General features: G+C 39.8%; 1 protein-coding gene and 1 long non-coding RNA gene across 6 annotated transcripts; one reads left to right on the top strand and one right to left on the bottom strand.

Moving 5' to 3' along the window:
* Nucleotides 1-35,131: 35,131 nt before the first annotated feature.
* Nucleotides 35,132-37,533, top strand: LOC110713136 (elongation factor 1-delta). 2 transcript variants are annotated; one of them, XM_021891604.1, is made up of 7 exons: nucleotides 35,132-35,279; nucleotides 35,978-36,067; nucleotides 36,194-36,310; nucleotides 36,421-36,508; nucleotides 36,721-36,844; nucleotides 36,959-37,072; nucleotides 37,181-37,533. In XM_021891604.1, the coding sequence occupies exons 2-7, from the start codon at nucleotides 35,982-35,984 to the stop codon at nucleotides 37,342-37,344; spliced, it is 693 nt and encodes a 230-aa protein (XP_021747296.1). In that variant the 5' UTR covers nucleotides 35,132-35,279; nucleotides 35,978-35,981; the 3' UTR covers nucleotides 37,345-37,533. The 2 variants fall into 2 exon arrangements, with proteins under 2 accessions (XP_021747296.1, XP_021747297.1); XM_021891605.1 differs by having other exon boundaries at nucleotides 35,138-35,279; nucleotides 35,957-36,067.
* A 2,321-nt stretch (nucleotides 37,534-39,854) lies between these two features.
* On the bottom strand, nucleotides 39,855-44,602 carry LOC110713321. 4 transcript variants are annotated; one of them, XR_002509850.1, is made up of 7 exons: nucleotides 44,416-44,602; nucleotides 43,959-44,055; nucleotides 43,267-43,457; nucleotides 42,774-42,840; nucleotides 41,850-42,118; nucleotides 40,693-40,780; nucleotides 39,855-40,250 (listed from the first exon to the last, which is right to left on the bottom strand). It is a non-coding gene; the product is annotated as an uncharacterized LOC110713321 (long non-coding RNA). The 4 variants fall into 4 exon arrangements; XR_002509851.1 differs by having other exon boundaries at nucleotides 40,705-40,780; XR_002509849.1 differs by having other exon boundaries at nucleotides 39,855-40,780.
* Nucleotides 44,603-72,089: the final 27,487 nt, after the last annotated feature.

The following is a 72,089-nucleotide window of genomic DNA, read 5'->3' as shown; positions in this document are numbered from 1 at the left end:
TGATTAGAATAAAGTAAAGGTTTATTATTAGGGCAGGTTCAATCTCTTTTAGGTTTGATTTGTACCTTCATCCCCGAACCCTATTTGGTTCAAGACCTTATGGAGTTGACGATCTCTTGGATCGTTAAGGGGTGTAACCTTCACCTCGTGAACGGTTTACAAGTTCCTAAAAAAACTTGTTGGCGACTCTTTTGCTCTATCTTCATTCCCTTTGGACGCCACCATACTTTAGTGTATGATCACAGTGGGGTTCGAGCTAGGGATTAACGCTTGAAATATTCCCTACAGTTATGGTTTATAAATGAGAAACAAAGGAAAATAGAAAGAAACGAAAGCGCGAAAAACTCATGATGTCGCGCCACCCTCTGATCGAAACGTGGTGGTCTGGGTCCCACTTAAGGACCCTATGGTCCCAGTTGGGAGGAGCCTCCCAAACCACACCCTCCTGGCGAAGTCGATCGGCCACGACGCATCGCTGTTGAACCTTCTCTCGAGGACGGGTCACCCTCTTCCGAGGGCGAACCGCCTCGTCCGGACCAACGAGAACCTCCTCAGCATCGACAAACGGAGACGAGTCCATGCTATGACGGATAAAGTTTCTTTAATTAGTTTACTTTATTTCCTAAACTAAACTTACATACGTATTCTAGACCCATTTCGGCAGCATAACGGTTGCCGATAGGGCAAAACACGAAAATCGAATGCCACCCATACTTGGGGGCTACGATACCTGCAGTTAAACTTAGTAAATGGGGGCTTCTAACACCCACAAAACCATCCTATACCAGTTTCAACTAAGTATTCAAGGGATTATATTCAAAAAATCTCAAAGAAGCAACTAATTCTAGACGAATAACAGTAATATAAACATAATTATCGTCTACCAAACAATTTTGAAGTTCGAATATGGCAAAAATAAGCTAAGAGTATGTTTCGCGGCATTTTTCAACAATTCAAAATTCACAAAAATGAATTATGAAAGTTATATTAATTCCATAATTATAATATACTTCATATTAGCAATTATAACCAAAATGAGCAAGAAAAAGCAATAAAATCAAGCAAAAATTCGAAAAAAAGCAACAACAAACTTGAACAAAGAAATGCTCATACAAGGTTCAATACTTAACCATTTTTCATGAAATTTGTTGCAAAACACTCCTTAAACATAGCATAACAACATAGAGCAAACAATTTCAAGAAAAATAAACCGAATCGAAAACCCCCAAATTCGAAATTTGGGGTTTAACGATTCGAAAATCGTTCGAATTCAGCCGAAAAAGAACAAATTTTAGAAAAAAACTTACATTGGATTATGGCAAATATGAATTAAGGACGAAATTTGCTTCCTTTAGCTTCAAAAATCACAAAAAAACTGAGCTTTGTAGAGAGAGAAAGAGTCGAAAATGGCGAAGGAAGGAGAAAGGGTGAAGTGAAAAATCGCGTCTGGGATTTTTACTTTACTGACATAAATGTCGCGCGCAACTGAATCTGTTGCGTGTGACATACCAGCGCAACTCAGAAAGATGCGCGCGCCTGGTCAGCGCGACCTTTTGAGTTGCGCGCGGATACTGGTCACTAAAAGACCGGGATTTTGATTTTGACCAGTTTGATCATTTTTTGAACGGTTTTTGCTCGTTATTAAACATAATGGCACACAAATTATCAAAATCTTTTTATAAATTTCTTTGCATATTGTAGTTTGTTTTCTTTTTTTCTTATTTTTTTGCATCATATTGCATGCACACCGTGCTTTGTGCCTTCCCCAAGAATACGTTTTAAACGTTTTTCGTAAGAGTGCCTTAAGATGTTCCGTGGTGGTGCTTTACGTAAAAGCACCCATAGACAGGTTTTTTTTACTGCACTGACGTTACAAATGTCCGGGTTTTCTTCTTTTTTCACGTCAGAAGCAAAAAGGAAGACGTTTTCATGCAGCGTCAAAATGCAAATGGCGTATCGTACGGTGCAAAATTGTACGGCGTAGGTGTTGCGTAAAATTTCACTTAGCCCAAGCTTTGCGATATCTACCTCTCGGGACTAAAAGGTAGAGAATTATTGTAGGCGTTAGCTCAACGAGTCGACAGGCGCGCCGAGCCTTCAGGAACGGGCACTTCTTGAATGGATATGGTAGTTAGTGCGCTTACTAACTTACCGGACAGTTAGGGTGTCGAATTCATCCCCTGTATAAAGAAGCGACGAGATGATGTCGCGCCTATGTAGTCACGTGTTCCCAGTCCTGAGACACGTGTACTCATCTTGTGGACAAAACTGATGATAGAGTTGTTGACTTTCTTCCCTCTCACTGAATTTGGATATATGCTCCAGTCTTGAGACATGTATTTCTATCTTGTGGACTTCCAGCTCGAATACCGGACCATTTTGGCTCTAATACTGAAAACCTTTTTTCATCTTTTACTTTGTTAAAGTTAGGCTAAAGTTTCAATGACATATCGAGGGACTTTAGACCAACGATGACACGATTGAGAGGAAATCTTCCCCTTTTATCCTTTTAAAACCGATCTCTTTTCATGACTTGACATCACCCGGAACACCTTTACTTGTAAAACGTTCTACAATTGCAAAGGATCAATCTAGATTCTTTAGCGCATTAAGACTAGGAAAAACTTTTTCTATCCTTAATAGCTACTTGTTTCAAACACTTAGGGAACCAAGGATTGTTTCGACATCCTTAAACATTACTGAAAGATTCACTATCCTTAGAGAACTTCGCCAAATGAGGCTCGGATTTATTTCCTTGACTACTTTGATCATCGTCTATTCTAGACTCAATCAAAGTGGGGGCTAATTGTAGACATCTACTTTTGGCCTCCTGTCCCGACAGGAAGTGCAATGACGATAAATAAAACCATCTTCATGTTGGATCAAAGTGAAGAATACTAATAGATAACTGGTTAAGCCACAAAACACAAAAGACTAGCCCAAATTAAAGAAAAAGCCAAAACAAAGGTCCAATTAACTAAACCCGATTATAATTAGGCTTAAGCCCATGTTTAAACCCTAATAATGACGGATTTAGGAGCGCCTAGGTTAAATCTTAGTGCTGCCGCTGGAAAAGCCGCATTCATCTCAAAGAATCGCGCTGGGCTGCCGCACAACTAATTCAGTTGCGCGCGACACCCAACGCAACCTTCAGAGTTGCGCTGCGGAAGATTCAGAATTATTCAGAATTATACGGAAAATATAAAATCGAATCTTACCATAAAGCTGCGCGCAAGACAATTAGTTGCGCTGCACATAGCAGCGCAACTCAATCACTTATGCTAGGATGTCGCGCGCAACTTATTTTATTGCGCGCGACAGCTACTGCGGCAGAATGCTCGAAACCCTAAACCTAATCTTTCCCTATAAATACGAGCTTAGACCGAGGCTTAAACAGACAGAAATTAAGCAAAACTCTGGCGAAATAACTTGTGAACTTGTGCAAGCACGCGTCAAAGGTAAATTCCGATTTTATCCTTTTATGTTTATTTGTTATGCTTTATGGTTTTATTAATTGCGAGTGGTTCTTTGGGTCGGGGTTGTTTCCGCGGTAAGTTGGACTTACCAAACCCCAACAGCGATATTGGAGCCACGCTCGTTTATTTTTAAAATCATAATATTTTTTCAAGGTGATTTTTATGGCTTAATTTTCTGTTCTTGAAGTGCTAATTAGATTAGTAACTCGTTTTATTTATTTTAACCTCGTATTTAAGCTACCTTTAGCCCCGAACCCTGATTTTGACCCAAAAATAGTGAATTTTGGGTGGAAAAGGCGTTCTGGAAATGGTTTTCCCCTTTAGGACTCGGTTTTTAGCCAAAAAAAACGACCAGCAATGCATTTTTTGAGGGATTTTTTCGTTTTTACGAAAAAAAATTTAGTCTTTCTAACCTTGAAAATTAATTGCATATTTATGGTGGTTATGTAATTGGTTCAATACATATTTTATATGCAATTTTAAACCTCTTTAGGCATGATTACTTTGTAGAAATTTGTGCTTGAAAGCTTGGTTTTATTTTTCACATAATTGCAAACTAATTGCATTAAGTTTGAAATTGTTGTTCTTTGAGGCTTCCAAGTATTAAAGATTCAATCTTTAATTATGTTAAGTGATTGAAACTTTATATTACTAAATTCCATGAATTTTTGTTAAACTTTGTTAATTTAATCATTTTTAGTTGATTGGAATCATAAAGTTTGAAACTTTGTGATAGAAAAATTGCTTATCTTCATATTGGAAGATATAATTTTTCAAGGATTCACAAGTATTAAAGTTGGAATCTTTATTGAACTTATGTTCTGTTTTTTTTTTCAACTCCCTTTTATTTTGTCAAAAACTCAAGATTAATTTAAACTAATTAAATTAATTGTGAGTAATTGCCCTCTTATTATTTTTGTTGCACCAAGTTAAACCAATTTAATTAAAGAATGGTTCTTGGGAATTATTTTGGTTAGATACACTTTGAAAATTTTATTTTAAGATAGACTTGTTTAAATTTTTTCATTTTTGCTCAATGAATTAATTCTAAAATTAATTTAGAATTGATTAGAGATGTCACACAAAATCGAGAATTAATCCCGAGGCACAAGCACGCAAACCAAGGCACAGTAGCCATGTGCATCCCTCGGCCAGCTGGGCTGCTCACACAGCCTGCATGTGGCTGCCGAGGGACGAGGCTGCTGCGCTTGGTGCATGTGGTGCTAGGTGTGTGCGAAGAGTTGTGTGCTGACTTGGTGCATGAGGGGCGGGCGAGTTGGATGTAAGGCGTAGCAGCAGTGCTAGGCAGCTGCAGCTAGACGCGCATCTAGTGCGCGTTGCCAAGTAGCGCCCAGTAGCATCACAACACGCAAGGCCGAGGCTGCTAGGCAAGTGCTGATTACTTGCGTGCGTGTGATTGCTCAAGGGTGCTAGCCTTGGGTAGTCGATGCATTTTTCCTCTCGTTTTAATTTTGCTTTTTGGTCGTTTTGTTCATTTTAATTATTTTATTATTTTAATTAAAATTTTGGAGGCTATGCCTCGGGTTTTTAGCGGCATTGGCAAAATTTATTTTGACAAATTTTGGGTTTTACCGGCTTAATTAATTGGATTAATTAAGTTAGATGCGGAATTTAGTGGGAGCTTCAAATGTTAATTGCGCTTATTTACATAACCGGTTAAAACAACTTTGACTAGTTTTAATTAGGCATGTTAATTGGATTAACCACCTAGATTAGTTACTAGTTCACGCGTTTTTATGCATTGTTACTTGTTTATCGTTGTAAAATGCATGGGCCATTCACAAATAGTGAATGGATGAATGGAATGTATATTCTCTCACAGGTTTTATGAAATGGAAACTAGTGGGGCGCGATTAGGATAGAAAATACGGACTGCTATCCGTGATGTATTTTTGTAAATCTAAATACGGTCTGCGTATCGTTGAGTATTTTTGTACCTTAATATTTAAATTATTCCTAATCGTATTATGGTCAAGTCTTGAAGAAGGAGGTTCTTGGAAAACGTAGCCATGAAGTTGCAAATGAAGACCATTTGAAGATTTGAAGATCTCAAGGGGTTATGCTAGTTGCCAAATGCATCTCTATTTATGTTTTTCGATATATATATATATATATATATATATATATATATATATGTGTGTGTGTGTGTGTGTGTGTGTTTATGTATATGAATTATATGTTAGATGCATGTTTAGGATTTCGAATGTTGTGATGATTAATTAAGTTCACTTAAATCAACCAACATAGAAACCCTAGGTCCCTAAATATTGAGTAAAACTTGTCATTCCAAAACAACACTTACCAACCGAATGAGGGTAGTGGTGGGCCAATAGGTTTGATTAATTAAGAACTTACCCACTATAGTAATAATGTTAGTACCTTTGACCATAATGGTGTCTTAGCCATGGACAATCAAGGATATAAAAGGAAACCCAGGCGAGAGTTCACACCCATTGGAATGACCTACGATGCTGCTTTCGATCGTCTCTATGATCGAGTATTAATCAAACCTATTGGCCCTACCCTCGTTTTCAACTTCATGGCTACGTCTTCTATGATCGAGGATTGTCGTTCTTCTTTCCTTTCCAGCCACCGTGGTTACTATTGTTGGTAGCTTTTTGCTTTATGAGGTCATCTTCGATTTCAATTCCGGTGTCATAAACGGCCTTGAAAGTATTCAAGTTGTGTTGATATTTTAAGTGCTTTGAATACTTTTCTTGGAGATTCTTGATAAACATCCTCACAGACTCCTTTTCGGTGGGGACCTCAATCATCTTGGCGAAAGTTTCCTTCCATTTATTAAAGAAAGAAGTAAAGCCTTCATTCTCTTTTTGTCTTAGCATCTCAAGTTGTCTATGGTCGGTTTCAACTTGGATATTGCACTTGTACCTATCAACGAAAGCGTTTACTATCGATTCCCAGGTAGAGGTTTTCTCCTTGTCAAGGGAGAAGAACCATTGTTGGCAAACGGTTTCAAGAGATAGTGGGAACAGAGAGGGGAAAACCTTCTTATCGATACCCTTAATGTTCATTATAGTTTCGAAAGCTCTTAGATGAAAATAAGGGTTATTTGTTGCCTTGAATTTAGGGATGTCAGTGGGGTTGAACTTATGCGGAAGAAGTTCCTTGTCCAGCGAGACCCTTTGTGAACTCATGCCCTGAAATTTATAGTCACTAGATAGCTTCCTCAAACTTTCTTGCATGAGGTTCATTTGTTGTTGCTTCACGGGATCATCGACCTTGAGGGTGAGGAGCTTCAGTGTTTTAGTCATGGTAACTAGTTGGTTCCTAAGCTCATTGACTTCTTCTTGAGTTGCCATTATCCTTTTAGCCTTCCTCTTTTGACGAATCGGTTTATCAAAAAGTAAAACTTGAATAAAGAGGTTGTCCTTGATTAATCGCCCTTCTCTTCTCGACCAAGTACTGTGGAAAAGGAATTTTGGGATATTCATTGTTAATTATTTAACTCAAGCTTTATTCAACATGCAATGGTATGAGGATGTGAAGAAAGATTGGAATAGAATGTGAAGGAAAAAGATGTAGATGGAGGGATATGAAGAATTAGGAATAGAATGTACCCCCCAACTCAAATGACGGAAAAAGACTGACTCATGCATGAACCTAAGACATAGTCATGGTGACATATACTCAAAGTGTGTTCTAAGACTAGTGAGTGTAGATGGTACGTTAAGACTCGTGTCATGACCATGTGGCTAGACTATGTGACTAGACTCAAGCAAAGACTAAGTTAAGACTTCACATATATGCATTAAACTTGACAGACTGTGGTATTTTAGTCATAACTTTTGATCTGTGACTCTGACTTATACGAAACTAACTCCAAATTAAAGATAAAACTCGGGGCTACAGATCCATAGGCTGTACAACTCGTAGTTCTTCCTAGAACTCCGGCTATAACCAAAACAAGTTGACGTTTGTGCAGTATACGGGAATAAAAATCCGGGTTGACTTAAAGGAACTATGACTCGATTTTATGTTTATTTATTAGCTCAATTTAATTAATTAATTAATTAAACAAAGTCCTTTAGTCATTAATCAGTTTATTTAGTCTTAACACAAGTCAAACAAATGGTTAGGAAAAAATCACATAGAGTATGCACAACAAATAATGCACAATTAGTCAAGTAAGCACAATATGATGCAATGAGTTTGCAACCTAACCATGGCTCTAGTTCTCTAAATTTCGGGATATGGTTTAGTCAATAGAGGGTCCATGGTTAACTGCCCGGATGCACCGCGCGAAAGCCTAACCATGAAGGGTTGGCGCGAGTGGATGGGACACCGCGTGTTTTGGGTGTTTTTGTCCCTTGGGAGAGTTACAACACGAAGACTGATCCGCAGTGAGTTGTACCTGCAAAACAAACGGAGACACCATTTGGGTGGTGCTCCGCCTCCGACGCACAAGTTAGTAACTTGAAACGGAATAGAGAGAACGAAAATTTAGGTGGGTATCTGCTCGGATTCCAAGCTCAGGTCTTTCTCTGATGTAAGAGAATAATGCTATAATAAATGATTGAATGTGTCCCCAAAATGGGAGAATATCTCCCTATTTATAGGGTCTTTGGAAAATGTGCCCCTACCTAGGTCACTTGACCTAGATTCTAGTGGGCTGCGCCGTTTTAAGGCGCTCCTAGGGGTTTGGGCCTTTGAAAGTCGCCATTTCAGAAACATATCTGAGGGCGCTAAGTGTCAAGAGGATGTTGAGCCACATGGGCCATCCTGAGCTTGACACGTGGCAACCTCTCATTGGTCCACGTGTCAAGAGGATGTTAAGCCACATGGGCCATCCTGAGCTCGACACGTGGCGACCTCTCATTGGTCCACGTGTCTAAGGTAAAAATACCCTAAACATTTGCCCCTCACAGGTCGCACGTGCATGTCACGTGGGGCCTGTGACACGTGTCCACCTTTCATAGGTGAACGGTAACGGGTAAAATTTTGAATTTCAAATCAAAATTTTCCCCCCGCTTTTACTTTCTATAAATAGAAAGTTACCCCTCCTCCTTTTCACACCTTACGTTCATATTGACTTTTTAGAGAGAGAAAAAGAGAGATTTCTAGAGAGAGTTTTCTCTGCTCCCGCCTGCATAACAGCAAGTTTCAAGCTTCCGAGTGCTAGCAGTACATCACCCGGTTCACCGGCTGAAGCGGTTTTCAGATTTTCCAGAGTCAAAGCAAGGTAACCGCCTGTACCATTTTAGCTTTTCTCCCCTTCAATTTACATACCATTTTTTCCGCATGTATGCCCGACTTTCTTTAGAAAATAGAAAATATAAATGAGTTTCCAATCCACCCACTACCTCCGGGAGCTCAGGAGTAAGAGAAGTGGACGGCAAAGGAGCCGCCTCCTCAAATGAAGTTGGCGACGCTGAAGCCGGCCAGGGATCAAGAGCGGAATCCTCTGGCTCTGACCAGGGAGATTTTGCGGCTGACTATCAGCAGCCGCCTAAAGTTGTCGACCATCCCAACCCCAAAAGAACCCGGATGCTGCCGAGTAACATTGCCCTTCTTAATAGCGGGTTCAGGGCTTTTAAAGAGAAACATCCATTTGGAAGGGGTTGGGAAGTTATTGTCCCTCCGGCTGATGTTGTGATGGCCTGGGGGGACGACATTGACCATGTGGATGACTACTTCATCTGTTATGAGGCGGTTATAGAAGCCGACCTCCGGTTCCCCCTCCACCCCGGGATTAGGAAAATCCTCAAGGGGTATGATCTGGGGGTTTGGCAGCTCACCCCTAACTCGTGGGTGAACATATTAAGTTATATCGCCGCCTGCAAATTCCAAAACTTGAACCCCAGTTTCTCCGCCTTCGCTCACATGCACTACTTGAGCAAGGCTCCAGGCGGCCATGGGGCATGGTATACACTGACTACCTTGCCCCAATACTTGATGACTTTGGACAAAGTGTCCAAATGGTCCGGGTGGAAGGACAAGTTCTATTTGATTTCCTCTCCAACCCTAAGACACAACCGGACACTACGCAGGTACAATACCGAGCCGGCTCTTCTTGGACGTAAATGCCCTCTCCCGGCACTATCTACTAAAGCCCGGGAGCAAATCATGGAGCCGGGATTTTTTGAGACAACAACTGAGCCCATGGGGGATGGGACTCACATCATAGTTCCCAAGAACCAGATCCCCCATCCAGACTTCTTCAAAGATGAGTGCTTCTTGTCCGCCTGTGGACTGAGTACGATGTTTCCTAGGGGTAAAATACTTCTCATCTGGAATGATTGTCATTTTATTTTTATTGCAAACTTGCCTTAATTCTTTCTAACTTGACATTCTTGTTTTTGCAGAAGAAGCCATGAGGAAGGTTAACCGGGATAAGACTCCTGCTAAATCTGTGGTGCAACTGCGCAAGGAGGCGGCCCTTGTCAAAAAGGCAGCCGTCGAGGCTACGAAGAAAGGCGGGGTAAGACCGCCTGACTTTATGTTTGCATTTTTTTTTATATATATATACCGGTTGGGTATACTTATATTTTGCTTCTTTCTCAAGAGTCCGCCAAGAGAATCCCTCGATCATTCTCCAAGCTTCTCAAAAGGCTGGGAGATGATCTGGAGAAGGCTCCGGCTGCCAAAGCCGCAAGGAAGGATCCCCCCAGAAGCAAAGTTCTGCTCAATCCGGTCGTCCAACGACTGGGGGAAAATCCCCTTCTGTTCTGAAGAAACTGAGTGAAAGCTCAAAACAGTAGAAAGCGCCGGAAGCCTCTACGGCATCGAAGGGTGGCGAGCCACCTAAGGTTGCAGGCGGTGCGGCAACCACTGGGGAGGAGAACAAGCCGGAGACCCATCCGGAAATTCACGGTAAGGAACGAACTGAAATACCTTGGCCACTTGATTTTATGAGAATCAAGACTAAGGTTGATTCTTCAAAAGGGTCAGTCAGCAGCCGGCAACGAATGAATGCCAGCTACGATGCTTCTATCTCACAAAGAACTACTTTTGATGCAGATCTGACTCCTAACCCGCCGGATCTTGAAGGCTTCGCAAAGAGGATGGTGAGGACCCTCACCCGGTCTGAGAAGGCCTCCATACCTGATCTGCAGGTCGTGGACTTTGACCAGATAATGGGTTCTCTGACTGAGGTAAAAAATCCCTTTACCCTGATATCTTTTATCTTAACTTGGCCAAGTAACTCACAAACCGGCTGTCATTGTCTCAGGCTATGGTGAGAGTGGACAGTCTCTGGGGGCCCCTTCAGGCGGAAGCAAGAAGAGGTAAATGACGCCAAACGGAGGGGCCTAGAAAACCTCAACTTTGCTGAACATTCTAATTATATGTGTAATTTAAAGATTAAAGCAGTAGAGTTGAAATAGGAGGAGCTGATCCGGAGTTTGACGGCTGCAAACGATGAAGCTAACAGCCGGGCTGATGGCCTTGAGAAGCAGCTGAAAGATGCCAAATCTGATCTCAAGGCATTAGAAGATGCTGACAAGGAGAATGCCCAACTCCGGATTGACAACGACCGCCTGAAGCTCGAGCTCATGACCCTGCGCAACAAGCAGTCGGATGAGCTGGCCCGGGAGCAGACCCGGCTGACTGAGGAGAATGAACGGGACAACTTGGCCCGGCTGAAGATCACCTGGGGCCTCCTCTACCCAGAAATAGACTTTGAGGTCTATAAGCTGAGGTATGATTACGCCACTGAGGTGTATGATGCCCAACAACTAGGTGATGCTCCTCTGCCTCGCTTCAAAGACTGGGCTTCTAAGCAGGGATATGAAGTCTCTGATGATGAGGAGCCTGCGGCGGATGATCATCAGGAGGGCCAAGCTAGCCAGACTCAGTCGGAGCAGACTCCACCTCAGCCTTAGGCAAGCCTCCCACCTTTCTGCGGCAGTATGCCAATCAATGTTATTTACCGGCTCGCATGCCGTGTTTTGTTGTATCTTTTTACCAACCATGGGGTTGGGTTAACATTTCCACTTTCTTTCTTTACCGGATGTGTCCGGTTAACAATTATTCTGGCCTTTGTGCCATTTCAAATATAAATGAAGTATTCCGACTCAGTCGGATTTTGTATATGTCTGTTTTGAGTTTTTTCAATTTGAATTTTTCATGTGTATGCAATTCTTTAGTATTTTGCCTAACTTAAAAAAGCATGCGGCAATTTGCAATCCGGGTGCTCTTGCCCCTGGGCGGCTGTGTGGTTGGTTTTATGTCAAGCTAATTGATTGGCTTGAAAACACTTGATACTTGGAGAAGTATGGAGTGTTTTTAGGCCAATCAATCACAATGGTGATTGCCCCAAACCAAGTGCACAGCCGGCCATAAAAGCGAGTGCTTTGAGCTTCTTACCCAGGCGGTTATATCCCGTCTGGGGTTAACGCGTAGCCATTACACAATCCTTTGCCCCAATAGGGGAAGTGAGTGCAACTTTGGAATAAATAACCCAAGTAAGAATTTCTATCAATGACCGTCTGATGCTTGTGGGCATCCGGTATCTGGAAACTTATTCGTTCTTCATAGGTTATTTTGGTCAGATGGCTATGAGTTGGCCAACTTGGTCGTTCAATTTTTGCCGTCTGCATGGGTACGTAGAACCAACAAATAGTCTGTTCTCTGCGACGATTGCACCCGGAGGGGTGTCGCCGGATGCCTTTGTCCATGTTGGGACAGGCGATTTTATAAAATGAGCAACCATCCGGCCATTTTAGCCTCTGGCCTTGTTTGAGACCGGTTGTATAGCCACTAAATGTTTTTGTGCTTAGTTTTTAGTCAGTATTGAATTTACACTAAGTATCAAACTTAGTTTTTTAAAAACAAGCGGGTCAGTGTGGGTATTACCCAGGCAGATAATCAGGCAGTTGGATAAACAAAGTATCAAACCTAAATAAACAAGGGATCCGAGTAGTACCCAGGCGGTCCAACAAATATAACCTTTACTAAGTGTCAAACTCAGTTAGGTAAAGAAGAATCCGCCTGGGTATTACCCGGATGGATAATTAAACAATAACTCGATTTTGCAAACAAAATCTGAATCTTCATTAATTGACTCACTGTTTACAAAAAGTTTACAATCTCAGAAGTAGTACTTTTTTAGGTTGTCTACATTCCAAGTTCTAGGCAGGCGCCTGCCGTCTGGGGTTTCCAGGCGGTAGGTGTCATCCCTTACTTCTTCATAGATCCAGTAGGGCCTTCCCAATTTGGAGTTAGCTTTCCCATATCATTGGCCCTACCGGTTGCCTCCATTTTCCGTAACACTAAGTCGTCAACTTTCAAAGGACGCTTGTATACTTTTTTGTTGTAGGCTCTAGTCATTCTCAGACGATAAATCTCATGACGCAAGGAGGCATTGCCCCTGCGTTCTGGGAGTGAATCCAATGCCAGGCGCATTGCTTCCCAGTTTGCCTCTTCATCATACAGCATGACTCTGAGAGTCGGCTCGTAATGTTCGATGGGCAAGACGGCTTCAGCACCATAAACCATGAGAAATAGGGTTTCACCGGTTGCCCCTTTCGCGGTTGTCCGGATGGCCCATAGGACATGGATTAATTCTTCTGCCCATAAGCCACCGACTCTTTCTATTTTCTTTTTAATGTCGTCTGAGATGAGTTTGTTGAAGGCTTCAACTTGGCCGTTTGCTTGGGGCCGGCCAACAGATGCAAAATAGCTTGAGATCCCCTGATCTCCCAACCAAGTTTTTAGCTGAGGCGTCTCAAACTGAGGACCATTATCAAACACCATAGACATAGGTACCCCATACCGGGTGATAATGTTCTTCCAAATGAAGGAAATTACGTCTGAGGTCTTGATGTTTTTAACCGCCTCAGCCTCCACCCACTTGGTGAAATAATCTACAGCCACCAAGATGTAGCGCTTTCCGCTTGGAGCAGGCGTGTAAGGACCTAGAATGTCCATGCCCCATTTTGCAAATGGGATTGGGCTGTGGATGGTCGTCAGATCAGTAGCCGGACGGTGAATGAGTTTGCCAAATTTTTGGCACTTGTCACATTTCTTCACCAACTCCTTGGCGTCTGCCTCAAGAGTGGGCCAAAAGTAATGTCGTCTGGCTCTGACGGCTAGGGACCTGCCGCCTATATGAGAGGCGCAGAATCCCGAGTGCAAGTCTTCGAGAACTTCCTTCCCCTTTTCTGGGGTTACACACTTCAACAAGGGCTTAAGAAATCCTGCCTTGAAGAGTTCTCCATTTTTCCAACTCGAAGCTTGCAGCTCGCTTCTTCAGGACGGCTGCTTCCTGTGGTGAATCAGGAAGTGTGTCGTTTGAAAGATAAGACCGGATGGCATCCATCCAGGTGGAGCTTCGGTCTAAGGTTCCAATGGGTTCTTCATGTATGCTTCGCTTTTCCAAAACTTCCCAAAAGACCGACCGAGGAGTATCACAGCAGGCGGATGAAGCCAATTTGGACAATGCATCCGCCTGGTTGTTATCTGAACTGGGCACTTGATTTAGAAGGAATTCCTCAAGTGCCCCAGTCTCTTCCTTGACTGCCTGAAGATATTTGATCATAGCCGGATGGGTTGCGTCATATGCTCCCTCATACTGGCGAACGACCAACTGTGAATCAGAATAGGCGTCAATCTTTGTTGCCCCTGCTGCCTTACACATACGGGACAACTCCAATCATATGAGGACCAGAATGGACGGTATTACCGCCTGTCTGACTCTCATGCAAGGAAGATGCATTCCCGGCAGAGGTATTGTTGAAGCTGTCTGGAAAGTTCGACGTTGAAGCCGACTCAGACAGCGACTGGTTTCTCTTCCGGTTAATGATCTCCCGGGCATCAAGAGTTGATTTTTTACTTCTCACCGGCTGCTTAGTCCGACGAGTGTTGTTTGTATTCTTCCCAGGAAGGAGAATCCTTGACCAATCAATGGTCCCGGCTGCCTTCTCCTTTGGATGAGGAGTGGGCTGCCGGTTTCTGACTGACTTTGCCTTCTCTAGAGGAGTCTTCTTCGCCGACTGACCTTTACTTGGGCCAGCTCGGCTTTTGGTGACCAGCTCTTTAATTTCACCCTTGAAACTTGTCATGAATCTCATGAGTTCGTCTCGGGTGACAGGGGCTGATCCAGCTGCTGTTTGGGTTTCCCCTTCCGGCTGCCCAGTGGATCTGCTTGGACCCGCCTGGGAGGCACCCCGCTCTAGAGTCTCTCTAGGCCGGATGCGCTTGATTCTGAGAGAGCCGTCTTCGGCTGTAAAGGTTTCAACCTGAGGATCTTCATCCTCCTGGTCTGTAAAAACTTCTGGGTCATCGCCCAGACGGTTAGAGGGTGGTACAGACTCTTGAACCATCTTCGAGGTACTCTCCCCACAGATGGCGCCAAATGTTTTGGGTGTTTTTGTCCCTTGGGAGAGTTACAACACGAAGACTGATCCGTAGTGAGTTGTACCTGCAAAACAAATGGAGACACCATTTGGGTGGTGCTCCGCCTCCGACGCACAAGTTAGTAACTTGAAACGGAATAGAGAGAACGGAAATTTAGGTGGGTATCTGCTCGGATTCCAAGCTCAGGTCTTTCTCTGATGTAAGAGAATAATGCTATAATAAATGATTGAATGTGTCCCCAAAATGGGGGAATATCTCCCTATTTATAGGGTCTTTGGAAAATGTGCCCCTACCTAGGTCACTTGACCTAGATTCTAGTGGGCTGCGCCGTTTTAAGGCGCTCCTAGGGGTTTGGGCCTTTGAAAGTCGCCATTTCAGAAACATATCTGAGGGCGCTAAGTGTCAAGAGGATGTTGAGCCACATGGGCCATCCTGAGCTTGACACGTGGCAACCTCTCATTGGTCCACGTGTCAAGAGGATGTTAAGCCACATGGGCCATCCTGAGCTCGACACGTGGCGACCTCTCATTGGTCCACGTGTCTAAGGTAAAAATACCCTAAACACCGCGAGTTTTAGAAAAAACTCGCTTCCATGGTTTGGTGAATTCAACATTCTCGGATGTACCCTTTGTTGCACAGAGCGTTCAATCGGGTAGATGGAGCATGAATTCCCAGAGGGTTATGTCCATATGTAGAACACATATGGGTTTCAGAAAAGTGAGAAAAAATTCAATCAGGAAGTAGGATCGAGCAAACAATACGAAAAAACGGTCAAAATTAGAACGCATATTTCTGGCTCGGTATTGGGGGAGGTTGGCGCCAGCAATCAGAGACTAGCGCCAGGATTTAGCTGTAGCGCCTGGCGCCAATGCTGACGTCTGGAGCTACAGTTAAATGCCTAACGCCAATGCTCTGGTCATTGGCGCTACTTCCCACATGCCTCAGCAGCTTTCTGTGCTCGATAAAATTTTCCAGTTTCGAGCGGTGTTATTTCGGTCCTAGTTGTGAAAGATATTTCTCAAATTTCCTACGTGTAAAATCCTATGTTTTTTAACTCATTATGGATGGTCTTTCCAATGAGATCTTTTTTATGCATATGACAATAATGTTAATCAAAATTACGCACATGAAATACTTAGAACTTTTCGAGTCTCATCCACTCATTCTAGATCATTGCCAAAACAAATTCAGGAATTAAAATAGAAATCCTCCCCAGTGGAGTCGCCAAAAACTATAGGGAATAATTTCAAGCGTTAACCCCTAGCTTGAACCCCACTGTGATCATACACTAAAGTACGATGGCGTCCAAAGGGAAAGAAGATAGAGCAAAAGAGTCGCCAACAAGTTTTAGGAACTTGTAAACCGTTCACGAGGTTAAGGTTACCCCCCTTAACGATCCAAGAGATCGTCAACTCCATAAGGTCTAGAACGAAATAAGGGTTTGGGGATGAAGGTACAAATTCAACCTAAAAGAGATTGAACTTGCCCTAATAATAGGCCTCTACTTTATTCTGATCGTATTCATGTGCGCTTCCTGACTAACATGCAATCAATAGGATTAACCCTAAACCTGTTTATCTATGTTGGTTGAATTTAATGCACAAATAAATCTATTACTGGCTATCACTTGAATTATAATCAAATTAACCCTAACAAGATTATTAATTATCTCATTAAGTGTGATTACAAGTACAAATTCCCTTTAAACATGCATAAAAGGCGTGATCAAGCAATAAAAATAAATATCAAGCAACATAATAAATAATCAAAATCAGAATAATAATAATCATAATCATAATAGTAATCATCATCACAAATAAAATAATCATCATCAAAATAATAATAATAATAATAATAATAATAATAATATTCATAATCATCATAAATTATAACAATTATAATCATAATCATGTTCATGTTAATATTAAAGCATAATAATAATAGCAAGATCCTAGGCATGATACTAACAAGATTAATAACAAACCTAGCATGTCACTAAGCAATAAAAATCAAATCTTTAACCCTAACGTGATACTAAAAACCATAAATATTAGGAAGAACATAGGAAGCATCGCAGGAATCATAATAAGCATATTTGATATTATAACCTTTTCCCTAAACATGATACTAGGAATATCATAATAACAATTTAAACATGATTTCTACATCATAATATCAATTAAAACCATTAAAGTACTTACTTTGATGCTTCGTATCTCTTTCTAATAACAAAATACACACGTTAGTAACTTCAAGGAAAATAATAATTAACAATTAAATTAAATAATTGAAATAGAGATTTGGGACCAAACCCTCAGAAATTAAAACCTTTCACGTCTAGCGCGAAGGCAACTTCGAATATGGCTAGGTGTTTCTAGTTCTAATGAATGCGGAATTTTGTATGTAAAAGACTAGTTTAGAAAAAGAGAGAGAGAATAAGAAAGAATGAGAAAATTGATGAATAAAAACTGGTTGTAGGTGAATATAATTGAAAACTGGTTGTTCATGAATGAAAACGGAGTTTTTACGACATTATTTATAGAGAAAATCAGCCAAAAAGATAAAATTAACAAAACAGAGTCTGGCGCACGCAAAACGAGATTGGCGCCAGGTATTGGCCATTGGCGCCAAGCGCCAATGCCTGGCGTTAGGCGTCAATCCTGTTTTTGACGCGTTTACTAAAATCAGATAAATTTGGCCGTACAGGAGGATAAAATCGTATCTTTTCCTCAAAAATGTTCTTTGATTTTAATTAAAACTCTGAAAAGTCAACAAAAGTCAATTTATCAATGCTAATTGAATTAGGAATGAAAAGAACCTTCTAGAAGAATCTAGAAGACTAAAACCATTCCTAATTGCATTAGGAATGATAAATCATATTAGGCCCTCCCCTAGATCATTGGGCCGCACATAAGGCTCAAACCGGGCCCAGTTTAGTAAATTGGCCATAACTTCCTCAATATTCATCGGAATTGGGCTTATAATATATCGTTGGAAAGCTCTTGTCAAGCCCCATCCAACTACACTACTATTGGACCCATATCATGGACCAACCAAACTGGATTGGTTGTTTTCTTAAAAATTAAGTTTTCAAAAACAGAGAGAAGAGAAAAGAAATTTAAACTATCCGCAACATTAGACTTTCCATACTTTCGCTTCATTCGATTATGGTTCGACGCAAAAGGTACTCATCACCGGGTTTTGGTTTTGGGGAGACACAAATGGGTGTCTACATGTGTCTTTATGTAAAGTAACGCGTTTCCAAAATGACAAGTGGGAGGAAAATGAACTCGATGACCATCGAGCTTAGCAACAAACTAGAACTGAGAATCTCAGAAGACTTTAAAAGGACTTCGTGAGAATGCTTGATCAAGAATACTCAAAAGGAATTTACAAGTGCCTTAAAAGAGAATTCATTACTCACAAAGCATCAGAAATGTTGGAGTAAGATCAACATAATAAAAGGGCTTTGGAAGCGCCTTGAAACTCAGTGGTTGATGCAATTGCCCCAAATAGGTATAGAATTCACCAAAGACTTGGATTGAATCCTATAAATTTCTATTAATTAGAAATAAACCTAAGACTTACAAGCATACTATTTACTATTAGATAGTAAAGGAATAATGTCTTGAAAGATAGCTACGACAAATCCAAATTCCGACTAATGGTTAGAGGCCATAAAAATGCGAGATAGACTCCATGTTTGATAATCATGTTTGAAACTTGATTAATTTGCATAAAAGGTGAAAGACCCATCGATTGCAAATAAGTTTTCAAGGATAAAACTAACAAATGTGGAAATGTATATTGTAGACACCCATTTGTGTCTCCCCAAAACCAAACCCGGTGATGAGTACCTTTCGCGTCGAATCATAACCGAATGAAGTGAAAGTGTGGAAAGTCTAGTGTTGCGGATAGTTTTAATTTCTTTTCTTTTCTCTCTTTTTTGGAAAACTTATTTTTAAGAAAACAGCCAATCTAGTTTGGTTGGTCTATGATATGGGTCCAATAGTAGTGTATTTGGATGGGGCTTGCAAAGAGCTTTCCAACGATATATTATAAGCCCAATTCCGATGAATGTTGAGGAAGTTATGGTCAATTTACTAAACTGGGCCCGGTTTGAGCCTTATATGCGGCCCAATGATCTAGGGGAGGGCCTAATACGGATTTATCATTCCTAATGCAATTAGGAATGGTTTTAGTCTTCTAGAATCTTCTAGAAGGTTCTTTTCATTCCTAATTCAATTAGCATTGATAAATTGACTTTTGACTTTTCAGAGTTTTAATCAAAATCAAATAGCATTTTTGAGGAAATTATATGATTTTATCCTCCAGTACGGAAAATTGATCTGATTTTCGAAAACGCGTTAAAATCAGGCTTGGCGCTTGACCCTGGCTTTGGCGCCTGGAACCAGGCCTGGCGCCTTGCGCTAGTGTTGGCGCCAGGCGCCAATTAGCCAGGGTTGGCGCCAACTCTGTTTTTTGTGCATCAGAATCTGTTTTGTTTATTTTATCTTTTTGGCTAATTTTCTCTATAAATATCGTATTAAAAAACTCTGTTTTCATTCACCAATTCTCACCAATAATCATCTACAATCAGTTTTAATTAGCATTCTCTAATTCATTATTCTCTCTCTCTCTCTCTCTCTCTCTCTCTCTTTTTCTAAACTTTGTTTTCAAATGCAAAATTCCGCATTCGCAAGATCTAGAAACACCTAGCCATATTCGAAGTTGCCTTCGCCCTAGACGTGAAAGGTTTTAATTTTTGAGGGTTTGGTCCCAAATCTCTATTTCAATTATTTAATTTAATTGTTTGATTATTATTTTCCTTAAAGTTACTAACGTGTGTTTTGTTATTAGAAAGAGGTACGAAGCATCAAAGTAAGTACTTTAATGGTTTTTTTAATATTATGATGTAGAAATCATGTTTATATTATTGTTATGATATTCCTAGTATCATGTCTAGGGTAATTTTAATATTAAATATGATTGCTATGATGCCTTTTATTCTCTTCCTAATATTTATGATTGTTAGTATCATGTTAGGGCTAAAGATTTGATTTTTATTGCTTAGTGACATGCTAGGGTTTGTTATTAATCTTGTTAGTATCATGCCTAGGATCTTGCTATGTTCATTATGCTTTAATATTAACATGAACATGATTATGATTATAATTGTTATAATTTATGATGATTATCAATATTATTATTATTATTATTATTATTATTATTATTATTATTATTATTATTATGATGATTATTTTATTTATTATTATTATTATGATTATTATTGTTGCTTGATTTTTATTGTTATTGCTTGATCACGCCTTTTATGCATGTTTAAAGGGTATTGGTACTTGTAATCACGCTTAATAAGATATTTAATAATCTTGTTAGGGTTAATATGATTACAATTTCAAGTGATCGCCAATAATAGATTTATTTGTGCATTAATATTAAACCAACATAGATAAACAGGTTTAGAATACGATCAGAATAAAGTAGAGGCCTATTATTAGGGCAGGTTCAATCTCTTTTAGGTTGGATTTGTACCTTCATCCCCGAACCCTTATTTGATTCTAGACCTTATGGAGTTGACGATCTCTTGGATCGTTAAGGGGTGTAACCTTCATCCTATGAACGGTTTACAAGTTCCTAAAACTTGTTGGCGACTCTTTTGCTCTATCTTCTTCCCTTTTGGACGCCACCGTACTTTAGTGTATGATCACAGTGCGGTTCAAGCTAGGGGTTTAATGCTTGAAAATATTCCCTACATATATGCAAACATAGCTAGGTTGGATGAAAAGGATACAATTAAATTCAAGGAGTTTATTTTAAACCTATTCACCAATTGAAATGCTAAAGTCTTTTCGTGATTGTTTTAGCAAAATTGCTCATATGAAATATGGCAAAATAGATACCAAAATCGTCTTCCCCAAATAGGATTTTGGAAGTGACTATGGAATAGTCTAAGGGTTTTGAAAATCTAAATAATGCTAGATTTGAAAGAAAGCTTGTAGACACCTAAAAATGTCTCCCCAAAACCAAACCCGATGATAAATAACCTTTCACCGCCACTATTGGTCGGGTTTAGTATTTAATCCCGAGAGTGCTTAAAAAATCGTATTTTATTAAATTCATACTTTTGAAAAGTCCATGGATTAGTCTTGATGTTTGGTAAAAGCATAGTTTTAATTTTAGCCCAAGCTTATTAATTAATTTTAAGCCCAAACCTTTTTATTTTATTATTTTATTATTTATTTTTGGCCCAAACATTTTATTTATTTTTATTTTATTATTTTCTTATTTTAGCCCGAATAATAAAAGTCAGAAAAAAGCCCGAAATTATTAATCGGCACTTAAAAAGCCGAAAGAAATTAGGGTTAAAAATGAATTTAGACGGAAAAATGGACTGGAAGTGACCGTGTCACGGTACAGTCTGACCGTGTCACGGGAACCCTTCCCTTCTGACGGTGGGACTTCCCGTGACACGGGAGGTCTGCCGGGACACGGAATGTTCCGTGTCCTTTCCGCGTAAACCCTTAACGCGTTTTCATTCCGTTTTCTGAAAATTTCCCGCGTCGCTCCAAAACTGTACCGTGTCACGGAAAGTGTACCGTCTGACGGTACAGTCTGACCGTGTCACGGGATACTTTTTTAGGGTTTTTATCATTTTAGGGTTCTGTGTGCTCCCTCAGCACATTTTCCCTATAAATACCCCCTCATTTCTGATGTACGGGGCAACCAGAATTTTATTATTCTTATTTTCTCTCTTCTATGCTATTAACCTAAACACTAGCCTACCCTTTTTAGTTCAAAATTACTTCTTCAAGCACTCAAAGGAGTCCATATTTTACTCGAGGTTCTGTCCTTAAGCGAAAGCGTGAAAGGTAGAATCGTTTGAGGGTTTGGCCCCAAAATCAACCTTATTTAATTTAATTTAATTTAGTTATTGTTTTATTATTTCTTTGAAGTTACTAACTCGTTTATTATTTTGTAGTTGCAAGCAAACAGATTCTAAGTAAGGATCATGCTCTTTTATTATTATTATTATTGTTATTATTTTTCTAACAATTTTATGTTGTTGGAATCCTAGTTAAATTGGTTTTAATATTAATGTTTATTCTATTTTTTTTTATGATCACCATATTGCATGTTTAAAGGGAATATGTAATTGAAAATCACGCCTAATAAGATAATTTGGACAACCGGTTTAGGATCCTTTTTAATCTTATTGTTTAATCAAGTGATCACCAAATTTTTAGAATTATGTGTGCATTAATATTCAACCAATTTAGTTAAATAATAGTTTGGAGCGAATTGAATTATTGTTTGTATGCCTTTGAGATCACAGGAATGTTTTTCAATATAAGAATCGAGTAGAGGCCAATACGGGTGAATGTGACTCCACGACTCACTTCGTACCATCATCCCCGATCCTCCTTTCGTGGTTTCCGAACCATATGGAGTTAGTAATCTCATGGATTATGAATGGGGTGTAACCTTCACGGGTCAATCGTTGTTGCCTTCGTTGTCCCTTATTCGTAGTTGCCTTTTATGATCCGTGAACGGTTTACAAGTTCCTTACAAACTTGTTGGCGGCTCCTTACTTTATTTGTCCCTAATCGTATTATGTCAATTCCCACTTCCTATGAGTGCCAGCATATTCACACATGCTTTTAACGTAGGCACACTTCGAGCGACGCCTACAATTTGGCGACTCCACTGGGGAGGATTCTTAATTATTTATCGATTTGAGTGATCGGTATTTAATTAAGATGAGTGGATGAGACTTGAAAGATTCTTGAAAAAATATTCCTGTGATTAATTTGGCAGTTTTTGCATCTTCATAGACGTTTTAACGTCGCATTCAGGTCTGTCCCGTAGGAAAAATTTGATAACTTGGTTGCGCGCAAAAGCAAACAGGGCACCAGTCAGATTTTCTGACTGTCGTGTCACGGCAGTCCTTAAATCAGTCCGGTGGCCTATTTTCTTTTCTCATAGTCGACTTCCTTCGATTTTTCTGAAAAAACGTATGTGTTCTACATGCGTCTTAGCCCCTGGGGATTTAAGCTCTATCGACCCAAAAACGCTCATGGCAATGAGGGTTCATCCGAGTTATTCAATCCACCAAAACCATGGAGTCGAGTTCGATTTCATCACGAACTCGCGGAGCCGCCCGTTGGCATACACCCTCAAGGGAGGCTGCCTTGCTAACGCGTCCAAACTCTTAACCATGGTACCCCTTTGACACCCAAAGCTTGACCAATAGTTGAACATAGATCTCGACCCTAGGTTGCGAACTTTTTTACATCATTGTGCATAAATGCTATGTGGTTGTTTGGTGCTAACCCTCATGTGTTTGCTCTTTTTGTTTAAACCATGACCGAGGGTTTTTATTCTCACATAGTAATTAGTACGAACTTAAAATCGATTAAAATCTGAAAAAATCACAAAATTGACCTGGAACTGCGCACCGTGTCACGACATGTTCTGCCGTGTCACGGTGAACAGTGCTGTGACACGGGAAAGTCTACCGTTTGACGGTAGACTGCACCGTGTCACGACAGTCTGCACCGTGACACGGTGCCCAGGAAAGTGTCCTGTCAGTCTTTTTCTTGATTTTTGTGCGAATGTTGTGTCCAGTTTTGAGTCGTGTCTAGCTATACGGTCTAAACACGCGTCCATAACCTCACTTAATCACTCACTTGTCGTGTTCACACACTTTTTTTGCTTTAAGTCGTGCACCACTTTTTTGACCGTATTTTAGGGAAGTCTTGTTTTTGTGTTTAAATAAATAAATAAATAAATAAAGGAAAGAGAGACTCCCGTGACACGGGACATTTCTCCCGTCACCCCCTGTCAAAAAAAAAAAAGGAAAGAGAGACTCCCATGACACGGGAATTTATCCCGCCTGACGGGAGAAATGTCCCGTGTCACGGCAAAAAAAAATGTCAAATATTCCCGTGACACGGGATGCTATCCCGTTTGACAGGAGAAATGTCCCGTGTCACGACAAAAAAAAAAAGGCGTCAGTCAAGTCTTCCGTGTTAATTTGGTCATCGCGTCAGTCATTTTGGTTATTGTTCACATGTCTAGCCATACGATCATACCACGATTCTTATAACATCACTTAGTCACTCACGAGTCAAGTATAGTCCACACACTTTCTTTATGTTCCGACTTGCGTCATGCACCAGGTCGTCTATGATCGTATATTAGGTTCATGCACCCTTTTTTCGTCATAATAAAAAATGAGTGGAGTTTTCTCACCTGTTTTCAAATGTCTATTTTTTTCCCTTCCTTTCCTATCTTGAGCAATGAGTCAAACAATTAAGTGAATTATTTTATTTCACAGTACTTGTTCAAGGAACAGAGATAGATCAATACGGTTCGAGCCATTATTGCGACAATCTCTCAGATCTAATAGGCGTTCAAAGAGAACTTTGTCATATCCGTTACTCATCACCTTTCAATGGCCACTAAAGAAGACATTGAGAACATCAACAAATCCATTGAGGCACTGTCTTCCATGATGAAAACCGTTACCACTAGGGTCACTACCATGGAACAAAACAAGGTCACTGTTTCCACCCTTGACAAACTGAAGGAACAAATGAGTAAGATTTCTGAGGATTTCACTTATGTGGAACGGCCTCCCACTCCTTTGAATGTGAAGGACAGACTCCCTGAAAAGTTCTCCACTGCTGATATTCCAAAGTTCAAGCCTACTGACAATCCAATATTCCATTTGAAGGCGTTCTCTGCAACCATGGCTCTTAAGGGATTGGACGTAACACTCTTCCCTACGGTGTTCCCTCTCTCCTTAGAACATGCTTGCCAACAATGGTTCTATTCCCTAGATGCCAAGCGCACTGCGACTTGGCAAGATGTCACCGAAAGTTTCATGAATCGTTACAAGTGTAACATTCAAACTAAAACTTCTGAACGTGAACTCTCCATTCTCAAACAGAAAGAGAATGAAGGCTTCACCGCTTACCTGAACAGGTGGAGGGAAACAGCTTCACTCTTGGTAGATCCCCCCAAAGAAAGAGAGATGGTTCGCCTCTTTATTCAAAATCTGACTCATAAATATAGGGAACATCTCAAATTTCTTCCGCTGAACACTTTCGAAGCTGTATACGACATCGGCATCAATATCGAGGATGAGCTAATAAAGACTGCTGGTAGTAACAATAATAACACTTGGAAAAACAAGAAGAACGACCATCCTTCTTCTTCGTCTTCTAAGCACAAAAATACTACCAACAATATAAGCCAAGTTGATCTCAATGAAGTGTTAGCTCTTACTCCATTGCCCAAGAAGAAAAGAACTTACACTCCTTTAGGAATGACTTATGATGCAGCCTTTGATCGCCTTTATAGTTAAGGCCTGATCACACCTATCGGGCCATTTCCAGAGCCAAAACCTGAAGAAAGGAGCGCCAAATGCAATCCCAATGCCCATTGCAAGTACCATCAAGGAAGGGGCCACACTACGGAGCAATGTTGGAATTTGAAGGACGTCATTCAAGACTTGATGGATGCAAATAAACTTCATGTCCCTCCAGGCGGCAAGAAGTAATGAATACAAGGCACACAGATCCTTCGTGCAAGATTTCATGCTTTTTTTTATTCTTTTGTTTCGACCCTCTCCCCCAATAAGTCTAGCATAGGTTCCCGTTATCCATGTGTCTATGTGTCACATTTCTTACCTTCTTCATAAATGAGCATCTCTTTCTTACATTCGATCATGTGATTAGCAAAAAAAAAAAAATTGTCGAACTAAACACAAGGTACACCAATGATTTGAGGCACCTTTGCAACCCTGTCATTCCCCATTAACCACTCAATCACATATCCAGTTCTTCATCAACCACTTTGAGCCTCGTCTAACGTTTGGCCTTCATTTCTTCAACCCACATTCACTCAACCCTGGGATTTGAAGATGTGTAATTGTATAACATTCAAAAAGCAAGTAAAAAAAAAAGTAGCAAAGCAAAAATAAAACAATGTCTAAAGGCAAGTGTTCCAATGTCTTTGATATGAACACGTCTCAAATTGCGTCTCTCATCGAGTGCGCGGTACCGGGCCTGAGAAACATGAATGTTAAGTGAGTGATGGACCGCATGATCTGAGATTGCCTACATTGATTCAAAAGAATGGGAAAAAAAAAGTTCAAAGCAAAAAAAATGTGTTGAAAATAAACTTGCAAAATTCAAAATTTTCAAATTCACAATTACACATCTTGGGGACTTCTCTCGGGTCTTGAGCCTTTTACCTCTTTCTTCCTTAAACCATCAACTTAACCACATTACAACCCTTGAAAGACCTCTTTGAGGTGTACATACACTTTTGCAAAGTTCAGTTAGAGCTACGTTCGGCCTAATTCCTAACGGATACGTAGGCAACCTCACATCGAGGTGCGGCCACATTCACATTCATATCCACATTCACATTCATATCTATACATGATCGAGTCAAAGAATGTCCAATGCTTATCCCTACCCATTTAGAGCTAGACTTGGGGGCTTGAACCCAAATCACATTAGCTTACCCAGCCTGAAGAGTCATCATCTTTAACTCTTCTCACATCTCTTTCCATCGCTATAACCCTTGCAGCCAGCCTTAGTATCACATTCACACACTTCACTCACACATCCATATCCATATCAATCATCCTTCCCTTTAAGAGCTCTTTATCATGAAATCTCGTTTCAACACTATGCATGTTTCATCATATTTAAAGAAAACATTCAGTAGAAGAAACATTGTATGCTTGCTTAGCTTCCTGACCTGAGCAATGTTCATTGTTTTGCATAATGTGCTAAGAAACATTTATATATCAATGATTTTTAATCATACAAAGCACATCGTTCTTAGCTCCCTGACCTAAGCAACGCTCATTATGCAATAATCACTATACGTGCTTAGCTTCCAGGCCTAAGTGACGTTCAAAATCTCTTCTTTACACCATATATGATGCTTAGCTCCATGACTTAAGTTCATTCATCTATTGTGTCACATGACGTAATTGTCCTTAGCCTCCTGGCCTAAGAACATGCATCATACATTATTTTCAGGACAAACAATTCAATCCATACGAATCATTTCGTCTTGCTCAAGGAGGAAGTTCAAAACTTCTCTCCCTTTTCATTATTTTATTTTGGGGAAGTTCAAAAAACTTTTTCCAAGTTTTCATCGAAGGAAGTTCGAAAATAAAAGTTCAGTTTACACATCTTTCTTTTTCGGGATAAAGTCGGTACCCTCCACTCATGAAAAAAATTGACGGAAAATTTTTGCTTTTGCATCTTCGTTTGCTTGTGTCTGCACACACACATATACACACACACACACACTCACAAGTCATACACATGTCATGTTACATCAAGTCAAACTTGGTCAAGTTAGTGGTCAAGTCAATCACAGTATATACGAGTCCATTGACAAATTTATTTTTACAGGTCCATCTACAGCCCACGTCCCAGGACAAGCGGACCATCTACAGCCCACGTCCGGGGACAAGCGGACCACCATCATTTCATGACACAAGGTTCTCGATACACAGAGACTTGCAATTTCATCATCTTTTGACTTTCCTCAAGCATGGAAAGTATTATCCGGTGGATTTTTCTTCAAGTATAGAAAACCGCCAAGTCGGCTTTCCTCAAGCATGGAAGGCATTATCGGTGGAATTCTTCAAGCATAGAATGACACCATGTTCATCAGTCGGCTTTCCTCAGGCTTGGAAAGCGTTATTGATGGATTTTTCTTCAAGTATAGACAACCGCCAAGTCGGCTTTCCTCAGGCTTGGAAAGCGTTATCGGTGGATTTTTCTTCAAGTATAGAAAACCGCCAAGTCGGCTTTCTTCAAGCTTGGAAAGCGTTATCGGTGGATTTTTCTTCAAGAATAGAAAACCGCCAAGTCGGCTTTCCTCAAGCTTGGAAAGCATTATCGGTGGATTTTTCTTCAAGTATAGAAAACTGCCAAATTCTTTTGTCGGCTTTCCTCAAGCATGGAAAGCATTATTGGTGAAATTCTTCAAGCATAGAATGACACCAAATTCGTTCATCGACTTTCCTCAGGCATGGAAAGTATTATCCGGTAGCTTTCTTCAGGCTTAGAAAGCTACCAAACTCTTCAGTCGGCTTTCCTCAAGCATGGAAAGCATTTCAACAAACGTCATCGGGTGGATTCCTTCAAGCTTAGGAAGCTGCCAAATTCGTTTGTCACCGACACACTGGTGCCAGATACATATTCTATCCCGTTACTCTTTTATCTGTGGAATTAACATTTTTCTGCAGGTATCGGCGTATACAGAATGATTTAGGATCGCAGAACGTCTTTAATCATTCTCCATCCATGTCGGCTACTTTGACTATCGTTTTCGAAACTGACGTTTCTGCAAACTCAGTCAAAGTGGGGGCTTCTGTAGACACCTAAAAATGTCTCCCCAAAACCAAACCCGATGATAAATAACCTTTCACCGCCACTATTGGTCGGGTTTAGTATTTAATCCCGAGAGTGCTTAAAAAATCGTATTTTATTAAATTCATACTTTTGAAAAGTCCATGGATTAGTCTTGATATTTGGTAAAAGCATAGTTTTAATTTTAGCCCAAGCTTATTAATTAATTTTAAGCCCAAACCTTTTTATTTTATTATTTTATTATTTATTTTTGGCCCAAACATTTTATTTATTTTTATTTTATTATTTTCTTATTTTAGCCCGAATAATAAAAGTCAGAAAAAAGCCCAAAATTATCAATCGGCACTTTAAAAGCCGAAAGAAATTAGGGTTAAAAATGAATTTAGACGGAAAAATGGACTGGAAGTGACCGTGTCACGGTACAGTCTGACCGTGTCACGGGAACCCTTCCCGTCTGACGGTGGGACTTCCCGTGACACGGGAGGTCTGCCGTGACACGGAATGTTCCGTGTCCTTTCCGCGTAAACCCTTAACGCGTTTTCATTCCGTTTTCTGAAAATTTCCCGCGTCGCTCCAAAACTGTACCGTGTCACGGAAAGTGTACCGTCTGACGGTACAGTCTGACCGTGTCACGGTACAGTCTGACCGTGTCACGGGATACTTTTTTAGGGTTTTTATCATTTTAGGGTTCTGTGTGCTCCCTCAGCACATTTTCCCTATAAATACCCCCTCATTTCTGATGTACGGGGCAACCAGAATTTTATTATTCTTATTTTCTCTCTTCTATGCTATTAACCTAAACACTAGCCTACCCTTTTTAGTTCAAAATTACTTCTTCAAGCACTCAAAGGAGTCCATATTTTGCTCGAGGTTCTGTCCTTAAGCGAAGGCGTGAAAGGTAGAATCGTTTGAGGGTTTGGCCCCAAAATCAACCTTATTTTATTTAATTTAATTTAGTTATTGTTTTATTATTTCTTTGAAGTTACTAACTCGTTTATTATTTTGTAGTTGCAAGCAAACAGATTCTAAGTAAGGATCATGCTCTTTTATTATTATTATTATTGTTATTATTTTTCTAACAATTTTATGTTGTTGGAATCCTAATTAAATTGGTTTTAATATTAATGTTTATTCTATTTTTTTTTATGATCACCATATTGCATGTTTAAAGGGAATATGTAATTGAAAATCACGCCTAATAAGATAATTTGGACAACCGGTTTAGGATCCTTTTTAATCTTATTGTTTAATCAAGTGATCACCAAATTTTTAGAATTATGTGTGCATTAATATTCAACCAATTTAGTTAAATAATAGTTTGGAGCGAATTGAATTATTGTTTGTATGCCTTTGAGATCACAGGAATATTTTTCAATATAAGAATCGAGTAGAGGCCAATACGGGCGAATGTGACTCCACGACTCACTTCGTACCATCATCCCCGATCCTCCTTTCGTGGTTCCGAACCATATGGAGTTAGTAATCTCATGGATTATGAATGGGGTGTAACCTTCACGGGTCAATCGTTGTTGCCTTCGTTGTCCCTTATTCGTAGTTGCCTTTTATGATCCGTGAACGGTTTACAAGTTCCTTACAAACTTGTTGGCGGCTCCTTACTTTATTTGTCCCTAATCGTATTATGTCAATTCCCACTTCCTATGAGTGCCGAGCATATTCACACATGCTTTTAACGTAGGCGCACTTCGAGCGACGCCTACAAAGCTCAAGGAATCCGTTATGGGATTTAAGGAAGCATTGCATATAGGAATTGGAAAGTGTTTTCTCATAAAGTTAATAAGAGGATTGGCTTATGGAGAAACATAGAAATTCTGATGAATAAGAAGTTTAGTGGGAGCAAAAGTAAAGGTCCAACGAGAAGTTTACGAACTCTATTGTGAAATAACTATCAAATGCTAAATGCTTAGATTTGAAAGTATTTTCGACAATGGACCAAGCAAAAGACGATACTTAGTACGTATTGGGTATTAAGTTCTATTGTATAGACTTGATAAATTGTTTGAACGTGTAAAGGAGTTTACCGTGTTAAACATGAATTGAAGGACTTTGAAAGATCGATTTTCGACCCGTATGTATAAAACTAAGTAAATGTTTGAACTAAGTATAAGCTATGATAAATACTAAGTCAAACATGAAAGACTCTAATAGAGACTTTCAACCATATCACACAGCAAATTGTTTAGCAAAGACTCAGTGAAACTGAATGAGCTAAAATGACAAATTGAGGGAATAAGATTGAGAATTACTCTGCAATTTAATCCATCATGTACGCTGTGATATGGAATTGTCGCACGACTTACTTTCTTAGAGCATCTGAAGTATGTAGTACCAATCAAGCTGAATCTATGTAATAGATCGTTAGATTATGGCTAAGAACATCCAAAGTACTTGGATAAGTAACAGGATGAGTTCTTGACTTGTGGAAACAAATACGATTTGAGAATTGATGTTTCAAGCACAAACCTTAACAAGGATTAGATCCTTAAAAAGGAAGTCGTTTATAAGCACGAGCTAACAATAAGTCGTGGCTTGAGAATGGTAACATGGACGTGGATCCATGTGTAATGTGTAGGAGTTTAAGGAAAATTTCCATGATCACAAGTGATCAGGGTATCCCAAATCATTGTGAGCCGTTTGGAATGAAACCCAAGCAAAGCATCATCTGGAAGTCTACTAAAATATATGTTGAGAATATTGTTGCCTTAATGGTGATAATAAAGAAGATATTCTATGGAAAGTTCGTTGATGAACGTTAATGATTGTAAGTTGTCAAGTTGAAGGTCTCAATCATGAAAATGAGTGGGAGCCATCACTTGGAAAATAAATCCTAAATCACATATAATCCATGACTCTCTCAAATTTTATCATCTTATTATGTAAGTGATCAGTAATGAAGATGCTAAGATTAGCAAAGTAGTTATAACTAAACCTATGCAATAAGTGAATGACAACATTCACAATTGCATGAAAGAAATCAAGCATATTAGATATGGGTGTGATTTCTATAGATGTTTTATAAAGAGTGATACTCTTAAAACATTTGGAAAAACCATTTATCATAAGATGAAGCATTCAGGTTTTGGAATAATTTAAAATTTCATGCAATTTTATCACTCCGTTTGCTATTTAATTGTGGTTTAGGATTGAATAATGAGTCCATTCGATTCTTGGAATATTCAAAATAGGGTATCAAGACCAGTCTTGGTAAGGGAACACCTATTAAGTGAACATTGTATATTATAATCGAAAATTATTCCTAATCGAGGTCATTTAAACGATGGACTATTAATTACCAATTGAGATTAGTGTGTAGTCTGATTTATAGCACTGTTTCTTGTGCTACGAGGACATGATTGTCATAAATCATTTGCACAGGTATTGGTTTAGAACCATACTGGATCGACCTATGAGAATACTTTAAGAGATTAAAAATCGTCATAAGTATACTTCTCATTATGGCTATCGGAACCTCTTTCCTCGACCATGAATATTGTGAGTTCTCTTGTTTGAGTACTAGTCCGCTTTGATGTTGGCAAACGTCTACCGTAATAGGGGATTATAACGGCAACACTCGGGCGGCTAGGTACTCTCAGTAAGAGGAGCTACATTACAAGACTGGGAATGTCCCCCTACTAAAATAGGAAAGATGTCTTTGTTGTATACAAGGCCTCTCGGAGAGCGAGACTGTAAAAATGCATGGCCGTGTTCGGATGGATTTTAGAAATCATCTGTTTATTGATAGTCGGACTCGGAATCGAGAAACACTTCTGGACATAATAAGGATGACGAAATAATCTTACCTTATAGTTCATGAAGAGACATTAAGTGACATAGGAAAAAGGTTGTACACTAAATGCGCACTTGTCCGGAAGGACAAGTGGGAGATTGAAAGGAATGGTGTCCTTCGAACAAGTGTACTATTCCGTTAGTGGGTTCAGAATTATTAGAAAGCTAATATATTCAGTAAGTTCAAGTGATCCGAATGTCTAGGTAGAGGCCGCTTCCGATCAGTAATATTAATGCATAATTAATATTACAACTTAATCTTGACTGAACCCTTCGGGTCACACTCTTTACAGTAAACAAACCGACTCGACAAATTAATTAGGAAGAAATTAATTCTTCGCCCAAGTATTAAATATTTAGACGTCGGAAATTCGAGCTTGGAGCGTCAAAGCCGAGCGTCGGAGAATCTCAAATGTCGAGCCAAAATTTAGGATTTGGCGAGACGGGAAAATGCTTTAAGTAACAAGTAAAATCCTAGCCACGCAAAAGGCTAGGAAAGCGCGCCCAATAGGTGCGTGCCACGTGGCAACACACATGGCAAAAAACCATGTGGCAGCACACGTGGCAGCCACCTAGTGGCAGCCGCCAAGTGGCAGCGTGCCACGTGGCAGCGCGCCACTGTGGCGACACATTCCTTGGTTGATTTAACTAAGGGTTGAATTCATCAATCTTTCCATGTGGGATCTTTTTGTGAAAAAGTCCCACATTGAAAGATGAGTAGAATTCACATGCTATCCTTCCTTATAAATAGCCAAAGCATGGCTTGAGAATGCTTTGCTTGAGTAGGAGTTCAATAGAGCATTGCATTAGCAAAAACTCTTAAACTCACATAATACTCGGGTTTTGGTCGGATCTCGCTAACCTCGAGGTAACGGACCTTAAAGTCGCTAGTAGTTTTTGTGGGTGGATTTTCGTTGGAGGCTCTCGTGTGAGCGGGGCTAAAGCTTTCAAGTAAGAGCCCAACTTTGAGGGCGAAGCACGCGTCAAAGGTAAATTCGATTTTATCCTTTTATGTTTATTTATTATGCTTTATGGTTTTATTAATTGCGAATGGTTCTTTGGGTCGGGGTTGTTTCCGCAATAAGTTGGACTTACCAAACCCCAACATCGTGGACCACCAAAAGGAGGTTCTTCCACCCAGCCGTGGCTACTCCCACTCAACCTATCAAATTTTTTTTTTTAAGTTAAATTAATTTTACAACTCTTGCAAAATTAATTTGGTGATCTAATTGCATTAAACATAAACTCCTTTATGCATAATTTCAAAAAATTAATCTAAATTCTCCATTTCAATTAATTTAGGGCTCTTCATATAAAATAATTCCCAATTCATATAAAACTATTTTAAATGAATTAATTAATCATATCTAAACCAATTTTAAATATGAAAAATAGATGAAATTATATGAATTTAAAAATTAAAAATCGAAAAATTAGGGTTCATAACCATCAAAAATTCGAAAATTAATTAGGGCTTTTAGGGTTCTTAAAAACGGCTAGGTTAAGAGGCTATGAGCAATTAAATTCACAATTTAATCAATTTCAATCAATTAAAATCATATTTTAATAAGGTTATTGAATCCATAATTCAATTCCTTCCCTTAATCGAATTAAAATTATCCTAATTCACACATCAAAATAATCATATTATCGTGACTAAAAAATTATATGCAAGGGGCTAACTGATACCACTGTAGGATTTTAGGTACTCTAAGCGAAATTTCATGAATCTCATTCATACGCACCTAAACAGGATCTTATGCATATACAAATAAAGGATCACATAATAGTTTAGAATTAACCTTTGTAGCGTGAATCCTCTTAGCAATCTTCTTCTCTGGCGGAGATAAAGAGCCTCAAATGCTACTCCTCTATTCAGTCCACCAGCTTGAATCAACACTCCACCAATGCTAGTAGGACGAGAATACTTTTACCTTTCTTGGATTAGAGAACCAGTTTAGAGAGAAAATATGGAGAGGAAAAACTTACGTTGTTTTTAGAAAACTGAATACTCTATATTTTATTTTCTCAAAAAAATCTAATTAATATAATCACATTATCATTAATTAGGTTAGGTTGTTCCTCTCCCCTTTCCTTTCTTGGTCGGTCACCCTAAGACCCACTTTGGGCTCCGGGTTTCTTTATTGATCCAAACCTTATGTGTGACCTTGTAGGATCCGTTTAGGTGAGCTTCGGGTTTGTTATTCACTAATTCAAAATTCTATAACATTCTCTAGCAAGACGTATAGACGACCCAAATAAACGAATTACTATCTCCATAATATGATCCATAATTATACTTAGTAATTGCTCTAGAGTTGAGGACACATTTCCTTCAATAATTTCAGTTCAGCAAAATTAAGGTGAAGAGAACGGGGCCTTAGAGCTTGTTCTAATAGACTAAAATCAGCTGAACTGAACTAAACTGAGCTGAAGTGAACTGAACTTAAATGAATATTTTATAAGAGAAGAAAATTAGGAGTGAACTGAACTGAACTGAGCTGAACTAAACTGAATTGAACTGAACTGAACTGAAATGAAAATAAAAGTATGAGAACAAGCCCTTAGTCCCGTCCCATACACTATTTTTAGGCGTTTCAAAAAGATATACCCACATTGAATATATTTCATTTTAACTTAGTTTTGATTTTCTATTTTATACATATTAAATTCTAATTGATTATTTTAGATGATTGATGACATGATTTTAAGTAAGGAAATTCCACCTATGAATTATGCAATTATGGCTATTACTTAAAAAAAAATCAAAAAATTTAAATAAGGCAAAACTATTATGAATAGTTTTTGTACTTTAATGTTAGATTCCAAATATTATTATTTTCTTATTTTATGTGATTGATTTCATATGAGATTATTATATTGAAACGGAGGAAATAATAAAAATTAATGGTAATATAAGGTTGACGTGTTTAAAAATAATCAAAAGGTTAACGTAATAAAACTATAAAAGTGAACGGTCAAAAAGGTTGATTTAATAATTACAATTTTTTTTCCCAACTTTAATGGGAGATTTGGAGCTATTTACCAAAAAAAAAAAAAAAAAAAACTCACTTTAGTTGGAGGCTTGGAGCTTAACCTAGTCAGTCGTCTATATATTTGGAGCAGCCGCATTGCAGTACACTGAGAAAATACAGAACTTCACTGTCTTCTTGAATCTAAAATCTCTCAATTCTCCGTTCAACCGGCTTGTCAGTTTTCTTCCCTCATTAAGGTAAGATGTTTTATTAAATCATCGATTATCAATCTAACTTTAATCGTTAATTTAATTCAATTTAGGGTGAAAAAATTTGAATTGAGTCAAATTAAGATATTCATATTTGTCAAGTGAGAAGATTAGAATTTGATAACTGATTGGATAATTTATTTTAACTTGGTTTCTTGTGTATACTTATTTGATCTACGGAGTAAATTACTGTGGTTTTAGCAGTTTATGAATTAATTGATTAATTCGTGTGTTTTACAACAAAATCTGATTAATTCTGATTAAAAATCCGAACTTTCTGGTTCTAGATCAATGGCAGTAACATTCTTCGATTTGAATTTGATAATTGATTGGATAGTTTATTTGAAAATTTTTGATTTCTAATATATAATTATTACGGAGTAAATTACTGGGGTTTTAGCGGGTGATGAAATAATTGATTATTTCGTGTGTTTTACAACAAATTCTGATTAATGATCCGAACTTTCTGGTTCTAGATCAATAGCAGTTACATTCTACGATTTCAATTTTATAATTGATTGGGTAGTTTGAAATTTAGGTTTCTGATTTATAATTAATGTTGTACGGATTAAATTACTGGGGTTTATCAAATAATTGATTAATTGAATTGCGGTTTATCAAATAATTGATTAATTCTTGTGTTTTACAACAAATTCTGATTAAAGATCCGAACTTTATGGTTCTAGATCAATGGCAGTTACATTCTACGATTTGAGCTCTGATGCTGGTTTGAAAAAGCTCGATGAGTACCTCCTCAGTAGGAGTTACATTACAGGGTTAGTCATAATTATTGAATTGCGTAATTTCATAGTAGAATATTGTTGTTTGAGATAATTTTAATCTTGATAACATATTGTTGTTTGAGACAATTTTAATCTTTATTATTGTGTTTAATATGCCAGTTACCAAGCCTCCAAGGATGATCTCACCGTGTATTCGGCTGTCCCGAAAAAATCTTTGGATTCATATGTGAATGTATCTAGGTGGTACAAACACATTGATGCGCTTTTGAGGATCTCGTAAGATTTACTTGCTTTGATCCTCGATTTCATGTTTGATTTGATTGAGTTGGATTAGGATAATTTGATTTTTTATAAGATTGATTGAATATTTTGTTGTTTTTTTATAGTGGCGTGTCCGGTGAGGGATCAGGTGTTACAGTTGAGGGAAATGCTCCTGCCTCTGATGTCGCTACGCCTCCTGCTGCCGACACTAAGGTGGTATCACATTCTTTTTATGTTATTGGATTCTCATGGTATTTTTGTGAAAGTTTCCAATTATGTCTGATTTGATAGTTTTTTTTTTTTTGAGGTCCTGATTTGATGGTTCCTTTTTTTTTTTTTTGAGGTCCTGATTTGATGGTTCCTTTTTTTTTTTTTGAGGTCCTGATTTGATGGTTCCTAATCATATAATAATTGGAATATGTCAGGCATCAGCTGCTGATGATGAAGATGACGATGATGTTGATCTCTTCGGTGAAGAGACCGAAGAGGAGAAGGCCGCTGCTGAAGAACGAGCAGCTGCTGCTAAGAAGTCTGCTAAAAAGAAAGAATGTGAGTGACTTGTGTTGTCTTGAATGGTTGATACTTGTGGATTAATGGCTGTGAATGCTCATCCTTTTTTCTTGGCGTTTATGTAATATTGTTTTTCTGATTTTGATGAAACAGCTGGCAAGTCATCAGTTTTGTTGGATGTGAAGCCATGGGATGATGAAACTGACATGGTGAAGCTCGAGGAAGCTGTCAGGAGTGTTCATCAGGAGGGTTTGCTATGGGGAGCATGTATGTACCATACCTTGTGTTACAACTACTAAAACTCTTTACACTTTGTTTCGATTTATTTTCATTTTAGCTAAATCGTTTGACTCGGGTTTATCTTTTGCTTGACAGCCAAACTTGTCCCTGTTGGATATGGTATCAAGAAAATGACCATCATGATGACAATTGTGGATGACTTGGTCTCTGTTGATGATCTTATCGAGGACCATTTGACAGCCGAGCCAATCAACGAGTATGTTCAGAGTTGTGATATTGTTGCCTTCAACAAGATTTGAGAGGGATTATGATGTTTTGCATCTCCAATCAAAATTTTATCTATTAATTTTGTTACTGTTTTGTTTGGGATCTAATTAAGTTCTCAGAGAAAGTGGCTTTGCATCCATGTCGAGCTGTTTGCTTCAAGACTTGTAAGAATTAGTATGATACTATATTTTTTGTTGCCTATTTTTTCTGCTTGTGTTGTATTGTTTTGGTGCAAAGTTGCATGCTAATTCGTCCATTTAACACCAATTCAACACGATAGGATGAAAGCAAGGTTGAACTTCTATGGCTTTTCACAAGTTTGAGTAAACTCTTAAAATAAGCAAGTTTCAAACCCCAAATGAATAAGTTAAATTTAGCAGTGGCACCGTGCATGGGTGTTAGTCTTATTGTCCCTGCACACGATTTAATCCATTAAGCACGTAAGTTTAGGGTTCTTGTGGTATTGTTGTAGTTATTTTTTTGGTTTTTTGTTTTTTATAATCAACTAGTCGTTGGAGCACGCGCGTTGTGCGTGCCCCTCCGACGGCAAGATAAGTAAAATTCGTGGTTGTGCTCGGGTTTTCCGGTTTTGTAATAATAAGGATACATGAATTTGTAAATACTAACAAGGTGTAGTGATAAAGTTTCTATGGGGAAATATCTATGAAAAAACAATTATTATAAGTGAAGTTATCTAGAATTTGTTATAACTCAAAGATTTTTTAAAAATTATATTATTGTTATAGATATTATTTTTGAATAGCTTTATTTTAAAATGATTGTGATAATAAAAAGTAGTAATAAAAAAATGCAATACTAATGGTATATTAGTTTGTTAGACTTTTTAAAGTAGAAACTTTTTGAGTGGTTTTTCTATTGAAAAATTATATTAATTAGATTTTGTAATAGATACGGAAGGTATAAAATGAATGAGAAATATTTGTGTATGTATTAAAGTTTATTTGCTGGTCATTTATGTATAAATTATTTTATATACGATTTTTTTTTATATAAATACAGTTGGAGGGAATAGCTTTACACTTTTATATTTAAGATTACAGTCGTTGGAGCACACACTACGCGCTCCCCCCCCCCCCCCCCACGGTATGATATGTAAGATTTGTGGAATTTTAATCGTGTTTCGTAGCTTGGGGTGTTATTAACATGATGATTAGGGGATCTTATTTGTGTGGTAGTCACTAATTTGATTTTAAGTTCTTCCTATCTCTTCTTCCTCGTACTTACCCTCTCTATTATATTTCTTCCTCATCTTATATCATTTCCTTTTTCAATTCATTCTTACCTACTTTCTTTCACCATCTGTTCCCCTTTTTTTTTCTCCAACCTATTTACTCTTCTTATATGGTTTGAACGGTTAAGTAAGCCTACCTCCCTCTCTTATTCTATCCTGACTCCTCCCTCTTTCCCGACTCATCTATTTCTTTATCACTCTATCTCTCTCTCCTTGCCCTTCTTTCTCTTAATTGATCTGTTTCTTTCTCTTCCGGCCCTTATCTCTTTTTTTCTCATAGTCTCTCTTTTCTCCCTCTCCTCTTGGCTCATCTCTATCTCTCTCTCAATCCCGACCTTCTCTATCTCTTTCTCACACCTCTCTCTCGTCCAACTCCCTCCCCCCCCTTTCTTTCTCTTTTCCCACTCCTTCCCTTTTTCCTCTCTCTTTTTCTCTCGCTCCTCCCACTCCCTCCTTTTTTTACTCTCTCTCCTCCTCCTCCCACTTCCTGTCTTCTCCTCCCTCCATCCTTCTTTCATTTTATCTCTTGAAAGCAATCTATTACTATGGTTATATTAACATTAAAAAAAAAACATTTACTTGTGAATCTAGCACAAGTCTACTATAAGGTTAAACGTTTTATTCTGAAAGTGCTACAAATTAGTTAACATTTCCATAATTATCACAAAACCACATTTATTAACGAATATCATTTAGTGAAAGATTTGAAGTTTGTCAAATTCTAATTGTCGATTTCTATTCCCTTTTTCTTGGTCACTCTGTTTCTCTATCTTTTTAACTTTCATTTTCTTTTATTTATGTTTTATAATTTTGAGTAGTTTTGAAAGTTTCTAAAACCTATTTTCATCTCCTTGATTACACCTAAAAAGTTTCTCTCCCCTTACTTTTTTTCATTTCCTCTCTCTCTGTATCTAAAATATCAAAAAGTACAGGTAACGATGTAAATATATACTGATATCATATGCATACAATCTCCAAAGTGAAACGCATTAAAAAATTAATTGAACTTCTTCCTATATCCAAAGCATATAAAGTAGTTTGACAATCACATAACGGATAAATAAAATTGTGGAATTCAAGCGCATAATGCTTAGCCTATTGAGTAAAGAGGCTAGTGTTATTTAGGGCAATGTAAGTAAAAGTGATGCGTTTAAAAATTACCCATCTTACAATACTCCTCTTTAATAACCCAGAAAATAGGATGTTTTCACCTTTAAAAGCTTAATGTACATTTATTGACAAAAAAAGGAGCTTAATGTACAACCAGCTAACAATTTGACATGCAACAACTTCCACTCCAAATTATCCAGAACAAAACAAATTGATCATATTCTTAGATTATACATGTATCCAAAAGAACATATTAACTCGCCCAATTTGACAAGAATCAAATCAGAATATACCAAGCACACGATCAGAAGATAATTTACAAATAGAATTCCGGGTCTACTAAGAAAATTCTCGATTAAAATATGGATCTAAAAATGTGTAAAATAACAAGCCAAAAAGCTACGAAGCTCAATATCATTACTCCGTACTATATATCTGTAAACACTTATGAAGCTCACATTTTGTTTTGCCTAAACGACAAGATAAAGAAAAGCGATTTGTTGCATTTGAAGTCATAATTTTCATCGCTATATGCTTGATGCAATGAACTGCAGTTGCTACCTTAAGAGTATTAACCTGAAAGAGTCAAACCAGAACTCCAATTAATCAAAACCAAATATTTCAGTTGAAAATAAGGAATTCTTGATATCACACTTGTAGTGGCACCATATAACTTCAGATAGTTATCTTGTTTTTGCAAGCATACCTCACTGCTTTATCTATTAACATATACATTTACTGATCCCTAATCAAAAGCATAAAGTCTAATAATAGTATAATACAGGTAGTATAATACAGGATTTGAAGTTCACAATTACATAAACTACAGAAGAAATTAAATGGATCGTTGAGCACTCTGCTTATAATTTACTTCATATAATAAAGTAATACATGACTGTCCATTTTGGATCAAGAGTGTGTTATAAAGGTGTAATCATTGAAGATAATTTAAAACAATAGCTCAATTCTGAAATCATTAAATCTTTTAATAAACAATTATTGGAGTCGTCTTTTTTACATGAAAAGTTACCGAAGAGCAGCAGTTTCAAGATGGTAACGCGAGGGTTCTTGACTCCTCTGCTAGTCAGAACTAATTTTCTAACAACCTTCATTAAAAAAATAATCAATTAGACATTTAACAATCTTAATCAAATAAATAAATAAATAAAGCCCTAACTTTAGAATGCAGAGAAATCAAATCCCTATTTTTTTTTTACCAAATTGCATCGAAACTAGCCCAAAATAATAAACTAATTGATTTAAACTGGAAAACTACAATTTTAAAACGATTTGAATTGATTTGAGAAAACCCCTCAATTTTAAACGAACTCAACTAAAACAAAAGCCCCCGATTTCTTATCAAATTGAATTGAGAAATTCTCAATTTTAAAATGAACTAAATAAAGAAAACCATGGGAATGAAGAGATACCTTAGTAGCAAGTTTCTAAGTAAGAGCCATTGAATTAGTTATCCATATATCAAGAACACACACACAAATACTCAATTAAGAAAGGAAGCACAGCAGCCCCCAACAAAACAAACAACTCTTGCAGCAGCAAGCACAGAACAATAATACTTGAGAAGAAGAACACAAGAACAATCACACCACAACAACTAACTCACAAGCACCACACAACAATCTCACACCACCATAACACGAAGGGAAAAAAAGACCTTGGAAAAGCTCCTCACATTTGCACACAAAGAAGCCAAGATTACATCTTGAATTCTAACAAGGATGAAAAAAATGAGTGTTTAAAGTGTGACCATTGCAGAGACATCTAACCAGCAAAACTCTCTCCCAGATTTATATATACAAAGTTAAAACCTTAGGGGGTTTCAGTAAAGTAGTAGGTTTGCTGTGTTCCATATTTTCCCTAAATTAAAACATGAAACCATTTCTGTTGAAATATTAATTCAAAAGCAAACTTTATAAAGTTAAAGTTGATATATAAGAGAAAACATTAAAAGTGGTTTAAGGAAAAGTGTGTTATTTGTTCTACTTCCCACAGCCCTTCATACTTCTTAACTAAATTAAGCAAACACTGCTCAATTGCAAGCTCGTTTTTCACAGCCACGTCCAACCCAACATGTGACCCAGAGATCAAATTAGCGTCGACATTCAACATGATAATACCTTCAGAGAGGGGGGGGGGGGGAGGGGGGAATCCAACCTGATGCAGAAGGGTAGTCATGAGCTGCAGTTCTAACGAATACTTTGTGTGTATAAGAGCCATACACCTCAACATATTTTACAAATCCCATAGTTGTATACACTATGGTCAATGTTATGTTTTCAAAGATGAATTTGTTCCTGCAAAACCAAGTAGCACACATCATAGCAAGTATAGTTGCAATTCAAGAAGGATTACCACAGCAAGGATAGGAGGACCTTTCCCTGAAGAAGCAGCATGGTTTGGAGCCACATCCTTCCTTTTATTCCCTGTCATAAGACAAATTTGGAAGAAACAATGAAGCCCAACCAATCTTCATGAAACAATTACTCACAAAGAACACAAAATAAATAAATAAATTAAATAAATTTCAAACTGAATTTAACAATAATGGTGCAAATATAATCTAATTCTTGCAGCTGATCTAGCGTTTGATGGTTTTGTCATTTTTAGAGCTTAAATGACTGAAATTGGTTCAGATTGTAATTCAGATTTTTTACCAAAATAGTAAGAAAAACATTGTTCCTCGAAGTTGCCATTATTAAAAATGTAAAGAAAATTCTATCAATCTGTTACAAAAAATATGATGAAAATTAAAATTGCCCATAATTTAACAATAAACGATTAAATGTAGCCTTTTTCTTTTTATCATTCCTTAATTGTGGGTAACTTTTTCAACTTACAAAGTAATTAAGTAACAAATCTAAGTACCCATTCTGCGTAAGATCATCATGTTCATCAAATGAAATAAAAAATTGACAAAATTACTAAGAATATGAAATAATTAGTAAGAAAAAACGAAAACAATTAAATGAAAGAACCAATCATGCATAAATTTGCACGAAAACAAACACCACCAAAAAATAAAAAAGAAGAAATTAATCAAACTCTAAGATATCAAAGTAAAATAGAGCAGAAGTATACCTTTCCAGTGAGAAATTCTTCAGAAAAAGCTAAAACCCAGAAGAATATGATGAAGAACAAGTTTGTTCTGCAAGAAAATTGAGGAAATTCGAAGAAATTGTAGTAAAAGAAGTAAGAATAAGAGGAAAATGAAGATAAAAAGTGTAGAATATAAATGAAAAATTATAGTTTGTTAATTGCCATTATTAAAAGGTAATGAAGCTTTAGCTACATGTGTTTCTCTTTTATAAGCTTGACTTGAAAGGTTAGGCATATATTATTATAAATCAAATTCCCCCAAAGAGATAATGCTTTGGGGAAACGGACTCATACAAACAAGTTCCGAAACATTAATAGTATCCCACCGAGCTACAAGATGGGCTACCGAGTTGCCTACCCTTCTCACATGTGACGAAATAATAACATCAAACATACTTGACATACTCCTACTATCATAATAAATTAGGCAAATTGGAGAATAGCCTATGAAGCTGTTATCAATCTTCTGAAATACCTTAGCAATCCAGATGTTCAAGATGCCCAACATATGTGCAATTTGCATTCCAAAACACACCGCTTCAGCTGCCTCCACCTCTGATTACGCAGCCACTCTTCGAACAGCAGCCCACAGCAGCTGCCCAAGTTCATCCCGAGCAACCGCACCAAGACCTACATATTGAGCCGTGATGTGTGCATCACCAAGACCTACGTACAATAAATCCAAATATTCCTATTAAAACTGCAAAAATTTACTCAAATATCCAAAATATATCCAAACCCCTATTAAAAAGCTAGAATCTTAGTGTACATAAAACTACTCCTATAAAACTCCAGGAATTTTCTTAATTATACAAAATACATCAAATATATGCATATTCAAGTATCAAATCTCAGTCATTCGACCAATATACTATGTTCAGTAACTTAACAAACATCATTAAGCACTTGTTTAGCGATTGTTAGCTCGAATCTCTGTTATTCTTCCATATCTCAATATATAGAGCAGCAAAATCAGAGAATAAATTCAAAATAACAAATACAAATTGAATGAAATCTTTAATTTAGACAGATCTCCGCAAAATAGAACATCTAAACCCTAAAAACCAAAAAAAAAAAACAAAAAAACAAAAACAAAAACAAAAACCAAAAAAATACCAAAAAAAAAAAAACAAAAACAAAAACAAAAATTAAAGAAAACACACAAACCTGAGCAGCTTTGTAAGCATTCAAAGTATCTTCAGCAGCAGTTTTCTCCTCTTTTTTCCTTTCTCAGGTCAAAATCAAAAGGGCGAAATCACCACTCCTTCATCAAGAATAGTTTGATTTTTCAATCGAAATTCAGAAAATTAATTAAGAAGAATTACTTTCTATTTTTCAATCGAAATTCAGATTATTAATTAAGAAGAATCACCCAAAAAAACATTTCAATCGAAATTCAGATTATAAATTAAGAAGAACTACCAAAAAAAACATAGCACAAAAAAGGATTCAACCCCATTAAAAACGAAACGATTTCGCTCAAATACACCCACAAAGATTCAACCCAAAAAATTCGAAAACATATCGAAATCAATAGGAACAAACATGCAAAAAAACCACGACAATCGAACAAGTAAAGACCAAAAATTTGAAACTAAATCGAGAAAGAGAATCGAGATCGAACCTGATGAATATGATGATCCAAAAAGTGTCTTCCACAACCTCAAACTCGAAGAATTCGAAGCACCATCATCGGTGGTCTTGAGTTGCTGTAGGTTTCTCTCTCTAGGTTTCTCTCTCCTTGTTTCACCTAAGAAATGCTCTGACCCTTTCCTTCTGAGATGAAAACAGAGAGGGAAGTCGGTGAGAAGCAAGGGCAATTACAGCTGTGATACATAATGCAATTGGCTAAGAAAGGGCAATTTCGGCAGTTCCTTAAAATTAAGGGCAGCTATGTCATAACACCAAAAAATACTATTCATAAGGAATAGTAGCAAATTTTGCACTTTTATAATGGTTATGGATATGATGTATATCATATAATGAAATAAAAATTAGTCAAACTTATTAGAATTTTGTTAATATTGCTAATTTAATTGAAAAGTGAAAACACTAAATGATGGATTTGCCAAGTGGGCCCAAGTCCATATTAAATGTTGGATTTGGCACAGTCACTTGTTTGGGAAACTAAAAAGTATGGATTTGGATTTTGGCCTAAAGAGAACTGAAAATTAGGAAGAACAGGTCCTATATAGGTTTATGTTTAAAAATTGTGGTTGAGCTTTGAGTTTTCTTACCATTGATGCAACATTAAAGATTTGAAAGGGTACTTTAAATTCTAACTAAATTGATAGATAAATGAAGTCGTTAATTACAACATTTTGTTTTACTAGAAAAATGTCAGCACATATGAAAAATGGAAAATTGAAGAAATTAGGATAACTTGAGATTTCTCGCTTTGCTTTCTTTTTCAAGACCAAATTTCGGGTATTGTTGTGATTTCACTTGTGACATTGGTTGTGCTCTTTTGATAGATGGCCCTGACACCTGTAAAATAACGAATATCTCGTTGCCGGAATATTCGCCTTCGACAGTCAAGTTAGTAACCGGAAAACGGAAAGGCTAGCGAGAGAAAGTAAAGAGAAGTTGGAACTGTTTTAATGCTTTATTGAATGTTATGTCAAAATCCACCTCTCCCATCATAAATGATTGAGGTACTTATACGGGGTTGGGAATTGTGCCCTTTAAGAGTTGTTACCCTAGAATGACGTGCTTTAATTGGCGGCACGATCAGGTATGGACACTTGTCCAGATAAGGGTGCCGTTTTACGGCTTTCTCAGGATTTGGGCCTCTTGATGTAAGGAGACCCTTTTCTCTCTTTTTGAGGTGTTCTTTGTAGGGCTTGCATATGTGTCGCCCTTTGATTGGGTCACATGTCGCCCTTTGATTGGGTCACGTGTCAATATGAGATTGGTCCACGTTTTAGGGTAATTTTTACCCTGAACATTTGCCCCTCAGAGGGGATGACTCGTACTCTATGGCCCGCCTTCTCTGATTTCTACTCGTTTTGATATGTTCTTTCCTAATATGATTGTTAGTATCATGTTAGGGCTAAAACTTTGATATTTATTGTTTAGTGACATGCTAAGGTTTGTTATTAATCTTGTTAGTATCATGCCTAGGATCTTGCTATTATTATGCTTTAACATGATTATCTTAATTATTATGGTTGTTATTTCAATCATGATTATTATAATTTATGATTGTTATTATGTTGCTTGATTTTAGGCCTGTACAAAACTATCCGAGAATCCGAAAATCCGATAATCCAATCCGCAACCGATCCGAATTTTTGGATATCCGATCCGAGTTTTCATTTCGGATCGGATATCCGATCCGAAAAAGCGGATATCGGATGCGGATATTAATTTTCAGAATTTCGGATATCCGATATCCGAAAGATATCCGAAATATAAAGCCTAAAATAATATAATTTAAATTGTTCATAAAACTAACCATGTATTATTAACTTATTGTAATATTCTTAATATATTTGATGATAATCTTAATTGCAAAAAGACTATTATGTTTGTTAAAATATTTTGTACAACTTAGCGATAAAAAAACGGTAAAATTAGTGAAATTTAGAAAGTAATCATAACAATTTTACTTAATATTGGATAATGGATATCCGAAGCATCCGATCTGAAAATTTTGGATATCCGAATTTTTCAAATCGGATTTGGATATCAATTTTTGATATCCGAGTCTTCGGATATCCGATCCGAAATCACATTTCGGATCGGATATCCGATCCGTGAATAGGCCTACTTGATTTATTTTTATTGTTATTGCTTGATCACGCCTTTTATGCATGTTTAAAGAGAATTGGTACTTATAATAACGATTAATAAGATAATTAATAATCTTGTTTAGGGCTAATTTGATTATAATTAAAGTTATCGCCAATAATAGGTTTGCTTGTGCATTAATATTCAACCAACATAGATAAACAGGTTTAGGGTTAATCCTATTGATTGCATGTTAGTCAGAAAGCGCACATGTATACGATCAGAATAAAGTAGAGGCCTATTATTAGGGGAGGTTCAATCTCTTTTAGGTTGGATTTGTACCTTCATCCCCGAACTACCAGTCATGGTTCAAGACCTATTGGAGTTAACGATCTCTTGCATCGTTAAGGGGTGTAACTTTCACCTCGTGAACGGTTTACTAGTTCCTAAAACTTGTTGGCGACTCTTTTGCTCTATCTTCTTTCCCTTTGGACGCCACCGTACTTTAGTGTATGATCACAGTGGGGTTCAAGCTAGGGATAACGCTTGAAATATTCCCTAAAGTTTTTGGCGACTCCACTGGGGAGGATTTCTATTTTAATTCCTGAAATTTATTTCGGCAATGATTTAGAATGAGTGGATGAGACTCGAAAAGTTCTAAGTATTTCATGTGCGTAATTTTGATTAACATTATTGTCATATGCATAAAAAAGATCTCATTGGAAATACCATCTGTAATGAGTTAAAACATAGGATTTTTACACTTAGGAAATTTGAGGAATATCTTTCACAACTAAGATCGAAATAACACTGCGCGAAACTGGAAAATTTTATCGAGCACAGAAAGCTGCTGAGGCATGTAGGAATTAGCGTCAGCGAATAGAAATTAGCGCCAATATTTTGACTTTAGCGCCAGACGACAGCTCTGTTGCCAGGCGCTAAAGCTAAAAGTTGGCGCCAACCTCTGTTTGCTGGCGCCAAATTCTTCCAATACCGAGCCAGAAATATGCGTTCTAATTTCGACCAGTTTTTAGCATTGTTTGCTCGATCCTACTTCTTGATTGAGTTTTTCTCACTATTCTGAAATCCATATGTGTTCTACATATGGACATAACCATCTGGGAATTCATGCTCCATCTACCTGATTGTACGCTATGAACAACAAAGGGTACATCCGAGAATGTTGAATTCACCAAACCATGGAAGCGAACTTTTCTAAATTTGCGGTGTCCCATCCACTCGCGCCAACCCTTCACGGTTAGGCTTCCGCGCGGTGCATCTGGACAATTAACCATGGACCCTCTATTGACTAACCCATATCCCGAACTTTAGAGAACTAGAGGCATGGTTAGGTTGCAAACTCATTGCATCATATCGTGCCTACTTGACTAATTGTGCATTATTTGTTGTGCATATGATATGTGTTTTTCTTAACCGTTTGTTTGACTTGTGTTAAGATTAAATAAATTAATGACTAAAAGAACTTTGCCTAATTAATTAATTAATTAATTACTTAATTTGAGTAAATAAAGTCTAATATTTTAACCAGAGTTGACTTAGTACGACTTTAGGTATGCCCCTGTTGATCAATAATACCGAAAACAGTTTCAGATCGGCGCTCCAGCAATGGCGCCAAAGTTCGAACTATAGCGCCACTCTGCGGAGTGTGGTGCCTGGCGACAACTCTATCGTTTGGCGCAACACTGCAAAGAGAGGCGTCAGTCCTGTCGTTTTGACGACAGTTCGGTTTATTGCTCGAGTCATCACTTTGTGTCTAATTAACTAGTTTATTAAGTAATTCGGTTAAATTTTAATGTTAATAATACCTTGTTAAATCATTAATTGAGTCTAGGCACCAAGTCCCATGGTCTTACACAAAAGTCCAAGCATGTCACTTACACTCAACGCACACACCAATACACATACTTTGACCATGTCTAAGAAAATCTTGTATGCGCGTTTTTTCCGTCATTTTTTAGGGGGGTAAGTCGGATATTAATCCTCCAATTTAAATACCATACTTGGTTCCTAAAAATATATACCTTATTTTTTCCAAAAATATGCACCTATTTTTTATTTTTCCTCTTTAAAACCGTAAAGTCAAGGTCGATTTGAGTCAAGTAATTAAAACAAAAACGGTTTAAATTACAGCGCGTGGGCAAGAAAGGAAGGGCGGTTAATCAAAGACAATCTTTTTGTACAAGTCCAAATTTTCGATAAACCCATCGCTCGTAAGAGGAAAGCTAGGACAGCAATGGCAACACAAGAAGAAGTCAATGAGCTCAGGAACCAACTGGTTACCGTGACTGAGGCACTAAAGATCCTAACCCTTAAGATCGATGATCCCGTGAAACAACAACAGATGGAACTCATGCTAGAGAGTCTGAGCAAGCTATCAAGCGACTACAAGTTTCAAGGGATTAACTCACAAGGGGTCTCGGTGGACAAGGATCTTCTTCCGCAGAAGTTCAACGCCAACGACATCCCGAAATTCAAAGCAACGGATAACCCTTATTTTCATTTAAGAGCCTTCTAAACAATAATGAGTATTAAGGGTATCGACAAGAAGGTGTTCCCCTCCCTGTTTTCACTATCTCCCGAAGCCGTTTGCCAGCAATGGTTCTTTTCTCTCGAGAAAGAAAAAACCTCCACCTGGGAGTCCATAGCAAACGCTTTCGTTGATAGATACAAATGCAATATTCAAGTTGAGACTGACCATAGGGAACTTGAAATCCTCAAGAAAAAGGAGAATGAAGGCTTCACCTTCTTCTTTAACAAATGGAGAGAAACCTCAGCTAAGATGATTGATGTGCCCAGTGAAAAAGAGTCTGTATGGTTATTCATCAAAAACCTTCAAGAAAAATACTCCAAGCATCTCAAATATCAGAATAACCTCCATACCTTCAAGGCCGTCTACGACATTGGAATCAATATTGAAGACGACCTGGCTAAGTTGAAAGCTGCCAACAATAACTCCAACAGTGGCTGGAAAGGCAAGAAGAATGATAATCCTTCTTCCAAAACCACCCACTCAAACAATGTTAGCACTTTTAACCTAGGTGAAGTCCTTGCTATGAATAATTAAGGACAAAAGAAACCATTTAGGAGGAACTTTACTCCTAGTGGCATGAGTTATGACACCGCATTTGACCTATTAAATGCAAAAGGTCTTATAACTCCTATTGGACCATTTGGGGACCCACCAGTCGAGAAGAGGACGGCTAACTGGAACCCCAATACACATTGCAAGTATCACCAAGGTAGGGGCCATCTTACTGAGAACTGTTAGAAGCTTAAAGAAGTTATCCAAGACTTAATCGACAACAACAAGCTACCATTGCCCCCTGCCAGTAAGAAGCCAAGTATTGATAATGCGCCTCTCTCTCATTCCTTGGCCATCTCTGATGAGGAAGACGACGTTGATCCTTCATCTCTCATCAAACCTGTTAAAGAAATCCATGCCATCGAAGAAGAGGAGTAGATCTTTTTCGATGCCATGGATAGCCTTCCAGAATTAGCAAGTAAAGAAGACTTACAATTGCTTACGCTGACTATGATAGAAGGATCACACTTGCTACATGAAGCCCTCAAGGTTATAAAAGAAGTTCAGAAGAAATATGACGACGTTCCACTCCCGAAAAATGAACCTAAGAGAAAGCTCACACCCATGGGAACAACTTATGAGGCGAAACGTTTTCCTTTACAAGTCACCGATAAACCCAAGAAGAGTAATAGACTCTACACTCTAATTGGGATCCCATATATATAAATGTTCAAAATACTCTCCGAGAGTGGCAAGATCAAACCTCTCGAACCGAGACCATTTGAATCATTGAAAAGGACAGATAGATATTACTGTCAATATCATCAATCAGGGGGTCATACTATCGAAAACTGTTTTAAATTCAAGGATTTAATCTAGAAAATGATTGATGATAAAAAGCTAGTCCAAATTCCACAAGAAAAGGATGTAACTATTAATGGAGTTTGGGACAACGACGAAGAAGACGTCTATTTAAAAGATATAGTAGGACCTCCACCTTCGGTGTCATATGCCATGGATGACTTTTGGGTCGAAGAAGATTCATCAATAGACGTCCTCACAAGATCCGAGAGAATGCAACCACCTATTTCAACACAGCCCATGCTAACCACACAGCAAGTTCCCATACCTATCATTGAAGATAATGACATCGTCAAACAGTTCAAGAAAACAAAAGTTGAAATGAATGTATGGAAGCTTCTGGCAACATCTCGAGAACATAGGTTGGCTGTAATGAATGCCTTGGACAAAATAGGGATAGATTCTGACACCACTCCTGAGGGGTTGGCTAACTTCCTCACGAGTGATCTCCCTAGTCCTATCAATTTGATCACCTTTTCCGACAAGGATTTACCCCCAGAAGGTGACAAACACTATAAGGCATTAAACCTCACAGTGGTCTGCAAGAGAATGAACGTCCCTATGACTCTTGTAGACAATGGATCAGCCATTAACGTCTGTCCACTTAGAACTGCAAGGATTTTAGGCATAAGGGATGAAGACTTAACCCCGTCAACGCAAGGAATAAGAGCCTACGACAACACTCGTCGTCAAGCTCTTGGTAAAATTACTATGAATGTAACGCCGGGAGCAATAGAACACGCTACTACTTTCCAAGTAGTAGATATTAAAGCTTCATTCAATCTATTGTTGGGACGCCCTTGGCTTCATGACCTAAAGGCCATCCCCTCATCTCTCCAACAACAAGTAAAAGCCATAGTTGGAGGAATTCCTATTACCATCGATGCTTCGCCTATGAGAATCAAGTCTATAGAAAATCCAATAATTAATGTGGAGCACGATGAAGACGATGAAGATTTGTGGGGCTTTAATGAAGAGGTCTCCTTAATCCAGGAGGATGAAAGGAACCCTCTCTTCCACGACCCCCATTCCAACATGATCGTGAATGCTATTCTAAAAAAGTAAGGACATTTTCCTAGGATGAACCTAGGAAAGGAAAACCGCTGGAATCACCTGGCCTCCCTAAGTTAGACACTTTCAGACTTGGTTTCGAACCGACTCGGAAAGATCTTAAGCGAGCCCAGAGAAGTCGAAGGCACGTAAGGACGCTCGCATTCAAAAGAAAGCAATCCCAATGGATCAGTACCCTCTTACACTTAATGGTCAATTCATAAAAAAAGGAGAGGACTATCCATGCTACGAATTTCCTGAACCATTTGTCGTAAACGGCATAAGGCAACCGGGATTTGAAATTTTCTTATATTGCTATTTCATAAAAGAATCCCCAACTCCCGTCCATAAGGAGAAAGCACCCCCATGATTTGACTTTAATGTCATGGGATTATTATTTGGGCGAGAAAAGGATGAGTCGACATACAAAGAGGATCACTCCTCGCTCATTCAAACAGTCCTACAAAGTGAAAACTTTGATCCCTTGAAGCTAATCACTCCAGCGGAAGGATCAATATAAGGGTGGCGCAAGACTATCAAGGTGACTACTCCAAGTGGAAGGAAGATCTCCATCACGACAGGGCAAGGACCGATGTTCGAAGAGTCGTCTGAGTCAGAGTTAGAGTCAGAGTCTCTCCCTATAGAGTAATCTAGCTCTTTAGTTATAGCACCTTCCTCTTCTATCTCTTCTCCTAGAATAGTTAGTGATCAAGTCCCTGAGGACATATCACTCTTTGATGTAATGATCTCAGAGTATAATAATATGACTTCTTCTCCTTACTCCTTGTGTTCTTCTTTAACCCAAGAAGACGAGCATTGCTTAACTAACAATGAAAAAGACAAAGAACTTATTAAAGCAATGGAAACACTCGAAAAGAAAACACCGATAATTGAAGAAACTGAGACGAATGATTCAACCAATAAAAGAGAAGTTAAAATCGGACTAACACTTAATGAACAAGAAAGAACCGATTTAATTAACTTGCTTAAAGAATTCATCGATGTATTTGCTTGGTCATACGAAGATATGCCAGGCATTAATAGAGAAATAGCTCAACACACTATACCATTAATTCCGGGAATGAAACCTGTAAAACAAAAGTTACGTCAAATGAAACCCGACGTAGCTCTTAAAATAAAAGAAGAAGTTCAAAAACAAATAACTGCAGGTTTCATCGAGGTATCAAAATACCCCGAATGAGTCGCCAACGTCGTCCCAGTTCCGAAAAAAGATGGAAGGGTAAGAATGTGTGTCAACTATCGAGATCTAAATAAGGCAAGTCCAAAGGACGATTTCCCTTTATCACACATAGATATTTTGGTGGATAACACAGCAAATCACGCACTTCTCTCGTTCATGGATGGATACGCAGGTTATAATCAGATTCTCATGGCAGAAGAAGACATGGAGAAAACAACCTTCATAACACCATGGGGCACTTACTGCTACACGGTAATGCCATTCGGGTTGAAAAATGCGGGTGTTGCTTACCAACGTGCAGCGACTGCCTTACTCCATGACATGATGCATAAAGAAGTCGAAGTATATGTAGACGACATGATTGTAAAATCAAAAGATCGCCCAGGCCATCAAGTAGCCTTAAGAAAATTTTTCGAAAGGCTAAGAAAATACAATATGAGGTTGAACCCATATAAGTGTGCTTTTGGAGTCACCTCAGGCAAGCTTTTGGGTTATGTCATAAGCTCTAGAGGAATAGAGATAGACCCAACCAAGATCAAAGCAATCATGTCAATGCCACCTCCCAAAACCGAGAAGCATATTCGAGGATTTATTGGCTAGTTGCAATACATAAGTAGGTTCATATCAAAATTGACGACGATATGTGAACCAATCTTTAAAAAGCTTAAGAGAAATGTACCAGTAATATGGGATGACGAGTGTCAAAAAGCGTTTGAAAAGATAAAAGCCTATCTCGCAAATCCTCCCATATTAGCACCAGCACTTCTGGGAATACCTCTTAGGCTGTATTTAAAAGTTACCAAAGAGACAATGGAAGCTATGCTAGCACAAGAAGTAGAAGGCAAAGAAAACGTGATATACTATCTAAGCAAGAAAATGCTCGAATATGAAGCACGTTATACACCAGTTGAGAAATTGTGCCTCGCCTTGGTGTGGGCCACAACCAAGTTAAAACATTATATGCTAGTGCATACCGTCTTCGTAGTCTCCCGATTAGATCCACTCAAGTATCTATTTGAGAAATCTACACTCAATGGGCGTATATCGAGATGGATAGTTAATTTAGCCCAGTTTGATGTAAGGTTCATGCCGCAAAAAGCTATCAAAGGATCTTTGGTGTCAGACTTTCTAGCGGACTTTCCAATAGAAGACTCGACGCCAATACACGACAAAGAGTTTCCAGATGAAGACTTAATGGTCACTAAAGATGATACTTGGACCTTGTACTTCGACGGAGCCTCAAACCAAAAGGGATGTGGCGTTGGAGTATTACTAGTATCACCTAAAGAAGAGCATGTTCCAATCTCCATAAAGCTTGATTTTGACGTTACCAACAACGCTGCCGAATACGAAACATTCGTGGTAGGCATTGAAACAGCTTTGGCATTGGGAGTAAAAAAGTTACGGATATTCGGAGACTCTTCATTGATCATCAATCAAATCTCCAAAAGGTGGAAAGTAAGGAGCGAAAGTCTAGCCCCTTACCAAACCTATCTGGAAACCCTTACTAATCAGTTAGAGAAGGTAGAATACACATATCTACCTAGAGAAGAAAATCAATATGCTGATGCCTTGGCAAGACTGGCCTCAATGGTTAGGATTCCTACGGAAATCGAGCAAATGTCTCTAACTATAGAAAAAAGGCACAAACCAGCATATATTCAAGCTATAGAAGATGATGAAGTAATCCAAAACAAAGAAGAAGAAGAAGAACCGTGGTGTACGGATATACTCAATTATGTCACCAAAGGAGAATACCCTCCCCATGCTGACAAAAGAGTAAAACGAGCATTAAGACTGTTGGATTCCCAATATGTACTCATAGACAACGAGCTACATAAAAGGATACCTAAGGGTCGAGCTCTCTTATGTGTAGGAAAAAAGGATGCCCAAAGAGCAATGAGGATAGTCCACGAAGGAATTTGTGGAACTCACATAAATGGAAAAATGTTAGTCCAAAAGATAATGCGAGAAGGATACTATTGGACTACAATGAATAGGGATTGCCATCTATACGTGAAAAGATGCCCTAAGTGCTAAATCTATGGCAATTTACAACACGTTCCTCCATCCTTGCTCTACACCTACACGTCGCCATGGCCATTCTCTACATGGGGAATTGACATCATCGGAAAAATCACTCCCCCAGGAACAGGAGGTCACGAATATATCCTGGTGGCAATTGATTACTTCACAAAGTGGGTTGAAGCGCAATCATACGCTAAACTCACTGCAAAACATGTAGCACTCTTTATCGAGAGAAATATTATTTGTCGATACGGAGTCCCACATGAAATGATAAGTGACAATGGAACTCACTTTCAAGCCGAATGTGAAGAATTGCTACAAAAATATGGCATCCAACATCATCATTCTTCCCCTTATAGACCTCAGGCAAATGGAGCAGTCGAAGCAGCTAATAAGAATCTAAAAACTATCATCGAGAAAATGACGGAAAATTACAAGGATTGGCCTGACAAACTTCACTTCGCAATGTGGGGTTACCGCACGTCAATTCGCACATCAACAGGAAATACGCCATTTTCCTTGGTTTATGGAATGGATGCCGTACAACCTGTCAAACTAGAGATTCCATCTCTACGCATCGCATTAGAGAGAAAACTCGATGAAGTTGAATGGACTAGGGCTAGATATGAAGAGCTAATTCTACTCGATGAAAAACGACTAGAAGCTCTACATCACACTCAATGTTACCAAACTCGTATGGCTAGACATTTTAATAAGAAGGTCAAGACACGAAACATCAAAGTAGGAGACTTGGTGTTAAAAGCATTAAGAAAAAATGTTTTAGATCCAAGGAGGTCACCCAAGCGTTCCTTAACAGGAATCACCTTGTCACCTAGACGACTCTTCACATCAGTTTTACTCTGATTTTTCTTCACATCCTTTGAAGGTTTCTTTAGAAGCCACTTTTTCACATCATTGGGCAAAGAAGGAGGAACCTTTTGGGTAATTAGTTCCCATAAAGGTCTAGCGCTCCAATAAGCATCAAATTTGTCTACTTCTTGGGAGATAGGGAACTCGTAGGGACGACGAAGATCATCGGAAGGAATAGTCTGAAGTAGGCCGTATTGTCTTTTTACCCTGCAGGGATAATATAAAGTCATACGAGACAAGCTTGGAAAACGACAGAAAGGCTGCTTGTTGACACCAACCATCTTTTCTATCTTCCACCAAGGGATGACCCACTTGATGGCAAAATTTACAAGACTCGAAGACCTTCTTCCATTCATGGCGCCCCATCTTAGACAAGCGTTTCTTCCTTCTCACGATGCAATTTTGAGTATACTTCTCAATGTTGTCCGGATGGCTAATTAATTCCATTCTTTCCATTAGCCACATCTGTAAAAATTGCAATGCAAATAAATTATTATTACTATACAAAAATATATTTTTGATTTATGTAGTTAAAAATATTATTTTTCTACCTGTAATAAAATTGGAGAGCCCCGAAAAGGTGCTTTTGGATTTTTCATTAATTCATCAAGACTAAGCATAGTCTCTCCAACTATTAAGGGCATTGGATTTCTCCCAGATTCAATTTGTTCTAAAATAGTGGATATAATTGATTGACCCTCATTAATTTTACCACTAGTAAGGAAAATTGATTAAGCATGCAAAACAGGAAAGCTCTTCTTTTATAAACATGGAAAGATTCAGAATAAAGTCTATCATAATAATGGAGAGCAAATTCTTTCAAATTAACTATGCTACCATCTACTATTTTTGATAGATCCATGTCTTTTAAATTGAAGAAGCGTTAAAAATCCTTGTAATAATATTCGTTTATTCTAGGGATTACTACAAGATCTAGCGCAGGGAAGCCTAAAATACCACTAAATTCTTCCGGCAAAGGGCTTATTTCATCATACCCAATTCTAAAGCAATGAGTATCTACATCCCAATATTCTAGAGCGGTATGAATAAAATATGAATCAAGATCTACCCCTTTGACACCATAGATACCCCCCAAGTGAAACACATCCAACTCTTTTCTCTCCTTGGCATTAAGAGACCGACACCATTCATGAGTATAGTTGGTAAAACTTTTGGAGACTAGAGACATGTTGTTATCTTTTTCTAAAGCTAAGGAAAAAATTTTATTTGCTGAAATTATGAGGAAAATCGGCTGGGAAGGGGGCTATTTATACACAAAATCGGAGCATTTTTAATCCAGGAAGGATTCGGAGTCAGCGCTCATTAGCGCTAGATGCCAACTATTGGCGTGTGACGCCAACTATTGGCGCCTGACGCCAGAGCCTGACGCCAAACGCTAAGTGTAGCGCCTGACGCTACACCAAAACGCGTGGCGCCAGCTGGCGTTAATATTTCTCATCGTACAAGCTGTCCATAAAACCGCGTTTTTGACCTGATTCGAGTCTGCCAATGACTTTACGGTTTCCTTATCTTTTTCTAAAAATTCATTTATTCCTTCCTATTAATTAATATAACTATTATATTAATTATATTATTTTCGGATTTTATTTAGACTAAACTTCTAAGTTTTTATAAATCCAATATTTTTTATTTGACTTTTATTTTTCATTTTTTTCTTTTTTGGGGGAGAAAGTCGGATACCCTCCATCAATAATAAAAATGACGGAATTTTTGCGCAAAATTATTTGTCCCAATTCTTTGCTCACATGCACATAATACAAAAAAATGAAAAAACATGATAAATAAAAAATAAACTCATAATAGTATGTATATACAAACGTGTCTAAATAATGAGTTTAACTAAAAGGCAAAGTTCTATACAAAGTCAAAATAAAATAATAAAAAGCACAGGAACAAACTACGGCGCTGGGGGACGTACACCCATCATCTCATAAAACTGCGTCGTACGAGGAGTAACCTCTCCACCAGCTCCAGTGCCAGCTCCGGTCTGCTCGGGAGGAGGAAAACTCAACATGGGACCCGTCCACCCAAGATCAACTTGAGACTGAGGCTGCGGAGGCTGCTGCTATGACGAGCCAACCTCGTACATCCCACCACCTCTAAGAGCCGAGGTAGCCTCTACCGCCTCGGTGCGAGCAGCCTCAGATTAACCGCCCCGACCTCCTGAACCAGTGCGGCGACGTCTCGAGCTAGACCTCGCCGGATCCCTCCGCACCTCAGGTCTCGTACGAGTACGAGAAGGAATGGGCTGACCATGCAAGAAAAAATAAAATCAGAAACATGCAAAATAGAATCGGTAATTCAAAAACATAAGAAGGGAAGCTACCTCCTGAACGGCTTCGTCTTGACAGCAGGTAGCCACGTTCCTCATACGGACGAGCTGGCTTCAGAAGGCATCTATGCATCGTTCCATCGCCGAGACCACCTCGCGTGAGAACTGTCAAAGAAATAAGTCAGTAAACATGCATAACATTTGTGGACAAAAAGTTGCAAATAAACAAGCTTACCCGAGTCTGGTGATGAGGAATCGACCGCTCCACAAAGAGCTCGCCCTCAGGAGCCGTAGGAATCATCTCCTCAATCGGCCCATATGTCCCCTGATAGTGGATGGACATACGGGGTGGCACGAACTCAGCAGGATCATCCTAACAAAGCAAAACAAAATCAGTAAAGCATCACTTAGGGGCTACTTAACTAAAGGTAAAAGTTGAAAATCATACCGCCACATCCTTAGCAGGTATAAGAACTGGAGCTAACAACGGCAGTAGCTCCTCCCCATAGCATCGCCCAGGAATCATGTAAGATCGCCAAGGGGTACCGGCTCCCTCTGACATGCTCACCAACCTCGTGGCGTTAAACATGTGACGTGGTGGAGGAGCAGGAACGACAAAGGTATCTGAAGAATGCTGAATAGAAACCCTGTCTCCAAGATACTCAGCCGCTTCATAGGTCCCTAAGAAATAGCGACGCTCAGCAGAATACTGCGCGGCTAGCTCAGGGACTGCCAAGTCGACCCACGGTCAGTACAACACCTCAGGCTCCTGCAAAGAGTGTCTATCAGACAAGAATCTATCTAAGGCATCACAAAATGTCAAATAAGAAAAGAATCATACTGAGATGATCCAATCTCGGACATAGGCAGTGGACATCCCCACACGGCGACTGCCCAGGAAGCACTAACTGGAAGCCTGCGCGGCGACGGTCTTGCCGGCGCAGCTGAGGGGAAGTACTCGTAGAACCAGATCTACAAGAAGCAAAAGTTATCAGCAAGTGCTAACTAAAATGTATAGCTAAACTTTATAGGGAATAAAGTATACCTCTACGACCCTCCAAAAGCCGAATAGAGCAACGTTTCCCGCAAAGGACTGATGTCGACACGAGTCCCGCAACGCTCGGATGAAATCAGCATAGGCTAAGCTGGCCCAGTCGTAAGTCCCGATCTAGTGTAGATCACGGACGGCAAGAAGCTAGTAAAGCAGCGCCCTACTACCCTTGTCAGGGGAGAACGTCCCTGACAGCAAGATAAGTGCAAAGATGTGCACCCGCTGCTCTCGGGTAGTCGCACCATCATCAAAAGCCGCTGCTAGAGTCGAGCGCCGAATCCCCCTAGCGCTGAACTGATTCGACTCCACCTCAGCTCGAGCCCGAATAGCAATCGGACCCAACAGCTCCTCGACCTCAGGATAAAAGACGTCCATCCCGCTATCAAACGACAGTTCCACAGAGCTAAACTCCAGTCCCGTGATGAGACTGAAGTCGGTAGGAGTGACCATCATCTCAACCCAGGGGAAGTGGAAAGTGTTTGTGGTGTCCCAAAAGAACTCCACCAGAGCACGGACTACATGGTGACCCCCGCTAGAGGCAATCATGGCCTCGGAGGTCTCGAACAGTGCAGTAAGCCCGCAAGACTCCCATAGAAGTCTCGTCCGATCGTCTTTGGCGATGTACATCTTGTACAGGTCGCCCAAACCGTCACAACAACCATGACAGCGTGTCCTCCCAACTGTGACGCCCCATCTCACCCTCTAAGAGATATGGTGGACGGGAGAGAAGTACAAGATCCGCTCATCCCACTCAGGGAGTCGGCCTAGCGAAGTGGACGGTTCAACATCGTCCTCTATAGGCTCATGCTCCCGTTAAACGTCTCGGGACCGTGAACCAGAGCCTCGCTGTCTAGCCATGCTACATTGTGCAGAATTATCATAAGTTAAGGTTCTATGGTATCTAAGGTTCACCTAGCCGCATGATACTATGTTCACAAAAAACAGAGTACGTAGTACTAAAACACAGCACAAATTCAAATTGAGCATACACGACATTTTCAAGCAATAAAACAATTTCTTGCAATACTATAGTAATTATTGTGACAAATTGGACAAGAATTGCTAGCAAAAACATCAAGAACAAGCCACATTGTCTTCCCGACCTTAAGAGGTTCAACAATGGTGATTTGTTCATTTCTTCACCAAATTGAGTCAAACAAGTCTCAAATTACTCCCAAGGAAATATATAAACATAATCAAGCAATTTCATGGCATAAGATTTGATAAACAAAGAGAATTAAGCAATTCTAATTTCGAATTTTCAAGAAATTCGTGAACAAATGCAAGCAAAATTCATTAAAACCGGCGTGAGTTTGTAGGAAACTTACATAGATTGGGAAAATGGATGGAATAAGCTTTGATTTGCAACAAATTTGAGCGAATTTGGTTGAGAAACGAGCAAGAACGAGTGAATTGAAGTTCTGAGAATTCTCGAGCAAGAAACGCGAACAACAACAGCAGAAATGAAGAAGAGAAGGGTATTTAAGGAAAACCTGACTCTAGCGCCAAGCGCCAGACCTTGGCGTCAGCCGATAAGGTGTAGCGCCTGGCGCTAGTTCCAGCGTCTGGCGCTACAGCCAGATAAGCGGCGCCAATGTTCTTTCAGCGACGCCAGAACGTTCAGCCACTCAGTACGGTTGTTCCAACCTTGTGCAGTATATTTTGGGTTCCTTGGTACGCCAGTTAGCCCCTCTAAGCAATTTGACACGATTTTTAGTAATCGGCTTGATTACATAAAGTGATCTACCTGCTGAAAGATCGTCTCACTTAGCTTAAAGCGCCTAAGAATTGGTTCATCGCAAAAGGCACCGACATACTAGTTCATAATTCAGTAAAAGGCACCGACATACAGGTTCAAACGCAACAGAAGCGCCGACGTACAGGCATAGAAGAAGCAAAGTTCAAGCGATCTTTTAAAGATCGACAAGCGGAGGTCTTCGGTATTTTCTTTGGATAATTATCGCAACAAATAAAGATAGCTTCAAGCGAGGATGTCTTCAGCAGCATTCCCTAGCTTGCAGAGAGTTGTCACAAACAACTGAAGGTGATTTCAAGCGAAGTTGTCTTCGATCGTGTTCCTTAAGATGTGGAAGATAGTCATAAAGAGGAAGAGGATAGTTTCAAGAAAAGCAATCTTCGATAGTGTTCCCTGGCTTGTGGAAGATTATCAAGGCGGAAGTTGAAGGCAGTTACAAGCGTAGCAATCTTCAAGCGGGATGGCATTCTCTAGCTTGCAAGAGGTCATCAAAACAACAAAAAGCAGAATCAGTTACTTTTAGAGACGTGTGCTCGACGGTGCAAGATACACATTTCTTAAATCTTTTATCTGTTTAACTAACTCTAGTTTGCAGGTATAGGCGTTACAAGAGTGATTAAGGATCGCAAAACGTTCTGAATCATTCTCCATCCCTATCGATACATTGACTTTTGTTTTCGAAACTTGCGTTTCTCCAAACCCAGTCACAGTGGGGGCTTCTGTAGACACCCATTTGTGTCTCCCCAAAACCAAACCCAGTGATGAGTACCTTTCACGTCGAATCATAATCGAATGAAGTGAAAGTGTGGAAGGTTTAGTATTTCGGATAGTTTTAATTTCTTTTCTCTTCTCTCTGTTTTTGAAAACTTATTTTAAGAAAACAGCCAATCTCGTTTGATTGGTTCATGATATGGGTCCAATAGTAGTGTAGTTGGATAGGGTTGAAAATACCTTTCCAACGATATATTATGAGCCTAATTCCGATGAATATTGAGGAAGTTATGGCCAAATTACTGAACTGGGCGCGGTTTGAGCCTTATATGCGGCCCAATGATCTAGAAGAGGGCCTAATATGGATTTATCATTCCTAATGCAATTAGGAATGGTTTTAGTCTTCTAGATTCTTCTAGAAGGTTCTTTTCATTCCTAATTCAATTAGCATTTATAAATTGACTTGTGTTGACTTTTTAAAGTTTTAATCAGAATAAAAGAATGTTTTTGAGGAAAATACGATTTTATCCACCTTTACGGCAATTTCTATCGGATTTTAGAAAATGCGTCAATAATTAAGCTAGCGCCAAATTCCAGCATTAGCGCCTAACGCTAAGCTTGGCGCCTGGCGCTAGTGTTAGCGCCTGGCGCTAATGTCAGCGTCTGGCGCTAACCTCATTTTGCGCGTCAGAACTCTGTTTCGATTTTCTATCTTTTTGGCTAATTTTCTCTGTAAATAGCCTTCTAAAAACTCCGTTTTCATTCACCAATTTTCTCTACTTTCAGCAACTCTCATCAAGAAATTCTTGATTTTTCTCTCTCTCTCTTTTCTAAACTAGCCTTTTCTCAAAATACAAAATTCCGCATTCGCAAGACTTAGATACACCTAGCCATATTCGAAGTTGCCTTCTCCCTAGACGTGAAAGGTTTTACTTTATGAGGGTTTGGTCCCAAATCTCTATTTCAATTATTTAATTTAATTCTTTGATTATTATTTTCCTTGAAGTTACTAACGCGTGTATTTTGTTATTAGAAAGAGGTACGAGGCATCCAAGTAAGTACTTTAATGGTTTTTATTGATATTATGATGTAGAAATCGTGCTTAGGTTGTTATTATGATTCCTAATATCATGTTAGGATGTTTTCCTTAATTTTATGTTTAGGGTGACAACAATAAATTCCTAGTATCACGTTTAGGGTAACTTTAATATCAAGTATGATTAAGAGTATGATGCCTTTTATGTTCTTTCCTAATATAATTGTTAGTATCATGTTAGGGCTAAAGCTTTGATTTTTATTGTTTAGTGACATGCTAGGGTTTGTTATTAATCTTGTTAGTATCATGCCTAGGATCTTGATATTATTATGCTTTAACATGATTATCTTAATTATTATGGTTGTTATTTCAATCATGATTATTATTATTTATGATTGTTATTATGTTGCTTGATTTATATTTATTGTTATTGATTGATCATGCCTTTTTTGTATGTTTAAAGGGAATTGGTACTTGTAATCACGATTAATAAGATAACTAATAATCTTGTTTAGGGTTAATTTGATTATAATTCAAGTGATCGCCAATAATAGGTTTGCTTGTGCATTAATATTCAACCAATATAGATAAACAGGTTTAGGGTTAATCCTATTGATTGCATGTTAGTCAGAAAGCGCACATGAATTCTGTTTAGGGTAATTTTACCCCGCCACGTGGTCCAATCAAAGGACGACACGTGTCAGCCTCAGGATGGCCCAAAGTGGACCAATCTTTGCTTGACACATGTCACTCCAGAAAATAAGGCAAAAAAGTCGAGAAAGCCGCAAAGTGGCGCAGCCCACCACTGATTAGGGTACAGTGACCTAATCAGGGGCACAAATCCCAAAGACCCTATAAACAGGGAGATAACCCTCTTTTTGGGGGACACGTTTTGATCATTTATTACACATTTACTCTTTGATAGAGACCTCCTAAGCTTGGAATCCGAGCAGATCCCTACCTAAGATTCCGCAACTCTTTTCTCCCTTCAAGTTTCTAACTTGTGCGTCGGAGGCGGAGCACCACCCATCTGGTGTCTCCGTTTGTTCTGCAGGTACAGCTCACACCGGACCAGTCTTCGTGTTGTAACTCTCCCGAGGGACAAAAACACCCAAAACATTTGGCGCCGTCTGTGGGGAGAGTACCTCGAAGATGGTTCAAGAGTCTGCACCACCCCCTAACCGTCTGGGTGAAGACCTAGAAGTCTTTACAAACTATGAGGATGAAGATCCTCAGGTCGAAACCTTTACAGCCGAAGACGACTCTCTCAGAATCAAGCGCATCCGGCCCAGAGAGACTCTGGAGCGGGGTGCCTCCGAGGCGGGTGCAAGTAGACCCCCTGGGCAGTCGGAAGGGGAAACCCAAACGGCAGCTGGATCAGCACCTGTCACCCGGGACGAGCTCATGAGATTCATGACGAGTTTCAAGGGTGAAATTAAAGAGCTGATCACTTAGAGCCGGGCTGGTCCAAGTAGAGGTCAGTCGGCCAAGAAGACTCCTCTGGAAAAGGGGAAGTCAGTCAAAAATCGGCAGCCAACTCCCCATCCAAAGGAGAAGACAACCGGGACCATTGATTGGTCTAAAATTCTTCTCCCCAAGGGGAATAACAATAACTCCCGCCGGACTCAACAGCCGGTGAGAAGTAAAAAATAAACTCTTGATGCCCGGGAGATCATTAACCGGAAGAGAAACCAGTCGCTGTCTAAGTCGGCTTCAACGTCAAACTTTCCTGACAGCTTCAACAATACCTCTGCCGGGAATGCATCTTCCTTGCATGAGAGTTAGACAGGCGGTAATACCGTCCATTCTGGCCCTCACATGATTGGAGCTGTACCGTATTTGCCTACTCAGGCTTAAGGACAGCATCCTCCTCACTTTATGCAGCCAACCCTCTTTGGAGGTCAGGCGGCATATCCAAATGTCCAGCCATTGGACTGGCAGCTTCGTCTGCTATGCCTGGGTGAACAGCCTTATGCGTTCACCCGGGAGATAACCAAAGCGGCTCAGCCGTCCAAGGTTAAGAATGTGTTGGTTGGTACTTATGACGGTACCACCAATCCGGAAGACCACCTCATGGCTTACACCAACCTCATGTATCTGCAGGGGTTGGATGATGCCACTTGGTGTCGGTGCTTCCCGGCTACACTGAAGGGCATTTCCCAACATTGGTTTGGCAACTTGCTGGCTGGGTCCATTGATAGTTTCAAGAAGCTCGCTTTCCTGTTTGCTTCCAACTTCTCAATGAACATCCCTGCTAAGAAAACAAGCCTTGATTTGAGCACTGTTAAGTAGGGAGAGAGAGAAGGGCTGCGCTCCTATGTCAGGCGGTTCAATCTAATCAGAATTCAGATTCAAGGACTGTCTGACGAGGTAGCTTTTACAGACTTCTTCAAGGGTCTGAGAGACGTATCGACCTTCAAGTTCGACCTAGTCAGAAAAGGGGCTTTCACCTTACACGCGGCCCTGAGGGAGGCGGAAAGCTACATCCAGGCTACCGACCTCTGCTCGCCTGGTAGCCAGTCGGACTCCAAGAAGTCCGACAAACCGAAAGACAGCCGGTTTGCTCAGCCGGCCAAAAATAAAGAAGAGAGCAAGAAAATAAAAGAAATCTGGGCGGTTAATGATTCTGACCATCCGTCTCAGAAGAAAAAGAAAGAGTTTAAACCGTATGTCCCCAAGTACGAGTTTAACAAAGACTGCAACTCCATCCTCATGGAGGTAAAGGACCGACTGTCCATTGAGAAGCCGAATCCTATGAAGAGTTCTGTCCAGTCACGGAACAAAAATAAATTCTGTCAGTTCTTTGAGGAGGTCGGACATGACACCATCGACTGCTTCAGTCTTCAGCGGGCGTTGGACCGTCTGGCTGACAAAGGGCTATTGAAGTCCTACATTTCTAAGTCCCCAGTCGGGGCAAAAAAGAAAAACAAGGGTCAGTCCTCCAAGACTACCCCCCAGCCTGCTAGTAGCTCGTATACCGATAAGGAGCCGGTCTACACAATAGCAGGCGGGTTCTCCTGTGGTGGCCCTACCATCCGGGGCACCAAAAGCCATCTTCGAAAGATGGACAAGGATGAGGATGAGCAGGCGTCTGCAAGCACCTCCTTCCCAGACGTCTTGATTACTGAGAAGGATAGGGCCAGCGTCCGCCGTCCGCATGATGACCCGGTTGTCATTGAATGTAAGGTTGCCAACCAGCTGGTTGGACGGATCCTTATTGACACCGGCAGCTCATCTGACATCATCAGCCTCCGGTGCCTGCAAAAGCTGAAATACAATGTTAGTAGCATGCATCCGGTCACCCACCCCTTGGTTGGTTTTGAGGGTGGGATGGTCTACCCAGCCGGAAGAATTGACTTGCCCATCGGGCTGGGAGAGAAAGGCCAGGGACGACATATTGTCGTCAGATTCTTGGTCGTTGAGGAGTTGACCACCTACAACATTATCCTTGGCCGGCCAACCCTCAACGTAGCCAAGGCAGTAATCATCCCTTCTCTGATGCTCATCAAATATGAGAGGGATGACGGCTCTGTTGGTTCCTTGAATAGGGATCAGAAGACGGCCCGGGAGTGCTACCTCTCAGCCGTCAGGGTCACTGTGGCCCCAGGTGATCAGGAACCAATTGACCTTGACAATGTCAAGGATGCTGATCCAGCACCTGCCCCACCAGCAGCCGGAAAGAAAAGAAACGCACCTCTGCTAGTGGAGGTAAAGAAGGAGAAAAAATAGCAATCACTGACCGGTGAACGGTCAGATGAACTCCGTCCCCAACCGGCTGGTGAAAGCATTGATCTCGTTCTGGATGACAGCTGTCCGGAACGTACTGTAAAGGTTGGGACGGTCGCTCATGCTACTTTGGGTGCAGACTTGCACCTTCTGCTGAAGGAATTCAAAGACATTTTTGCCTTTGAAGTGGAAGAGATGCCAGGCGTCAGCCCGGATCTTGCTGTCCACAAGCTTGCCGTGGATCCTAAAAAGAAGCCCATCCGGCAAAAGAAAAGAAACCACGGTGAGGAAAGAATTCAGGCGGAAGCTGCCGATGTCAAAAAGCTGCTAGACGCCAGGTTCATCCGGCCTTGTAATTTCCCCGACTGGGTGGCCAATGTGGTCCTCGTTAAGAAACCGAATGGGACCTGGCTCATGTGTGTTGATTACACAGACCTGAACAAGGCGTGTCCAAAGGACAGTTACCCGCTTCCAAAGATCGACAGTCTGGTCGATTCTACAGCCGGTCACGCCTTGATGAGCTTCATGGATGCCTACTTCGGCTTCCATCAGATACCCCTGCGGAAGAAAGATCAAGAGAAGACGGTGTTCGTCACTGATCAGGGGTTATTCTGTTATATTGTGATGCCGTTTGGCTGGAAAAATGCGCCTGCCACTTTCCAACGAATGATTAATACGGTCTTCATTAATCAGATTGGGATGAATGTGGAGGCGTACATTGATGATATGATAGTAAAATCCAAGCTCCAGACGGATCACCTTGCTGATCTCCGAGAAACATTCACCACCCTCAGGCGGCATAAGGTCATGTTAAATCCTAAGAAATGCGTCTTTGGTGTTGAGTTTGGGAAGTTTCTCGGATTCCTGATTAATCAAAGGGGGATAGAGGCTAACCCTGAAAAGATACAGGTAGTGATAGACATGAAGTCACCCCGTTCTGTCAAGGAAGTGTAGAGACTCACCGGCTGTTTGGCCGCGCCCTGGGGAGGTTCCTCAGCCGGTCAGGTGATAAGTGCCTCTACTTCTTCCAAGCAATCAGGAAGAAGACCAGATTTGATTAGGGGGATGATGCTGAGAGACATTCCAGAGGTTGAAAGAGCACTTACATTATCTACCTAGGTTGGTCAGTCCTTTACCTAGGGAGACGTTGTACATGTACTTAGCCATCTCAGATCATGCCCTCAGTGCCGTTCTCCTTGCTAAGCGAGACGGCGTGCAGCTCCCGGTTTACTTCATTATCCATGTTCTTAAAAATGCTGAACTCCGGTATCCCATGGTTGAAAAATTTGGCCTTGCTCTGTATATGGCTTTCAAAAAATTGAAGCCCTACTTTTTGGCACATCCGGTGGTGATTTACACCGACCACCCACTCAAGCGGCTAATGTCCACCTTAGACTCATCCGGGAGAATGTTGAAATGGGCTATTGAAATGCAAAGTCTTGAAATCACTTACGAACCAAGAAAGGTAGTGAAAGGTCAGGCGTTTGCCGACTTCATTGTTGAAATGACCCGTCCGGTGGCTCCGGATAATCTTGATCAGGTTTGGAAAGTGTATGTAGACGGGAGCTCTACAAAGAACGACTGTGGTGCAGGCGTAATCTACGAGTCTCCTGAAGGGGACAGATTTGAGTATGCACTACGCTTCAAATTTCAGGCCTCTAACAATGAGACGGAATATGAAGCCCTGCTAGCCGGCATTCGCATGTGTAAGGCGGCAGGGGCCATGAAAAATGACGCCTACTCTGATTCTCAATTGGTTGTTAGCCAGTATGAGGGAAGCTACGAGGCTACTCATCCGGCTATGATTAAATATCTTCATGCAGTCAAAGAAGAGACCAAGGCACTTGAGGAATTCCGGCTGAATTAGGTACCTAGGTCGGAAAACAATCAGGCGGATGCATTGTCAAAACTGGCGTCTTCCGCCTGCCATGATACGCCTCGGTCAGTCTTTTGGGAAGTTCTGGAAAAGAGGAGCATTTATGAGGATCCCGTTGGAATTCTGGACCGAAGCTCTACCTGGATAGATGGCATCCGGGCCTATCTCTCAGACGGCACATTTCCTGACTCGCCACAGGAAGCAGTCGTCCTGAAAAAGCGAGCTGCAAGATTTGAGTTGAAAAATGGAGAACTCTTCAAGGCTGGGTTTCTGAAGCCTTTGTTGAAGTGTGTCACCCCAGAGAAGGGGAAAGAAGTTCTCGAAGACTTGCACTCGGGATTCTACGCCTCTGACATAGGCGGCAAGTCCCTAGCCGTCAGAGCCAGACGACACTATTTTTGGCCCACTCTTGAGGCAGACGCCAAGGAGTTGGTGAAGAAATGTGACAAGTGCCAAAAATTTGGCAAACTCATTCACCGTCCGGCTACTGATCTGACGGCCATCCACAACCCAATCCCATTTGCAAAATGGGGCATGGACATTCTAAGTCCTTACACGCCCGCTCCAGGCGAAAGCGCTACATCTTAGTGGCTGTGGATTATTTCACCAAGTGGGTAGAAGCTGAGGCGGTTAAAAACATCAAAACCTCAACGTGATTTCCTTCATCTAGAAAAACATTATCACCCGGTATGGGGTACCTATGTCTATGGTGTTTGATAATGGTCCACAGTTCGAGACGCCTCAACTAAAAACTTGGTTGGGAGATCAGGGGATATCAAGCTATTTTGCATCCGTTGGCCGGCCCCAAGCAAACGGCCAAGTTGAAGCCTTCAATAAACTCATCTCAGACGGCATTAAGAAGAAAATAGAAAGAGCCGGTGGCTTATGGGCAGAAGAGTTAATCCATGTCCTATGGGCCATCCGGACGACAGCAAAGGGGGAAACCGGTGAAACCCCATTTCTCATGGTTTACGGTGCTAAAGCCGTCTTGCCCATCGAACATTACGAGCCGACTCTTAGGGTCATGCTATATGATGAAGAGGCAAACTGGGAAGCAATGCGCCTGGCATTGGATTCACTCCCAGAACGCAGGGGCAATGCCGCCTTGCGTCATGAGATTTACCGTCTGAGAATGACGAGAGCCTACAACAAAAAAGTACACAAGCGTCCTTTGAAAGTTGACGACTTAGTGTTACGAAAAATGGAGGCAACCGGTAGGGCCAATGAGCTGGGAAAGCTTACCCCAAATTGGGAAGGCCCCTACCGGATCTATGAAGAAGTAAGGGACGGCACCTACCGCCTGGAAACTCCAGACGGCAGGCGCCTGCCTAGAACTTGGAATGTAGACAATCTAAAAAAGTACTACTTCTGAGAATGTAAACTTTTTGTAAACAGTGAGTCAATTAATGAAGATTCAGACTTTGTTTGCAAAATCGAGTTATCGTTTGATTATCCATCCGGGTAATATCAAGGCGGATTCCCCATTTACCTAACTAAGTTCGATACTTAGTGAAGGTTACATTTGTTTGACCACCTAGGTAATACTCGGATCTCTTGTTTATTTAAGTTTGATACTTTGTTTATTCAACTGCTTGACTATCCGCCTGGGTAATACTCAGACGGATTCTCCATTTATCTAACTAAGTTTGATACTTAGTATGATCACATATTTGCCTGACCGTCTTGGTAATACCCAATCAGACTTGTTTGTTTAAAAAACTGAGTTCGATACTTAGTGTAAATTCAATACTTTGACTAAAAACTAAGCACAAAAACGTTTAGTGGCTATACAACCGGTCTCAAACAAGACCAGAGGCTAAAATTGGTCGGATGGTTGCTCATTTTATAAAATCGCCTGTCCCAACATGGACAAAGACGTCCGGGGACACCCCTTCGGGTGCAATCGTCGCAGAGAACAGACTTTGTCGGTTCTACGTACCCATGCAGACGGCAAAGATTGAACGACCTAATTGGTCAACTCATAGCCGTCTGACCAAAATGACCGGTGAAGAATGATCAAGTTGCCGAATACCGAATGCCCTGGGGCATCAGTCGGTCACCGGCTGAAGATCTCACTGGGTTGTTTATTCCAAAATTGCAATTCCTACCTCAATTGGGGCAAAGGAATCGTGCAATGGCTATGAAATCTCTACCAAGACGGATAAGCACCGTCTGGGTAGTAGCTGGAACGCCTCTTGGTATACGGCTGTGCACTTGGTTTGGGGCAATCACTATTGTGATTGATTGACTTGCAAACATATCATGCTCTTTACAGCATCAGAAGTTTTTAAGTCAATCAACCAATTCCACTTGAAACCAACCACACAGCCGTCCAGGGGCAAGGACAGCCGAACTATTGATTAGTTAGGCAAAAATGAAAAATCGCCGCATGCTTTTGATAAGTTAGGCAAAAATGAAAAATTAAAATTTGCATAAAATAAAAATTCAGATGCAAAATGATCAAAACCGACTCAGTCAGTGCATTTAATAAAGTCCACCCAACCAAACGGTCATAGTGGATTAAAATGTTAACCGGACCCCGTCCGGAAGAAAGAAATTGGTAATTAACACGGCTCCACAGCCGGTAAATACAAGGATACTCGGCACGCAGGCCGGAAAAAGCAAGTTTTGGCATACAGCCGCTGAATAAAAGAAAAAATAAAAAAGCAGAGATTGGCATACTGCCGCTGAATGGTCACTTCTGGCCTGTAGACGGTGCCTCATGGTCATCCTTCTCCTCATCATCTGAGGGTATCTCCTGTGCTTCATCACGACCAGAAAGCTCAGGCGCGGGCGGCTCGTTGTTGGAGTTGACCCAGGCTTCGAAAGAGGCAGGCTCTGGCTCACCTTGTTCTCTCAAGTACACCACGTCCTCGGCGTACCTGTGAGCCAGTGCCCAGACGCCATAATCCACGTCCGGGTATAGGGCAGCCCAGGCGATCTTCATCCGGGCGTCATTGTCAGCGTCACTCTCAGCAACAAGGCAGTTTTGCTCCGCCTCCAGGGTTGCTGCAAAGTTTATCTGAGCCTGAGCAGCCTCCTTCTCCAGCCTCTGAACCTTGGTCTTCAGTTTGGTGTTCTCTTCGGAAACACCTTTAAGTGTGCCAAGGTTCGTCTAGGCCTTCTTGAGCGCCTCACCAGCCTTTTTGGCGCTCTCGTCCGCCTTCTTTTGGGCCTCCTCCGCCTCCTGCTTAGCCGTCTCAGCATCCGTCGCCCGCTGATTGGCCGTCTTCAGATCTGACTCCAGCTGCTGGATTCTAGACGTCTGTGTCATAATTATTGCTTTAGTTTTAAGTTCATTTACGATAGTCGAGTGTAAAGCAATATTATCATCGTCTGTGGCGGCCTTCTTGGCCCTTTTTACCTCTTCCCGTTTGCGGGAATAAGGACGTTTGAGCCCGTCCACCCGCAGCATGGCCTACAAAAAGTCAGGCGGCATTAGTATTGCAGGCGGGATAAAACACTTGGAAAAAACAAATTGAATTGACAAGTTTCTTACCTTAGCCAGAAGGGATAGAATGCGTTCAAGATTGAACGTCTCTATCCAAGGGATATTGTCCTTATCCCTATTCCGGACGGCTTCCAGCATGGCCTTGGCATGCTTCTGGACGTCTGGCCAGCGGGGAGATTGATCTGCACCACAATCAATACGTGATGAGTGCGAAACTAAGGCAGCACCTATTTGTTGCCGGCCGTCTGAAGATGACGTCTGTTGAGAGTGGGATTTCACCCGCAAAGGCCACCCTAGCTCAAGCGGGGATTCAAAAGGGTTCTTACCTTCAGAGCCAGCCAAGCGGGAACTGCTTGCAGGCGTGGTAAACCCCGCGGCTGCTGATAAGGAGTTGACAAGATCAAGGCACAGGCTGCCGCCTACCTTCTCGAGTCGCTCCGCTATCCGCATCTGCTGAGGCGCCAGGAGTTGATGCAGAGGTGGATTTTTTGATTTTGTTGAGAATGGCAGGGTTCTCCTCCCTAGCCCGTTTGAGTTGTTTCTCAAACAACTTTCCAACCTCTCCTCCCTGCAAAAATAACCAAAGTTAAGGTTAGTATCCGGGAAAAATGAT

Source organism: Chenopodium quinoa, unplaced genomic scaffold (assembly GCF_001683475.1).
Source record: "Chenopodium quinoa cultivar QQ74 unplaced genomic scaffold, ASM168347v1, whole genome shotgun sequence".
Taxonomy (NCBI): Eukaryota; Viridiplantae; Streptophyta; class Magnoliopsida; order Caryophyllales; family Amaranthaceae; genus Chenopodium; species Chenopodium quinoa.
Note: the sequence above shows the minus strand (reverse complement) of the source record. Positions and strands in the feature narration are given on the sequence as shown.

What these genes read in the sequence shown, in the direction of transcription:
- LOC110713136 (XM_021891604.1), top strand. Translation starts at nt 35,982, where the DNA reads ATGGCAGTTACATTCTACGATTTGAGCTCTGATGCTGGTTTGAAAAAG. An exon ending in CTCCTGCTGCCGACACTAAG is followed by an intron (nt 36,509 to 36,720) that starts GTGGTATCACAT and finishes GGAATATGTCAG; the next exon opens with GCATCAGCTGCTGATGATGA. An exon ending in GTCTGCTAAAAAGAAAGAAT is followed by an intron (nt 36,845 to 36,958) that starts GTGAGTGACTTG and finishes TTGATGAAACAG; the next exon opens with CTGGCAAGTCATCAGTTTTG.